This window comes from Salvia miltiorrhiza, chromosome 3 (genome assembly GCF_028751815.1).
Source record: "Salvia miltiorrhiza cultivar Shanhuang (shh) chromosome 3, IMPLAD_Smil_shh, whole genome shotgun sequence".
In the NCBI taxonomy this organism is placed as follows: Eukaryota; Viridiplantae; Streptophyta; class Magnoliopsida; order Lamiales; family Lamiaceae; genus Salvia; species Salvia miltiorrhiza.
In genome coordinates this window covers 43,396,679-43,468,767 of record NC_080389.1, presented here as the reverse complement: position 1 = coordinate 43,468,767, position 72,089 = coordinate 43,396,679, and the positions used below count along the sequence as shown (strand labels likewise).

Below are 72,089 nucleotides of genomic sequence, written 5' to 3'. Positions count from 1 at the left end.
AATTTTGTTAATATTATATTGTTGATTTCTTTTTAATTTATAAATTTATATTTAAATTGATTTCAAACTCATTCTAAATTGAATAATTTTTAATATAGTATACCTTTATCAGTCACTCAAAAAAAAAAATACTTGCCAAAGTTAAGCTACCCCCCCCCCCCGACGATTGCACCAAAGTGTGATCGGAAGCGGAGCAGCTCGGGTCTTTAGAACATAGAATAAGGCTCGGGGACCCCGACTATTTCAAGAAAGACTGTTAACATCCGCCACATTGAGCTTCAATTCTCCAGCACCATCACCCACAGAAAGTCCAATGGGCGGAGTGGATGCCCCGACCGGGGAGAACGGGCCATTCATCAGGGCGATTCTGAAATTGAGGAGGCTTCTGCCATCACCTACGCATTTTCAAAGTTGCATTTAGTGACAACTAATTTTATTTTTAAGAAGATATGTAATGATGATATTGATTGTAACTAAACTTTGATTGTCCTAAGTTATCAACAATTAATATCCAGCAATCGTGATTTTAATAGTACAACAAATTGACTAAAACCCACCTCCAAAGTAGTTAAAACCACTCGCAGTTGCAACTCTAAAGTTGAGCCAACAAACAATCTAGTAAATCAACATTTAATTATACAGAGATAGTATATAGAAAGAGAAACATCATTAACGCAAAAACTTGGGTGAGGTCAACCTCACCGTATGAGGCGGGTTTGACCCGTTTGACCCGACCCGCGTCTATTAATATAGATAACATTTTCTAACAAATAAAAAAAAAGTGAGAGTTGGTGCAATGGGAACTGTCGCCTATTACTTTTCCTTATGAGTTAGTCTTGGGTGAGATTGACCTCATACCATGAGATGGGTTGGGGCGGGTCGGATTCGGGCGTGGGTCGGATCCGATTTGGGCATGTGCTGGGCGCAAAAGAGATAAATATAATAACTTGATATAAAATTGTTGAAATTAAATGTTGGTGCAGTGGGTAAAGCTTCCCACTACCAACCCAGTGGTGTTTGTTTGGGTTCAAAACCCTCAACTGCCATTTCCTACATTTCTTTTTTATTTTTATTTTTCTTTTTGTTTTTATTTGAACCCAAACAAACACCAATGGGTTGGTAGTGGGAAGCCTTACCCACTGCACCAACATTTAATTTCAACAATTTTATATCAAGTTATTATATTTATCTCTTTTGCGCCCAGCACATGCCCAAATCGGATCCGACCCATGCCCGGATCTGACCCGCCCCAACCCAATCCGACCCAACCCGTCTCATGGTATGAGATCAATCTCACCCAAGACTAACTCAAATAACTATCAAACTTTGACTTTTATATCATAGATGTTTGTTGTTAATTATTGGGGAAAAAACAAAACATATTCTACAAGCATCAAAATGTTATTATCGAATTAAAAAGTAAAGTATTAAAGTTTAAAAATCAATTATTATGAAAGTGTTCGGTTAATCAGGCCACCCACTCGATTTTTGAGCCAACGTATTTTCGGTTCGGACCATTCGGGCTAAAAAATTTCAGCCTTAACCTTTTTTTTATTGGTCTATTCAGGTCGACCCGTCGATTTCGAATTTTTTTGACATCCTGACATGTTTAACAATGGATGAAATTCAGATGATATCTTATTCCTCCAATTGATTAAGGAGATTAAGATACATATCTACACAATAGATTTTAGAACATGATGATGAATTAATGTAAATGAAATGTCACGTATGGTAATTGTTTAAAATTATTAAGGATGCGTTTAATTTGATGGAAAATTAGAGAAAAGGTATATTTTCACCTATTTTTCATCATGTTCATATGTTTACTATGATGAAAAAAAATTCTCCGGACAGTGGAATAATTTCTCGGGCAGTCCCTTTTCACTTCTTAGTAGGGGTGTGAAAATATTTTTCAACATTTTCTCATCTTTTCATCTTTAATAAATATATGATAAAAAAAAAGGAAGAAAATATAATATTTTCTCATCTTTTATTATCTATCATTTTCCAATAAAAATTTTACAACCAGAGTAAATGCATGCTTACTGTCTTAATAAGCAAAAGATAATTGAGTTAACATAACAACTCTATCAAATTAAATTGTTGTCGAATTTCAATCTTTTACAGAAAGTAGATGAAAATCGGTGTCTTTGTCACTGCACCTAATTAATTATGCTAATTATTATTGTAACTTTGATTCTAATTAATTATGCTAATTATTTGTCACAGCCCGCAATCCCTAAGGATGGTTTAACCGGGGTTTTGACTCGGGAAGGGGATTAAGAAGCGGGGAAAGAAAGGGGCATTTACTTAACAATCAAACATTTTACGAAAAGAGACATTTATTATATAACACTAGGATCATAACTGATCACTTGGGCAAATACAAGACGTTTGTTCGGGAAGGCCCGTCGAAGTGGATTACCCAACAAAAGAGTATCATACTTAAAATAAAACATTAGCATAATCAGAGTATCTTGCAGCGGAAATACGTGTGAGTTATACATATGAAGATGTATACTCAAGGTTACATTACTGTTCTACGTCTCAAGGGTACATCCGCTCAACTCCACTCCATTCCATCACCCGCTCAACCTGCACATTAGGGAAAACAACATGCAGGGCTGAGTAATAATACTCAGTGAACATATGCCGGAAACATAACATTTTATATCATTTATTGTACTGCCAACAGTAACACACAGGGTTTTACTTGAAGGACCTGTGCTTACTAAACATTTTCTTTCATTTCATAAAGTTGGATGCGCATCCCATTTTCAGTCTATATGATCCATATCTGTTCCTTTTACACGCCGGGAAGGAGGCCTCCTTCCACGGACGCTAAGACCGGTCGCAAGCGACACACAGTCTCCATGAGTGTACACGTTAACCCTTACTAGCAAACCTTCGTCTAGCGTAGGATCCGAATTCGATTTCCTTTATAGTTGGCGAACCAACACAGATAGGATACATACATAAAACATAAACATTTTTGGCAGACAATCATTTCATAAACATTTCCTTTTCTTTCATAAGAACCATTCATCATTTAATCATTTCCATAAACATTTCATTTAATAAGAACCATTTACCATTTAAAATATCACAGTTATATCATGTCATTCATTTCATTTCGTATAAGAGGCCTGTATGCAGGGGATCTCTATATACGTGTTTTAAGAAAGCCCACCTCATTCCGTTCCCACTAGGGGCATAGAGTTACCTCCTTCTTTAGCTTTCACTTCCCGTCTGGACCTTTATTGACGAAGAGTCGATAAGTTCGAGAAGAAAGTCGTGTAAGAAAGGAAGATAGGTCTCTAAACTAAACTATCTCCTTTAATGATTTTAGGGTTCTAGCATCCATATTAATCTTGTCTCGTTCAAAACCTTAAACTCAAAACATCTATCACATAACTAACATTTAGGTTCGAAACCGTTTATTTGAACTTCATCATGCGCATCAATCATAACTCGTTCTACTCACGCCATCAAGTTAAATATTCCGTCATTTAAAAACAAATCATATAATAACATCTAGACAAATTATATCATCATAGATCATGCTTTCTCATACATAAAACAATTTAATCTTTTTCAAATAATCCATATTAATAAGTCATTTGAAAAGAATTCAACAATTAAGAGTTTAACTCAAAAATATTTTATTTTAAAGACCGCTTATAAATAATTGAAATAAAAGGACTCCATTTAAATAATTAATTTAAAGGTTAATATATAATTAAATTAATCAAGCTCAATTTAAATTAATAATTAAGAGCTCAAATAATTTAAATGGATATAAGCCCAAATTAATTAGATAAATTAGATCCATTCAATTTATTTAATAAAGGCCCAAGCAATTAAAATAGACCCAAATCCTTTAAAGAAAAGAAGCCCATCAGATTTTGGTAAAAGGGCCGAACCCAAATTCTTTAATAAAAGAAGCCCATCAGATTAAAAAGAAACAACAAGGGCCCAAAGCCCATAACTCTCCTAACCCTAAATGCATACCCACAAAACATCTCTCAAAACACACACACACATAGCTGCGCCTATCATCACTCTCTCACACACACGCATCAGACGCACCCTCTCTCTCTCTATCGTGTTCTGTCGCCGCCGCTGCCGTTCAACGGCGCCGTCGCCGCTGGCGAGCGGCGCGGCTGCCCCATCTCTTTCCTTCCCTGAACTCTCATCTCTCACCCTCTCGCCTCTATCTCTCTCGTTCACTCTGCCGGAAACAGACACAGCAAGCGCCACCACGCCGCCGCTGTCACCTCCTCCGCCTCACCTCCACGGCGGAACCATCGTCTCCGGCGAGTAGCTTCGATTCCGGCCTCCCTCTCTGATCGGCTCTGTGACTGCAGCAGCGAAGGCTGCCGCGGCCACCTCCGGTCGTCCTCGCCTTTCCCATTCACGTCTTCCTCTCTCTCACATCTCCCCCGTTAACAGACGTCTCCCTGATTTCCGGCGAAGCCGCAGCCGCAGTCGCCGACAACCCAGGTAAACCCTATCTTCTATCATTTTCTCCTTCTTTCCTTTTTAAACTTTAAGCTAAAGACCCTCTTCTTTTCCTTTGATTCTTGGCAGATCGGAGACAACCGCGGCTCCGCCGCCGTCTCGCCATCGCCAGAATCGGCGAGCCACCGAGGCTGCCCTCCCCCTGACCTCGACTCACACACGCAATCAGCCAACACAAAGGGTCTTTGTGCAATAATCATATATTGTAATTGCTCAAATAAAAGTTTTAACTCTTTCCTTGTAACTTCAGTTCACAAGTACATAGTAACTGTAAATCTATGAATTTGCTCATCATTTTCTACATGTCTCAAAGCATCTGTAATTCTTTGTTAATGAGCATGTATTGGTGTTCTAGAGTTGATGTATACAATTGAAGGATATCATAATATATAAATTAGAATATAAACCTTGAATGATGAAAGATGTGGTGTCGTTTCTTGGCTGCGAGAGAGATGGTAGATGAATGTGAGAGGTGGGAATTGGCTGAAAAATGGTGTAGGTTATAAAAGAAAAATGGGGTGGCTTGGATGGATGAGGATCGTGGACTTCTTCAGCTTGATTGGTATGAACATGGAATTATTTTTCAGCATGCTTAGTATGACTGAAATTCTTCAGCATGCTGAGTATGACTGGGGAATTTCTTCAGCATGCGTAGTATGACTGGGGAATTTCTTCAGCATGCTTAGTATGACTGGGGAATTTCTTTAGCATACTTAATATGGTTCCAACTTAATCATCAAAATATCTAAGAGATTAATACATTAATCATATGGTTCCAAACTCATTTAAATACATTGACACATACAAGACTAATTCTTATTTGAAGTATAAAATCCATTTGGGCCTGTCAATTTAATAAATTAACTAACCACATGGATCAACTTTAGTAATTAATAAAAATTCATATTTAACACTTCAATGTTAAATCCTCATTAATAAATTAATGGACTCAAAATATATTTTGAGTGCATCGTCCACTGAAAATAAAAATAAAAATAAATCATCACGTATATAAATCATCAAATTCATATAAGTTCGTATTTTATTAATGGATGCCGAACCCTAATTATCATAATAAATCCTTAATCAGTCATTAGAAGATTTTAAATCCTCAATTAAAAGTCGGGTCATTACATACTATCCCCCTTAAAAGAAATTTCGTCCCGAAATTTGTACCGCAGAAAACAACTCTGAGTACTTCACTTTCCTGTTAGACCGTAGTCTATTCTTGACCATGATATATTCATAGGTCCCTTACTATCGGTATCGACTTAGTCCTTAGTACCTAAACTTCCCGATCTAAGATAGATTTGGATCTTCCTTCGTAACTCAAATATTGACTAATAACAATGTTGTTCTTATGGATCATATGCTTTGAATCGTAAACATACTTCTCTATTCGCGACACAAGGGATACGTTACGCACATTCTCAAAGCTTAGTGCTAACGCTAACCAATAAGTTATTGGGCTCATCCTTTCTACAATCTCGTATGAGCCTATAAAACGGGGTTTAGGTTTACCCTTCACATTGAATCCAATGATTTCTCTTGATGGAGAAACTTTTATGAAAATTATCTCTCCACTTTCACATCATAGGTCAATTCGTCATTTGTCAACATATGACTCTGTCAATCATGACCCTCTTTTATTCACTATCAAATTTTGACGAATGATTTCAATCATCTAGTCATTTCATCCCAACAAAGTGGTGATCTATATTTCCTCGCGTATAACGCCTCATTTGGCAACCTATCGATAGTCGATTGATAACTGGTATTATATGCCTCACAATGAGTGGCAAAAACATGTTCTCAGCTTTCACCCCGGTTTAGCTCGGTCGTCCTCAACATACCTCATTAGTAATTTCTATGTCGTTTAAGCGGAACTATAACGACTAATATCTCCAAAGCATTCCTAAGGCAACTTAAACAGTTTGTAAGGAGACCAACCATTTCGAGCATGTAGGCAGTTAGCTTAAAACGCCGTTATAAACTTTTATTCATTCATCGATGGAATCTCGAGTCATGTGGGCATTGACTGCCCCCTTTCGTGACAACCTTTGCTTAAGTCTGATGGATTCGAAAAATCCATCTCGACAACGAAATTCATTGGTTCGTTAAGGGCTCGGTTTGTCCCAAACATGACATTAAGCTTGACTTTATGAGCTCGAAGACTCAAAGTAACGATATGATATGTTGTAAAACCTTCACTTGCTAGCACGCAAGACATATTTCAACAAATGAGGTTACATCTCATTTCATTTCTCCTAACTAGAATTTTTCTAGATCTTAATATATCTTAGTACTTCCTGGTGACAGTATATGGGTGCCCCATGGCTTTATCTTATTCTTAAGTTTATTGTCATGGAGATGCATATCTTCCCTTCAAAGAAGATAGCATTATCTGATTCGTCGTTGTAATTCTTGAAATTTCTTATCCTTATTCTTACTCGTAACTTCTCATCCTTCCTTCGTGCTCCTACCACAATTTTCCTCAAGCTGGGTGGTTTAATCACTTCTATCATCATCTTATCATATCTTAGACGAGGCCTTCCGGCTCACTATATCATCTACTACATTGGTCTTGTCCATGTGATGGTTAATACCAAAATCATAATCCTTTACGGGTTCAACCCATCCTCTTTGTCTCGTCAGCTACTACAAATTTCTTATCAGGTTTTAGAATCTCTAGCACTACAATTCAAAATCATCAAAACTCTTTATCAGTAAACTATCATTTATACTCGACACCAATTGTTCGAGTGTCAGATACCAACATTTATGTGCGTTATTCATAACTCTCACACTCACTCCATTTAGACACATAATCGATATCAAACTCAAAATAATAAATTATATCTTAACCATTTATCATGCTCATAGTTCTCGATTAAATCTCGGACTTTGTAATTAAATACTAAATTCCAACTATAATTAATTATCATGCTTCTCTAATTTATTTATCTCATTTAAACTAATAAATCTAATCCATGCTAATTTCTCATACTTAGCCATTTTATATGCATTTCTCATGCAATTCAAAAAAAACTCAATAACTTACTAATCATGCTCATCTCATAAATACTCAAATAATTCATATAGTCTTACTAACATAGCATTAACTCATATGCATTGCTAGTTCACTTACATGACTTCACATACTCCACATATCTCAACTTAATAAATCATCGAATAGTTAGAAAATTTGTATTTAATGGAAATAAATTCCAAAAATTTAAATACAAATATTTTTAATTATTCTAAACACATTGGCATGCTCAAAATAACTCAATTAAAATTGAGCATCGCTCGTCTCTGGCCTTATGACTCACGGCCTTCATCAAATTTGAACCTTGGTGTTCAAATTAATCTAAGTAAATTATACGTGCAATATTTAATAAATATAAACTCAAATCATTCAATATGTTCCAGAAAATGCCACTTCCTTGAGTAAAACTCACACCTACTGATTTGGCATAAATTCGTTCACCCAATAGTACTTGTGTACATGGTCCCTAAATGTTCCTTATGTTCATCTTCATTCTTGAAGTCATTAAGACAAACTTATCCAGATGAAGGTGGAATACTCTATCAATGATGCCCATGAATATATTTGGGCATTTGTTAGCCTGAATGGCACACCTACAAACTTGTAGTGGTCATAACCCATTCTAAATTTTGTCTTGAGTATACTTTCTTGTATGAATTTTAGCTAATGATACTCGATCCTAAAATCGATCTTGGAAAAAAACACACTTGCATCCTTGAGTTGGTCGAACAATTCATCTACCCTCGGTAAAGGATATTCATTCATGAGTATTAGTTTGTTCATCGCTCTATTGTCTGTAAGCCTTTTCAAAGTGCCATATTTCTTCATAACATACAAAATATGCGCTCCCGGTGGGAATGCACTAGACATGATCTAACTTAGGTCTAGTAGTTTCTGCAATTGGATCTTTAGGTTCTCCAATTCCTTTGGAGTCATCTTGTTCAATGCTTTTGATACACGTGTCGATCCTGGTACTAGGTCGATGGTAAATTCTACTTATCTATTGGGTGGCAGTCTTGGTAAGTTCTCCGGATAATCATAATGAAATTCACGTATAACTTCTACGTCCTCAACTGTCCTTTCTGTGCTAGCTCATCCGTTTAGGTATACAAGGAAAGCTTGGTAATGTTTCTTATTTATCACCTTCATGGCTTGTATGTATGAAATAACTGATATTCTATCCTTATACTTATCTCTTGAAAACTTAATGCGTCTATTCTTGAAGGTTTGAAGGAGATTTCCCATTTAATGCATAAATCGTAGCATATAGTTCTCAGCTAACCAGTCCATTCCTAGGGTTACATCTACGTTCCATATTGGTATAACATCAAGTTATTCACTACCACCTTAAGTGATCCTACATTCAATTACAGGTTCATATAACTACGCGTTACTATCGTTGTCCCTTCTACGGTTGAAAAGTTTTTTCATGTCTCTACCACTTTGTTCAGTTTGAATTTGTGTCGGGTGATCCCCAAGCATAACTACCTTGGCGTCTAGAGTTTTGTTGAGCAATTCAAAGTACGTAAACTCACCGTGGTTGGCGAGTGCCATTCTTATCTCATACTTTAGGCCAAGGCGAAACTTCTTCGGGAGTTTTTTTTTTTCATTGGTGTCCACCTATTGTGGGACATAACGGATATGTCGCAGCAAATCTGGTCGTACTTGGTCATAGACATCTTGTTTTGCTTGAGATTGAACATTTTCGTTTCTTTCCACTTATCGCAGATATTGAAAATATATGTCATATGTGTCCGTCTTAAAGTCTTTCTATGACAAGTTTGCTAACCATTCTTGAGTCATTGCTTTTCTTTTGGCCTCCCACCAAAATCTGTAGATCTAGTCAACTGGAATGCAACATATGAAGTCGTTCTGGTGCGGTACAAAGAAAATCAAATATTCTCTTCATCGTCTTAATCTAGAGTTTACCCTCAACTGGATTCTTAGTTTCATTGATAAAACAAGCTTTACTCGAGAAAAAGTTCATCCATCTTTCGTGATGGTTCATTTCTGTCCCCACCTCGTTTCTAGCTTCTCATCTACCAGACATTCTATTTTAAAAAAAAACGATCATCAATACATTCCTTTTCTCATATCACCTGCGTAACGCTTTTTCCATGATTCCATCGTGAAATCAGCATAGACAAAATAACTCAAGTCCTTATTCTCAAACCTTACGGTTTGTACTATAAATTGTTAACAAAAGGAGTGGTCGATAATAATCATAGGAGAAATACTAATCTCAACTAATTTAGACACAACTGAAGGTCAATTAACCATGTTATAGTTTGGGTGACTTACTAAGTCAATATACTAACGCTTCTTAGTCGTATACATCAAAAGAATCTACTAGAACAACTCAAAAGTTGCAAAGGCTCAAATCTCGAATGATATCAAAATAAAGTGTTGTAGAAAATTTGTTCAAGAGACTCAAATAAATAACCAGAGGGTAGAAATGAGTAACTACCAGGTCGAACAAAATGACCTAGAGTGAGAACCCATCTGATTTTTAAACTGAAGTTGAAATACAGGGGTTTATAAACCCAAAAGACGTCTACTGAGATTTGGATCATGTGGACTGGCCAGGTCCAACATAATCACTTCCCAGTTACACGGGAAACATCATCCCGGACTTGGTAATTATGGGTCTTCTAAATTCTCATCATACTTACATAACAAAACTTAAGTTCGTAACAGTAAGCTAATAGCTCAAACTTAGGATCATTTGTTCTAGACTCATATTCTGAACATTCAACATTCTTACATAAGTAGACATATTACAACATAGTAATGTAACAGTCAAACCATATTCTTTCTACAACTCATCATGAAACGAAGTCAATTTGATATTCTGTCATGTGTGAACTTTCGAACGTAGAGACTATGCTTAAAACCTTCGTGGTGTAACGTCCATCTTGAAGTTGTCTCATGTCGCCTTTCGTTGACTTACTTTCAACGTGGCACGTATCCTTTCAGTCTATCTTTGAGTTTCAAAGAAACTACAGTCTTCCGAAGGAAACCAAAACATTCGAGGTGTTCAGTCATTTTTCTCATTCAACATATCAAGCATCTAATATATAGGAATATCCTATTGATCCATCAATCTATGTTCTTTTCTAATTTATGATCAGGTAACTCATAGCAATCTATGTTCCTTGAAAAACGTGTCCATGTCCTTTCATTCGTACAATCGTATCAACATAATATGCACAAATTGTGCCATAAAAAGGTAAAGCATCAATATATCATTCATAACATGCGTTTCACAATCACATCCTTGCAACTGTTTAAAACCATAACATAATTAAACATTGTAACTTCAGTTACCTTTTTCTTGATTGAGCGTGATGCAATGGAGCGTTGAGCGGTGTCATAAGATTCATTTAAGTCAAATGACTCGATCTAGACTTGGCTTTTGAAGGAAAATTCTTGGGCCAGAGCAAACGAACTGCTCTGATACCACTCTGTCACAGCCCGCAATCCCTAAGGATGGTTTAACCGGGGTTTTGACTCGGGAAGGGGATTAAGAAGCGGGGAAAGAAAGGGGCATTTACTTAACAATCAAACATTTTACGAAAAGAGACATTTATTATATAACACTAGGATCATAACTGATCACTTGGGCAAATACAAGACGTTTGTTCGAGAAGGCCCGTCGAAGTGGATTACCCAACAAAAGAGTATCATACTTAAAATAAAACATTAGCATAATCAGAGTATCTTGCAGCGGAAATACGTGTGAGTTATACATATGAAGATGTATACTCAAGGTTACATTACTGTTCTACGTCTCAAGGGTACATCCGCTCAACTCCACTCCATTCCATCACCCGCTCAACCTGCACATTAGGGAAAACAACATGCAGGGCTGAGTAATAATACTCAGTGAACATATGCCGGAAACATAACATTTTATATCATTTATTGTACTGCCAACAGTAACACACAGGGTTTTACTTGAAGGACCTGTGCTTACTAAACATTTTCTTTCATTTCATAAAGTTGGATGCGCATCCCATTTTCAGTCTATATGATCCATATCTGTTCCTTTTACACGCCGGGAAGGAGGCCTCCTTCCACGGACGCTAAGACCGGTCGCAAGCGACACACAGTCTCCATGAGTGTACACGTTAACCCTTACTAGCAAACCTTCGTCTAGCGTAGGATCCGAATTCGATTTCCTTTATAGTTGGCGAACCAACACAGATAGGATACATACATAAAACATAAACATTTTTGGCAGACAATCATTTCATAAACATTTCCTTTTCTTTCATAAGAACCATTCATCATTTAATCATTTCCATAAACATTTCATTTAATAAGAACCATTTACCATTTAAAATATCACAGTTATATCATGTCATTCATTTCATTTCGTATAAGAGGCCTGTATGCAGGGGATCTCTATATACGTGTTTTAAGAAAGCCCACCTCATTCCGTTCCCACTAGGGGCATAGAGTTACCTCCTTCTTTAGCTTTCACTTCCCGTCTGGACCTTTATTGACGAAGAGTCGATAAGTTCGAGAAGAAAGTCGTGTAAGAAAGGAAGATAGGTCTCTAAACTAAACTATCTCCTTTAATGATTTTAGGGTTCTAGCATCCATATTAATCTTGTCTCGTTCAAAACCTTAAACTCAAAACATCTATCACATAACTAACATTTAGGTTCGAAACCGTTTATTTGAACTTCATCATGCGCATCAATCATAACTCGTTCTACTCACGCCATCAAGTTAAATATTCCGTCATTTAAAAACAAATCATATAATAACATCTAGACAAATTATATCATCATAGATCATGCTTTCTCATACATAAAACAATTTAATCTTTTTCAAATAATCCATATTAATAAGTCATTTGAAAAGAATTCAACAATTAAGAGTTTAACTCAAAAATATTTTATTTTAAAGACCGCTTATAAATAATTGAAATAAAAGGACTCCATTTAAATAATTAATTTAAAGGTTAATATATAATTAAATTAATCAAGCTCAATTTAAATTAATAATTAAGAGCTCAAATAATTTAAATGGATATAAGCCCAAATTAATTAGATAAATTAGATCCATTCAATTTATTTAATAAAGGCCCAAGCAATTAAAATAGACCCAAATCCTTTAAAGAAAAGAAGCCCATCAGATTTTGGTAAAAGGGCCGAACCCAAATTCTTTAATAAAAGAAGCCCATCAGATTAAAAAGAAACAACAAGGGCCCAAAGCCCATAACTCTCCTAACCCTAAATGCATACCCACAAAACATCTCTCAAAACACACACACACATAGCTGCGCCTATCATCACTCTCTCACACACACGCATCAGACGCACCCTCTCTCTCTCTATCGTGTTCTGTCGCCGCCGCTGCCGTTCAACGGCGCCGTCGCCGCTGGCGAGCGGCGCGGCTGCCCCATCTCTTTCCTTCCCTGAACTCTCATCTCTCACCCTCTCGCCTCTATCTCTCTCGTTCACTCTGCCGGAAACAGACACAGCAAGCGCCACCACGCCGCCGCTGTCACCTCCTCCGCCTCACCTCCACGGCGGAACCATCGTCTCCGGCGAGTAGCTTCGATTCCGGCCTCCCTCTCTGATCGGCTCTGTGACTGCAGCAGCGAAGGCTGCCGCGGCCACCTCCGGTCGTCCTCGCCTTTCCCATTCACGTCTTCCTCTCTCTCACATCTCCCCCGTTAACAGACGTCTCCCTGATTTCCGGCGAAGCCGCAGCCGCAGTCGCCGACAACCCAGGTAAACCCTATCTTCTATCATTTTCTCCTTCTTTCCTTTTTAAACTTTAAGCTAAAGACCCTCTTCTTTTCCTTTGATTCTTGGCAGATCGGAGACAACCGCGGCTCCGCCGCCGTCTCGCCATCGCCAGAATCGGCGAGCCACCGAGGCTGCCCTCCCCCTGACCTCGACTCACACACGCAATCAGCCAACACAAAGGGTCTTTGTGCAATAATCATATATTGTAATTGCTCAAATAAAAGTTTTAACTCTTTCCTTGTAACTTCAGTTCACAAGTACATAGTAACTATAAATCTATGAATTTGCTCATCATTTTCTACATGTCTCAAAGCATCTGTAATTCTTTGTTAATGAGCATGTATTGGTGTTCTAGAGTTGATGTATACAATTGAAGGATATCATAATATATAAATTAGAATATAAACCTTGAATGATGAAAGATGTGGTGTCGTTTCTTGGCTGCGAGAGAGATGGTAGATGAATGTGAGAGGTGGGAATTGGCTGAAAAATGGTGTAGGTTATAAAAGAAAAATGGGGTGGCTTGGATGGATGAGGATCGTGGACTTCTTCAGCTTGATTGGTATGAACATGGAATTCTTTTTCAGCATGCTTAGTATGACTGAAATTCTTCAGCATGCTGAGTATGACTGGGGAATTTCTTCAGCATGCGTAGTATGACTGGGGAATTTCTTCAGCATGCTTAGTATGACTGGGGAATTACCAAACACCAAGAGGTATAGGTATGTAAAAATTTTCATAAAGAAGAAGAATGTCCCCATATATATACATACAAGCTCATCAAATCTATTACTATTACTCAAACCATATATTATATATACTTGGCCATCTCGAAGGCATTATCAGCTTCGTCACAACAGATTGGAATATACCAACTATAATATAATGACATTTCACCTCTCATAAATTGAAAATCAAAATCTTCATAAATTAAATAAATAACGTTACCAAATATATATATGCTAATCTTCTCGACCATTTATACTAATTAAGAAAACCCTAGCCAGATTTAGGTGGAGGAAATGGGAAACGAAGGGGAGAGCGAATCACGAAAACCTCATTACAACATCTCCATGTCAAGAAGAACAAGAAAGGGTGATAAGAAAAGGTTTGAGGAGAGAGAGATGAGGAGCGAGAATCAGAAAATTAGCTTGAAGCAGTTTATGGAAGGAAGATGTTCGCTGGCGCAACACTTCAGAGAGGAGGAGAAGCAGCAGAGCGAGAGTGATGAACGGCTCGGATTGAAGAGATCGATGATGACAAATTATGCTCAACTTCTCACCCATCTCATCAAGGTAAACCACCAATCCTATATTAGGTCATGGAGGAAATCTGCAGTTTCACTAAAACTTATCAAGTACAAGTGAAAACTCCCACCATCATTTATATATGTATATATATTCATCATCTGGGAACTTTCTCACGATTTATTGAAGATGCCTTGTACAATTTATGTATAGTATGCTGAGATCTTGTGGTATTGTGCTGATTCAACTTTTTTTTTTCTTTTTCTTTTGATGAATTGGTGTAAGATATGTGTATGTATCATGTTGATACTTGGTATTTAATAAAATAAAATAAAAAATTTAGTCGGAATACATGCAATATGAGATTAAATCTATGTGTGATCTAGTGAATGGTGGGGATCTTCGAACTTAATTGAAGAAGAGGCAACACTATAGCAATAGAAAAATCGTATCTATAAGAATAAAAATGTGAAAATTAGTAACTTTTTTTGTGTGTTAAAATAACTTTATTACCATTACTAATACAATTACATAATTTTATTTTTGTTTTATCTAATTTTTGGAAATGAAAGGGAAAAAAAACCAGAAAACAACGAAAATGAAAAGAAAAATCAAGAATTGGGGGTGAAACCCAACCATCTTTTTCCCCAACAAGGTCCACCATCACCTTTTCAGCAAGTGTCTTTGGGCTTGGGCGAGTTTTCGACGAACTAATATTTCTGGCCTTTTTCTGTTCAGTCTCTTATCATGAATCCCCTCTCTTTTTAGTTATTATCTTGAGAATTTTTGAACAAAGTTTACAAAAATCTTGGACTGAGGTAGCGGCACCAAAAGCTTTGGCGGCGATTATTTATTTATGGTGAAATTGGGGAACTGAATTTGAGAAGGTAAATTCAGAGGTAATTTATAATACTCCCTCCGTCCCCCTAATATCTTCCTAAGAGAAGATGTCACGAATTTGAATAGTAAAAGTTAATTGTGTATTTGATAAGTGGTGATGGGTCCCACAAAAAAATGAAATCATAAGAGTAATAGTTAGTGAAAGTGGAGAATGAGTCTCACAGAAAATGAAATTATAAGAGTAATAATTAATGAAATTATTTCCAAAAATAGGTTAGGAAGATGTTTTAAAGACGGACCAAAATAGAAAGAGAGAAAGATGTTTGAGGGATAGAGAGAGTATTTAATTTTAATTTTAATTTTAATTTCATCTCTTATAGAATAAGTTGTACCATACAATCGGATCAGACTAGAGCCCCGAGCTGCTTAGACCCGACTAGGGCTGTAAAATCGGGTTGCGGGTATCGAGTATATTCTCACCCACCCCGATACCCGCACGGGTATCGGGTACCCGAACCCGCAAATTTAAAAAGAAGGGTCGGGTGCGGGTAGCATATTCTCAAAAATCGCGGGTAGAGGGTACCCGCATACCCGTAATATAATATTTAAAAATTAAAATTAAATAATTTTATTTAGGAATTTTAGGAATTAAAATTCCCAAAACCTCCAAGCCCTAATCGTTTTCGTTCGTCTCTCTCTCATCTAATTTTATTTAGAAATTTTAGGAATATTTAGGAATTTTAGAAATTTTAGGAATAATTTTGATTGTTGTGCTTGTTTGTCAGCTGTTTATTTATTATTTATTCGTCACAAGTTTTATGGATAATCGATGAAATATAAAGGTATTTTCAATTTTTTTTGTGAAATGCGGGACAAAATACCCTCTCGCGGGACAAAATACCCTCTAGCGGGACCAAAAACCCACAAAATTACAATAAAAAAAAAATTGCGGGACTGTGAGGGTACCCTCATACCCGCAACGGGTATCCGCTGCGGGTATTCGGGTACCCGCAGTATGCAGGAGGGTCGGGTGAGGGTGGAGATTTTGGCGGATTTTGTCCCACGGGTACCCGGATTTACAGCCCTAGACCCGACCCAGACTCACACTCGCGCCCCCTCCTCACCCTAAACCCTAATATTAGCCGTCATTTCTCCTTCCCCTGAATTTATAGCCGGACAATTAAAGAATCGAGTTTCATTTCAAAAGCAATGAAAAAGACTATTGAATTAATTGAACAAGCGGATACAAAAGGAATTCAAGTACGAATTACAGGGCGTATCAACGAAAAAGAAATTGCCCGTGTCAATTGAAAAGGAAATAAAGGAGTAATAAACCCTCTTTTAATAGAACAAGTAAAAGGTTTATTGCTCCTTATGTATATCTATTCTATTTTCAAAAACTCCGACAGACTAAAAACAAGTCTTAGCCATTTGTTGGAGCTTCGATAGCAATTAGGTCTAGAGGGAAGTTATGAGTATTCTCTCTCTCTCTCTTTCCTTCCCCCCCCCCACTCACTCTTTCTCTTTCTCTCTTAATCTCATTCTCTCTCTCCTAATCTTCCATCTCTAGCATGCCGTTGCCGCCGCCTTGCTCCTAGGCCCAATGAGCTACCGTTCTCTCTCTCTCTCTTCCATTATTCTCCATCTCTCAAATCACGCTATTTCTCTCTTAATCTTGACAGAAAACACACAAACACACACACTGCACATACAACACGGTGTCGCGTCGGATTGTTCATGGTCCGACGACATCGCGCTCAACCATTCACCTCTTTAATTTTAATGTATGTTAATGATACTTTTAATAATAGAAAATAATACTTTTAATGTATACAAATGATATTTTCTAATAATATTTTTTTATGAAATTAAATGATACTCCCTTCGTCCCATAAAAATATGCATAGTATGAGACGATACGAGTTTTATGAAATCCTATAAAGTGTATAGTGTGAGTGGAGGAAGAATCTCACATTGATTGTGATGTTTAGTGGGATAATTATTACAATTAATGAGATATGCATGTTTTTATGGGACGGATAAAAAAAGAAAAATTATGCATGTTTTTATGGGACGAATGGATTACTTTTTATTAAAACAAATGATGCTTTTAATAACAGGAAATGATACTCTTAATGCATGCAATTGATACTTTTGAATAGGCCGAGAAATTATACTTCATAAATTAATACAATACAAATGACATTTTTAATAACATAAAATGATACTTTTAATGTATGCAAATGATACTTCATAAATAGTAGTAGTATTTTTTATGTATTCAAATGATAATATGTATAAAAATAAATGGCATAAATATGACAAACGACACTTATAATAAAAGAAATTATATTTTTAATATATACAAATGATAATTTCAAATGAGCAGAAAAATAACCAAATATAAACATTAGTATTTTGGTTAATTGAAATAACCAAAAAAAAGTAATTAACTCGTCTATAATAAAACATTGAATTACAATATGTTAATTAAAAATTAATCTTAATAATTGTTATTCAATTATCGATATATGTCGGCATTCATTGAATTTTTCAATCAATCTATGTTTAGGTTTACTAAAAATCATTAAAAAATTACTGTATATATACTGGAAATTCGATTATTTATTATAATTTATTAAAAATCAACCTAAACACCTGCTTCAAAAAAAAAAAGGAAGAAGAAGAAGATCAACCTAAATACAGATCGGTTTTGATCAGTTATAACTGAAATCAAATTTTCTAGAACCTCTAGCAATAACCGATCCAAAACCAACTGGTTAACAAATTTCCATAAATCCGGTTTAGTTTCATAATTAGTGCTCATTCCATTCCACTCTAATAGACTCACTTCTTTAAATACAGAGATTAAAAAATTTATTTTTTAAGAGGAAAGTAGTATGATCCACACCAATTAAAAACGTTTTCTTTACTTAAAATAAAAGACGACCATATTCTAATGAAACGTCTCAAGAAAATAAATGAATCTATTAGAATGAAACATAGAGAGTAATAAAATCAAAAACAGAGAGAGTACTAAAATCAAAATTCAGATACAACTATACCCCACCGCCCCATAGATCCGCCTATTGCTCCTAGTTTCTATAGTTCTGCTTACAAAAGTGAATTTCTTCGCTGACCAAAGGAAATATTTAACATCGTGACAAATCAATGTGTTCCAAAAGAAAACACAAATGTATAAGTGATATAACTAAATTTAAATCGAGGGTTTTGATACTAACTGGCTACAACATGTAAATGCAATTGCCAAATATAAGAAATCAGCACTCTCGATTGAGATGTTGTTCACTTTAATTGATAAATTTATCATAACAAAATAAGGAATAACAAAATTTCTCACTTAAAATTCATTCTTTCTGTTTTCCCATTTTCTACAAAATAAAATTTTATGCTTTCTCATTCCTTCTTTTTATGTCAAAGAGAGATAATATTACACCTCTATTTTTGGTGTGATAAATGAAAAGAAGAAATGAGAAAGTGAAATTATCTTTTTTGTAAAAAATGAGAAGAAAAAAAATTAAATGGATTTTTTTATCTTTTTTTTTCTCATGATAAATTACCATTCAAAGAGAACACACTCCAAGAGGACAAAAATGAGAAAAAGAAACTAAGAGAAATCTCCTTTCTTATACTGTTATACAGGACTCCTGTATGTGTGTCTCTACCGAATGGCAATAATTAGGGGAACAAAGGAAAACAAAAGACAAAATAAAATCATTAATAGAAAAACAACAGAATATTGAAAAAGAAAATTACAGAAGATAACAAACAGAAGCATCATCATATTCATGACTAAGCCAACAACTTGCCACAACTAAACGACCTTGTGTATTACTATCAAGCCTCTTTGAAACTCGGATGTCGACGAATGGCCCCTCCCTGCGCACGCGCACCTTAAATTGGACTCTCATGTCTACAAGAAATAATCAGGCGTTCTCCGGGTCACATCGGGTTCCCCTCTCCTCGGAGCTGGCTCAAACTGCACGTAAGAAATTACAAGTTAACAACAGAAACCAATCCACTCGTCAGGAAAATACAAGATTAGATAGGGGTAGAACCTGGATAAATGTATGCTCCCTGCAATCATCAACTTCCAAAATGGATGCCATATTTCCACAGCGGTAGCAATAATTAGGTGCGCTGAAAATAGTGACGACTTTTTGTTCCTGTGGTACAGGTCCAAACCATATAAGAAAACCAGTCTTTACTAAAATAATGATAAAAATACAATGTTTAATGCAGTATTACATGTGCCCAGTTATATCCCTCCATGACCAGTTGATGGGCTCTAGCAATTAGCTTTAAATTGTTAGTGTGGTTGAATTGCTCCGAGATGTCCTGTGAAAAAGAAAAGGCTAATTAACCAGCTGAAAAGAGGAATCAGAAACTAAAACCTTCGGTCAGTAGATGAGAGTACCTGGCCAAAAGTATATCCAGCACCACGTGGGGATATGCCCCAACCACAACGATCATCAGGATCAGACCACAACAGATCACACATGGGACCTTCATGTGGAACTTCTTGAACACGATCGAAGTTTCTAATGTTATCAAGGGTTTCAATGGATGGGGATAATCCACCATGCAGACAAAAGATTTCTGATTCGACCTACTCACAAGATTAGGAAACCAGAATCAGTTGCAAATCAGTGCATTTCAAAGTTATGAACCTCCAAAAGGAAACTAGTATCTCTATACAGGATCATTATTTTTGCAACTCCGCCTCACATTTACTTATCACATACAATTTGGAAACCAACAATCAATAGTAATAAGGTCTTTCATTTACCAGGGCTGCACATGATTTCATAAATATGAACTGAAACATAATTGCAGTTCACCTCCACCAAGGTCAAACTATAAAGCTGAAAGAATTATTTTATTTAAACATGTGACCAACCAAATGCACTAGAAAAATAATAAGGAAGAAGCTTTACTAACCAAAGCGGTCAAAGGAAAATAGTCAAATAGGTCAGTGAATGTCTTCCAAACATTGGCACTCCCATACCTACAATCAAATAGGGACTTTCCTCATAAATAGCATTCAACAAATGAAGGGAAAACAAATGGAAACAACTAGATGAACAACGTATCACAAGCCAAAATGACTCGTTAAGATGATATTTTCAAAATATATCCAAAAACACATGACTGAAATAGTACTCCGACACACAATTTATGTCATCCAAATGCACTTGTAATTCATGATATTTAAAGCAAGAAAGTGCGGAGCAACTATGATTAGAGGCCACAGGCTTTACAAATTCACCATAACAATTATGTTTCTTTTTCTTTTTACACTTAACAAAAACTTCACAGTTTGCTGCAATATGTTGCACTTTAAACAATCTAGTGGTCATAAATATATGAAAAACATATTTTCATGAAGATATAAAACACAATTTCCATAATACTAAACTTTTAAAAGGCGCGCACATTTATAAATTATGATAAAAATAATGCTTATAACTTTCAGAATCTAATATCACATACACATAAGCATTGCATTTGTGCTTACAGCATTCAGGAAAGCGCAAATACATAAATTGTAAGAAAATGTGAACATATAAACATTGCTAAATAATATCATTAAAGTATTGTCCAAAAACATATTTTGGGGAAAATCACACTAATATTACACGCTTATGGAAATGGAAACAACTAAAAACACAGCACCCAATAATGGTGTTTGTGTTGGAGTATATAAAGTGAGAATAGCTTTCCAACTACTAACATCACTGGCTCCTCCATCATTCCTTTTTAGCTGTATGAAAAACTTAAGTGCAAATAAACACAACCATATGATAATATTCTTTCATAATATACATGTCATCTGTGAATATTAAATTTCTACATCTGCATTCTCTGAAGGCATATGAATGTCAATGTTGCATTAGTCCATTAGCCAAATACTAATTCATAAGAATGCGTCTCATTATTTTACAGGACTGATTTTTAAAAGATTTGGGGAAAGGGGAACGCAAGTACACACAACACAAATCCTAGAGCAAGTTGAGAACATATAGCACGGGAATATAATAGAAACTCACTTCCTCAGACATTCATCATAAAACCCATAGACTTGAGTGATCTGCAGGCAAGTAGATGAAAACTACTGTTAGATACAAGGATTGGTGCAAAACATTTACGGAAGAGAAGGCGGCATAAGTTTTAAATCACAATAATCTAAAAACGAAAGGATCTGGAAACAAGAAAAGATGGATATATTGTTGTATCAAGAATAACAAAGGAACTAGGAGTACTCTCAATACCTGTCTGCTTTCATGATTTCCTCTAAGAATTGTGATACGTTGAGGATAGCGCACTTTCAATGCCACTAGTAGCTGCAGGAAATAATTTAATAAGCTTCTCTCCCTAAACTTTTTTGATAAAATAAAGCAATGCAGCTAGACATGCAAGCATTATCTTAAATTTTAAAGTATTGTCGCAAAATTGATGAACGAGCTCTCCCTTTCCCATAAAGGAAATAATAGGATAGGTAAGGAAAGAAATCATAATCCCAATACAAAGAAGTGAGCAGAGATAGGTATCATAGTCTGAAATACAAAAGCAAGGCATCAATATAATGCCAGAAAGGTAAGACCGTGGCTTTATTGAACTTACAGTAACTGTTTCAACTGAATAGTAACCACGATCAACATAATCTCCCATAAATAGATAGTTTGTGTCCGGACACTGCCAACAAAGAACAGGATAGTATGAGATACTGGAAAGCACAGAGAATTAAAAACCATAAACATATTGAGATCAATATTCAGCGTTGTGATCATATGAGTCAGAATGAAATACTTTGTAACTTAATAACCTAGTATCTGGCTTACAGATAACCAGAAATAGAAGAAAAGATGCAGGCCAGACTCACTGTTTTCAAAAAATATAGATTTTAGAGGCAAACAAGTATCAAATAGAAACCTACTAATGACGAGAAGTTTATATTCAATTTTGAGCTGTTAATATATGATAAGACAGCTTATCCTCGAGCCCAATCCTGAAATAACGTCAAGGATTCACTTATCCTAGTTTACAACAAAAACAAATTCAAGCAGATGAATGCCATAGTTAATAAGTACCTTCCCTCCAATGCGGAATAGTTCAGCAAGGTCATGAAATTGTCCATGAATATCACCACAAATTGTCACAGGACTTTTCACAGGCTGCATCCAGTAAGAAAGAGATTAATATAGAGCCTAGGGCACAACAAAATCCATACGTGTAACCAAGAATTGATAATTTGTAAAGGAAAACTGAGAATTAAAAGTATATAAAAACTCAGATTTAGGCTAGAAAGCATGATTAAACCACGTTGGACAAGGATAAAAGTAAGGGTTAGTGAAAAACACAGGCACAAAGGAAACACGGACATGGTATAGAACACATGAACACGACTCACGCGCATATGCAGTCTAATGCTCAACAACAAGCACACACACACACAATAAACACATACATGCACAATCACAGAGCACATTCGTAGACAGTCTTTCACACATACATATTTAATAGTGTTACAGTATATGTATAAAGATGTTTTAATATGATTCATCAAGTATAATTATATCTTCTTCCGTTATCAAACAGCAAGAAAAGATTAAAATTTTCAAATGCTTGCCAAACCTATCCAAATAATGAAATCGAAATTCTTCGTACAAATCCACACAAGGGATATTGCATGAGTGGAATTTAAATTCAAGGTACTTCAGATCCACTGTAAGTGCTCTATCAAACATATCCAAATGATGAACAAGATTTCTTCTCACAAATACGCACCAAATCCAAGACAAGGGATTTCAAGGTGTATTTTCAAATTCAAGGGACTTCAAATCCCTCAATCCACACACGAGCTTACATCATCGTGAATAAATCAGGCCAAAATATAGGTAAACTGAATCTTAACATGGAGACATATGGACCTAAAACAAGAAGAACAGATCAAAACTATCTGACTCTGGGATTTCTCAATTTAAATTGTCTTTCCATATTTTTGTCTGAGGCACTACTCTAGTACTAACCCCACAATTATTGACAATATACAACATTTTCCTCCAGTTTTATCCATGATACAAGCAAGTCAATCAAACCTAAGTAAAGATGTCCAGGATACTCAAATAGGGCATACTTCCAGGGAGGAAAGGTAACATAATTAAAATATAAAATTAATCAGTCAAAAACATTATTTTCATACATTTGATTGTGCATAATGTATGATAAGATTACAGAAATAATGTTGAGTTATAGCCAGGTTGCACAATAGCCAATTTAGTGAAAAAAACAAATCGAAATATACTAGAATACATACCTGGACATTGCTTTCCTGCATGAGTATCTCCTTAGCCTTCTCACATAATGTTCTAACCTACATTTTCAAAGGAATGAAAACTCTCAATCTATAATAGCCCTTTCTTCTCAGAATAATAGTGACCAAACAAGATGCAATACAGTAGAATAATAAATGTCGCATAATAGGTATAATCCAACTTTTATCTTCTTCATATAACATTTTTATACACTAAGACTGAGCATAAATATCATTTTCATGGTTCATGATATCAGAAAACAGGAGTACCATGACTTATTAACTAAGAAAAAATAGGTCTACTGAGCCAGTCCCATACCACAAAAGATGAACATGAAGTTTTATTGGTCCAAACAAACTCTTGTAATAAATCATTTGCTGAGACATAATTAAGATTAGATGAGTTAAATAGAATTGATTGTAACAAACAAGACCATAAAGATCACAAAGTAATCTGCGGATAAATTAAAACTGAAATGCTTGATTGAATATTTAATGAGATGAAGAGCATGCATAACAGATCGAAAGGAGTTTTTTAGGCCATACTGTACTGAAATCAACACTCCCATCCCCATTTTCTCAATTTTCTATAAAGGTACAATCCTGATTCCTGAGATATAATTAAAATTAGCAAATTCCCACAGAAATTGCATGAGGCAATGCAAAATATTCTTCAATAGAAGGAAGCACTACTAAAAACCCTAGGTGGTTTATGGATATGGAGATCCCTGATAAGAGAATAAATGATACAGAAGATGATCGCCCTGCAATGCACGAAGTAACATCATTTTAGGATAAAGCAAGAAAAAACTTGAAAGAAAAATTAGCAGGAAACGGCAACATATCCAACTTCAGATTTTCTAATGAATGAAGAGAAACTAAGAAGACAAATTTTTACATTCTACGGGTATTTGGCCCACATCTACAGTGAAATGCTCAAGAAGCAATACAACAGTCATTGTCTCTTCTGGTAGAATTACAATAAAAACCTATATGTTGGATAGAGAATTAGAGATTACACCAAAATGAATGCTGTAAATTAGATGTAAGGATATTTGTAATATAGACAATCATAGTAAGGTAGCAAGGTTTTGAAATGCGTTTTAAGCCTCGAGGTGTTTACTAATGGCCCCTAGATGTGTAACCCTCAAGGCAGTCTGAGGCGTAAGGCCGACCAATCATAAAACACATGAAAATCATACTCCCTCCATCCACGAAAAAAAGTACACTTTTGTCATTTTTGGTGTCCACCAAAAGTATGGCACTTTACTTATTAGAACAGGGTCCCACATCTTTTTCTTATTTTTAATCCTTACAAATACCCCTTATTTACAAAAAAACCACCCTTAATTCAATCTCAACCACTCATTTCATACAATGATGGGACCATTTCTCACCTGGGCCGAGGCGTGTGCCCCATTCACATCAAGTGAGGCGCCGCCTCAGATGCGATTTCCGGGCACCTAAAGCCAAGGTGCATCTCAAAAATGGCTTTTTAAACCATAACAAGCAACATATGTTTATATAATAATCTTCGATCATAAAGAGAAACATATGCATGAATCTTATGAATATAATTCTTATAGACAGAGCGAGAGTAAGAGAAAGTGCATTCCATCTGAACTGAGCAAAATGAAGTACACTAAAACACTTTCCAATTGAACCAAACTGAATTTAATCGAGTTGGATTAAAAGGATTTTATAGATTTGTCGAAATCAGGAAGATAATGAAAAAGGTGTTTCTTTTGTGGGTGTGAGATTTTGAGAAAATAACAAATTACAAAATGAGAAATTAGCGCAGAAAATCTGGAAACCAGCAGGGCAAAAGAAAGGCGGACAAACTGAGGCAAAAGTCAAATAGTGAAAAAGGAACACATGAAAAAAAGAGGCAGAATAGGTAAAGATGCATCAATCGAGAGCTTGGCAAGAAAAAAGAGGAAAACTAGAGCTAAATCATTAATGTAAGTTAGTTAATTAGGTAATTTCCACATATTCTGCATCCTTTCAATTTGAAAACATAGAACTGAATTACATTACGTTTAGCAACTGAACTGAACCAAATACAATATGTAGCATTGGTTTTGGTTCAGCAATTCTGTTTATTTGATTCTCTTCACTAATCATAATAAGTAGAATCAATGGGGAACAGGGGAAGTCACTTTAGGTTTAGGTATTTCTTCCGAGCTCCCAAATTTAGGAAATATAATGTCAAACTTAGTATCTTGTCCCATCGGGTGTCTGGTGTTAGATCCAACCATCTTACTCAGTCCTCATAAATATCCTTAAAGATAACCGTATGGAACTTGATTTCCGAAAATAAATGTTTCATTGCAGCCTCATAGTTACCACTCTGATAGCTGATTTTAGTTCCACTACTTTTTTCATATTACAAGATTTTATGCTCAGAGCGACTGGGGATCTATGTGAATACAATGTAATGCATAAGTAGCATGGTGCAAGATCGGATTTCAATTGATAAGTCTAGAACGTACCAAAACTACCAGTAGGATTAAAGACCTTTATACACACAACTCGAAAGCATGATACTCTCTCTTTCTCCCACTAAAAGTCTTGTTCCCTCATCAACCAATAGTGATCTGTAAAATCCGGGTACCCATGCCAAATCTCATTCTTCTATCCCTATTAATTGCATCCTAACTATAACCAAATCTTCCAATTTACAACCCAATTACAAGGAAATTGAACTGCCTTCGTGTCTCAACCTTCTAAATTTTGTTATTTCTAAGATTCCCTTAAAAATGGTACCTGAGAACTATCTATGAAAACATAGCTGTGACCAATCAATAATCACAAAAAGAACTACCACATGCGTATAAAAATCAAAGACGAGAATTTATAGAATCTATCAGATCTATAGGTTTACGTGACCGAAAAATACCCAACGAAATGAAAAGGAAGAGAAGAAAACCTCGGGCTCGGACAAGGGTTTGCACTGCATAAGCTGAGAAATCTGTTCGTCCAGATTCCCATGGGCGGTCGGAGCCACCAGATCCGCATTCATCTTGCTTCAATTTGTGATCTGTATCAGATCCGCCGCCGTCCGATGCGACGTCACTTTCTTGTGTCGAAATGGTGAATGGGTATTCCTTATCCCGGGATAGGATGTGAATCCTAGGATGATAATTACTGTAAAAGATTGTAACTACATGGAGAGAGAGAGAGAGAGGATGGTGGTGGTGGTAACGATGAAGAGAGGGAAGGGGAGAGAGACGATCAAATTTTAGATATCTGTATTTTATTTTAAACTGTTATTGTCCAGATGTTTATGAGATTTCGAATATTATCAAATTTAGTACTTGTACAATTAACTCTGCGACCTTGATTTTAAATTACCATCTAAATTTTTTTGTTTTTTTTTTCGAAATTCTAAATTCATTTGTTGTTTCCTATGCAAAGCATAGTATAACAACCAAAAAAAAAATTATAGTTTGCATTTCAATAGAATATTAAAATATTTTAGAAATTTAGAATTCTAAAATTAGGGAAAGACAATATTTAGATTGGGTTAGTGAAGAAGAATTTTTTAATATTGCACTATTTTTCTTATTTAAAAATGTTAAAAGTTTTCTTTGATAATAAAAATTAACCAAATATATCTATGTATTATATTATTAAAATTCGAGGTAATAACCGGAAAATACACTTGATTTTTTCATTTTCTTATTTATATCATCACCTTCTAATTTGACCACCAAATACATCAATTTTTAATTTGTTCGCAATTTTCTCATGACGAAAGCCTCTGACTCATATTAAAGTATAATTTTTTTAGACGAAACGACATCGTTTCATTAAGAATTTAAAAAAATTATATTTAATTAAAAATAAAAAAATGAAAACCCTAAAAGGGAGAGGATCGTGGGGGAAAGTGGAGGGTCCGCCGAGCTGGAGAAAGGGCGGCGACGGGGTAAGGGAAGGGGGAAGGTCTGCAGGGGCTACAACGGCGGTGTTGGGGATAAATGAGAAGGTCCACGCAGGCTGGGAAAGTGGTGGCGGAGGGTGGGGGCTAGGGAACGAAGGTGGGGAGCGCCTAAGGTTGGTCGTCGAGGGGGAAGAGGGGTGGAAGAGGGGAATCTGACGTGACATGTGTGTGAATATGATGTCTGAGAGAGTGGCGTGTGTGTGTATGTGTGTGTGTGAGAGAGAGAGAGAAAGAGAGGAGTGTGTATGAGAGAGATATTATAGCATTTTCGGCTGCCATCTTTGCTTTAATTTGGACGAAATTATGAATTGTGGACGACTAAATGCAAATTATAAATTAATGTATTTATTAGTCAAATTAAAAGGGTGCTGAAATAAATTCAAAAAAAAATCCTATGTATTTTCCGATTATTCTCACTTAAATTTTTTAAGCATATTACTTTTTTGGAACAAAATTTGCAGCAACTGTTTCTTTATAATCAACTCACAAAAAAAAAGAAAAAAAAAACCCTCTATAGTTACAATAATGTTTCTTTGGATGATACCCGTAGAAATTAGACTTTGCATATGGTGAAATTGGATGGAGTTTAAATTTTGGATTCAAATGTACTTTAACTTGAACTTATATTCTAATTCAATTTCATTTTAAGTAATCATATGAGGATATGATAATGATATCACATTCTTTTCTCATTAAATATCATCATTTTCATGAAAGTAACCATATATGTATCAAATATGAGGATATGATAATGACATGACATTCTTCTCTTAGTAAATATCATCCTCTTCATTGAAAGTAAGGATATATGTTAAATAATTATTATCGAAACTATAATATCATCGTAACATTATAAGAGCACCTCCTATGGGGCTAGTCGGATCGATCCTGGCTCAAAGACCCTCTCCCCCCTAGCTGACACACCGAAGGTGAATCGAGGTGGTTGGTTGGAGAGCCGGGTGCTTAGGCATTTTGTGTGGGGCGCGTGCAACACACTCAACTATATCTTTAATTTAAATTATAATTAAATATAGCTTCATTATTTATAGTATATTACATATTGTAGAGAAATTTACATTTTTAATGTGGAATTCAATACAATATCAATTAAATGTAGCTTCACTATTTATAGTGTACTACACATTGTAGAGAAACCTACATTTTTCAATGTGAGATTCAATGAAATATCAACTTAATCTAGCTTCTCACTACACATTGTAGAGAAGCATATATTTCTCGATGTGTGATCAATATAAAATCAATTTTACTTTAAATATTATATTTTATTTTAAATAATGTAATGTTGGAATATAATTTTAATGAAATGTTGAATTTTAAAATTGAAGAGTTAAAATGAGATAAAATGAAAATGGACAAATAAGAGCACATTTATATAGTTAATGCAATGGAGAGCGGAGACTCTAACATGGGGACCGCCTTGTAGAGCCTCCTTATAGAACCTCCTACTGAAGATGCTCTGAGTTACCACCCCGTAGGTTTGGTCCGCTAGGACGATACTATAGAAACGTTTGCAACAAGGACATCACATATTGAGGGATGTACTACTAAAAGTTTAAACATTATATATACAAGGTCAATCAACACTCTAAGGCCTTGTTTGACGGGAGCTATAAAGCCAGATAGCAAAAGTTATTTGATGTTATCTCAATATTTTGTATCCTGTATGAGTAATTCGCCCGGCCCGTGTATTTATTTGGGCTCGTAAAAAAATTCATGTTCACTTTCAGTAAACATAACTAAAGAAAAGCCTCTGATGCCTTATTTCATATGAACATTAGTCCTTTTTTTTTTACTTTTACACAAACAATTATACCAATTTTTCAACACCGGCCCTTGTGTTGCTGCAGCAATATGCTCATGGAGTCCTCGGGGGCTTCGGGGGGATCCTCATTCGACGGGGTTGGTTAGTATTTGTCGTCGGCGCCGACGGCGAAGATGGCGGTGGAGGCGAAGATAAGGGGCAGCTTGAGGAAAAGGGTGAGTGGTGGGTTTCGGATTCTAGCGTGGATTTTAAATGTCATGGTATGAAACAATGTCGTTTTGTGTCATGTCATTTTAAATATATATATATATATATATATATATATAGGGGGCAGTTATTCACAAAACTCCCCTTAGCATATAAATTAAGAATTAATGTAGACCATAGATCTTGTAGTATTTAACGGATCAGATTAGATGTCAAATATATATTCTGTTTCGTTTTATTAAACAATAAAATTCACTTCATATCCGTCTGAAGGCTAAAATGGGTATTGATGTTTGACTTTCCATTTAACCAACAAAATTGCACCAGTTTTTGCGTCTCAATTTAATTATAATTAAAGATTTGATTTGATTGACATCATGAGGTATGGAATGACTCAATTACAGCGTGAATTTTTCAAAGAAATCTGTAGCTAAAGATTCAAAAATATTTCGAATCAGTAAACTAATTAAATGCATCCAACCTACTAATATTTATCTACATGAACCGATACACGCTATTAGATAGAAATTGTTGAAAGTAAAAGGTAGGGTTCATCGCCCATTTGCATCATCTCGAAGCGGCGAAGGCTGGAATAGCTACTATTTTCCGGCGACGCTCACGAAACATTTACAACAATCCGGTTTAGTCATGGCACGAACTAAATCGAATCGATCGGGTGAGGGTTGATATGCCATCAGTTTGAATTCATGTGAAATTCTTTTGGCTGGATTTTTTTTTGTTCAAATTCATTGCACCTTTTTAAGGTTTGGGTGTGTTCGCATATATGGAATAAAACGAAATAGGGTTGGATTTGTACCCAAATTGTTTTGGGTGGTACTCTTTTGTGTGGTGGTCCCTAGTTGTCGTTTTCCAATAGGTGTGTATCAATTATGTGGATGAGCAAACTTTTGCTTCTGATGAATTCACTCTGAAACTTGAGGAGGCTAGGCGCTGCTTTCAATACTTATAGTACTAACACCTTTGCCCATTGACAAGGTCCGCAAAGATGGAGGTGCCACTGTTGAACAGGCGGACGAGCAGGCTGGAATTGTGGAGCGTACACCGGATAAGCATGCTGGTATTGTGGAGTCATTTTGGTACGATCGCGAATTTCACAAATCATGTGATGAAATAGTTTCAAAGTCTTCGACATGAATATGATGCAATCGCACGTGAATTATTAAAAAATGCGCATGAATATGATGCATCAATATGTGAATAATATATTGTATGAATAGAATGTATAAGTATATGAATAATTAATGTATGCGCGTTAATAAAATGCATAAATATATGAATAATTAATGTTATGCGCAAGAATTGGATGCCATTATAAATTTAAAAAGATCGACGTATAATTTTTTTTAGCTCAACATGTAAAATCTTCATAGCTCGACATGAATAGGATGCATTACTTGAAGCTAGGCGATTGATTCTTTATGTACCACCGAATTAACTTATGCTCATGATATTTTCGGATAGCATGAATACAATTGCATCCTATTAAGTAAATCAATATAGAAATATTACTGTGTGAAATATTACTGCGTGAATCAATCATATTGGGGGTGTGAATGTTATTATATTGTGACGTATGGTGGTATCTAATTAATTTTTAATAGCTAGAATATTTGAACAATTGCTTAACATTAAATGAATTTATAGAATGTGGATGTGAGTTATAGTAATCATAATTATTGCATGTGTATGAATTGGGATTGTCGTGTGTAGTCTTTGCCAACTTATGATTCCTTTTAGTATATTTTTTTTCCTTCGCCTTGCTGAAAATTCATTATGTTTACTTTGCGTTATAGCCTGCTCAGGAGATTGATACCTCTAAGGCGGTTGACGATGGTGGTCAATCCCATGTACATGTATGCAATGATATCTACTTAAATAAATTATATCATGTTGAAAGTTTGAAAAATACCAAGTAATGATTCATTTAACAGGTCATTTGTATATAAAGCTTTGATTTGTGCATTTTTTTTTAAAACCCATGTACATATATGGCGCATCACTGAAGATGTTGAATCTGAAAATCTGCAGAGCCGTCGTTGTGTGAGGACAAACATATCAAGGTGTGGGATAAGAACAATATACACGACCCAATGGAGGAAAGTGAATTTTGAATCTGGTGTTGAGGTTGCGAATTCCAACATCGACGTCACGTTGCTTGGAAAGTGATACCCTTGATTTATGGTTTTCAACATTGGAAATGAACCTTTTAGTTAAGTTTTGCATTTGAACAATATATATATATATATATATATATATATATATATTTTTTTTTTGCAAGTTTGGCGTAGACATTATATGTAATAAATCTCATTATGTGTTTTTATTATTCATTTATGTATAATGCAGTTTTTTTTTTCTTTTTTCGTGTCATGTATGTTCAAAATCAATATGAAACCACAATTACAGAACTTTTTTTATTATTCATTTATGTAATCTAGCTTCTTTTTTTTCTCTCGTGTTCTTAGCAATTTCCCTAATTGTTCAACTATGTATGTCATTTGAGTGTGTTATTCACGGGAATTTAATTACAGAAGAGACTCATGTGTAATCTTTATAACTCTGCGTGAATAGGATGATATCGTATGTGAATCAAGCAGTATATGAGCATGAATTTTATTGAAGTATACATATTATTTGAAGTTATGCGATTGATGCTGCCTGTACCTATGAAATAACTTATGATTGAATAGTATACTTAAAAAAAATACAGACTAAACTCTCAACGCACTATGTACAATCTTTATATCTTGGAATGAAAACGTGAACCATTCAATGTAGATAATCACAATATTAAGATTGCTACCGTATGTGAATCAAGCAGTATATGAGCACGAATAGTTTTGTCAGTTTGCATGAATATTTTTGTCAGTTTGCATGAACAGTTCAGTGTAGAGAATCGCAATATTAAGATTGCATGAACAGTTCAGTTAAGTTTGCATGGACCAAGCAGTATATAAGCATGAATAGTTTTGTCAGTTTGCATGAATTTATGAACTAGTTGGACATCATCGCAATATTAAGATTGCTACCATGAATGGAGTGTAGAGATAATATAATCATGTACCTTCATTCTCCATGTGGAAATTGAGCAAGTTCTGAGAACATATATTTTTTTTTTTATTTTTTTTTAAGTTCTTAGTATAGAGTGTTTATGAATGATTGAAAAGAATTGGGATCAAATCTGTTTTCGGAACTGTATCCCACGATTCCTTAAATTAAGGAAACAATAATTACACCAAAAAATGAAATTACCTTTCACCCCTAATTTGTTATCAACGTGTGATTGATCACCTAATTATGGGCACTATCTAACCGTCCAAAATTAAAGATCTAATGGTTTATATTGGTTCTTAATTTATATCTTAAAACTAGTTCTTATTTTAGCCTAACCCTATATATATATATATATACACACACACACAAATTACATGTTGACATCCGGTGAGCCGTGTCACAATTTTGGGGATCAAAAAATGGATGCGGGATATTTTTTACACGAGCTTAATAATTGGGGTTTTAGATGATATTTATTATAATTCAGGATATTTTTGGCAAAACGAATATAGTTCGGAGTTTAATATAATATTTACGCTATTCTTAATCTCAACTTAAATACCAAAGGAGCCATACTAATAATAACTTAAGTTAACCATTTTATCAAGTGATAACGGATGCCAAGAGCTGTAGTGTCGCCGTCGTAATACTACGGGTCCCACCAAATGAGCTTCGGCGTTACATGATAATATCACAACACAAATAATAACTAAACCAAATAAAGTTTTCAAGACTATTTTCGTGGTTCCATTAAATATGACTCGTTTTTCATTTCGAATTGTTCTAATAAAGATGATTCATTTCCATAATAAACAATAGTTAACTCTTAAAAAGTTGTGAGTCCTATTTATTTTATTCAATTTTTTCTTAATTTTCGTGGCGAAAAGAAATGATACATGTTTAATGGGACGAATATATGAAGTACTAATACTGACCTAAATCGAAATTCAAATATTTATCTCAACTAAACAAAGCTCGAAAACGTAGTCATGAAATATGGGTAAAGAGTCATAATTTCATAAGTCGATATACGATGCTTTCATAAAAATTGTAAATAAATTCGAAAAGATGAATCACTTTATTAACAAAGAAAATTATGGACATTAGCATTTACAAGACAAATCCCGTGAATGCAAACTTGAACAAAAAACATGGTACTTTATTATAGACTTAATAGTTTAGTTTCAAAGTGTTAGTAGAATTTTGTCGTGTTTTTACTTTACAGCAACAATGATGAGAGCAGCAATGCCGGCAGTAAAAGTAATCCCGCAAGAAGCAGCCCTTTGTCACAACCACCGTTTTTCGGCTGAGACGTCGGAGCTCCGGCAGGGGCACTGCTTGGATTGGGAGGAACCGCTGCTTCCATAAAAATAAGTAATTACTTTAATTTGCTCAAAAATGGAAATTAAATTGTAGTTTGGCATATATCTACCTCCAGCAACACTGCTGCTATTTTTCTCAAGTTGGTAAAAAACCTGAGCATCTGGTGAATTTGGGGGCAAGTTGAGGAGAGCTGCACCATTAATCAACTATATTAAATAACTAACGATTTTGATGAAGATGCAAAGTCGATCTAGACCACATATATATTGTCAGAAAGCAACACATTATCTCTATATAAAATGAAGCTAAAATGAGTGTAGATAATCTAAATAAATTGAAGACTTACCGGGGCACTGGGAAATATTAGCCGGAGCATTACAAACATGAGGGAGAGACAAAGCAAGTGTGACATTAATATTGAGGCCCAAATCAGGATCATTTCTATCCTTAATAACCACACACAGACACTTTTTGTTGGTCTTAAGAAGCTGCTTGAGACCATTGCAGCAATCTGGTGTTGGGGATTTTGCAGTTCCTCCAACATAAGGCAAACATGTTGCTAATCCCACCAATGACTCTGCACATGCTTCTTTGTCCTTGGAGTTATCACACCCTGATAACCTAAATAGCATCACCATTGATGCTAATAAGAATGAAGATTTCAATGTATTCATTTCTACCGAGATGCAGATGCAGAGGGTGAGGCCAATGAGAACTGTTGTTCTATCAAGAGATTGAGTATAAAAAGAGGTTGAGATGTGTAGAAGGAAAAGGCTGATTTAATTACCCTAGATTGTCTTATTCAATCATTAGTTTGCCACCCATGTCTAGTGCCATGTCCACTTTCTAAATTCTAGATGTCATGTTATTTGAATTTTTGGGAGATAGAAAAAGAAGAATATGATTAATAAGTCGAAAAGAAATCTAGTAATATATACTGAGTAATCTATACTATACACAAGCTCCAAGAACAATCACCACTTCAATAACTCCATCTACAACAAGCAAAATGAAATCCGATGGTTTCAACACTGCAGTTCTTCCCTACATCGAGTAACAGATTCATCTCTTCAAATGAGGCCTTACCAGGAAAATAGAAATATAAATAAATTATTTGAACATAAATAAAAAATATTTGAAGGCATCAACCAGAACTACTTACATTACCAGTGTCCATGGTCGCCTTTTTTTTCAACTTTTTATCCCCTGCAAAAACTAGGGAAGGACATAGATCATACGGCGTGTTAGTAGAACAAAGAACTACATGTTTATGAGAATCATTAGTAATGTCCTGAAGTAAGATGAGTGGGAGTAACAACCTTTGAGCCAGCAGTCACACCACAAAGCTTCCCGGCCTTCAGTAGTTTTGCCTGAAACATCATTTTTTTGTTTGCTTTTGAAAAACTTTGCCTGAATCCTTTCATCATAGACCAATCCATTTCTTGAAGGCCAACGCAGCTTCTCTTTTCTTCAACTGTGATTCTGTCTGAAACTTTGGTGCCTTGCCCTTGTACAGAGTTTTGTGGTACGTTAGAAATAGAGCGCGGTACTTATATTTGTCCACGAACATGCTGCCTTTCTCCATCATTTCGATAACTTCATTTGCTCGGATGAAAAATCCGCCTCTAACAAATGTATAAAGCACAGCATCCAATAGTTCCACATCAAACATCATTCCACTAGAAAAAGCAAAAGACTTCATCTCACCCACAGTTCAGCTACCTCGATGTATTTGCCCCCGATTGCAGCATATCCAGTGACCATAGAATGGAAAGTTTGTGCATTGGGGGCAAGCTCCAAACTTCTCATCTTCTTCAGAGCCTTCTCCGCATCTTGCATTAGCCGTTTCTTGCAGAAAAAGTGAATCACACTATTCCAGTCATGGACTCCAGAATCCACCGCCTGCCCTTCTTTTATTTCCTGCAATAGCTTTGACATCAAATGAGCATCTTTGCCCTTTGCACAACGCTTGACTAACACGTCAAAGTCCTGTTCGCCGACTCTGGGTATTTTAGCCTCTTTCATTTCCTTGAACAGATTAAGGGCCCCTGCTGTGTCCTTCTCAGCCACCCGGGATTGAATCAATGACTGATAAGAACTTGCATCCAACTGAACGCCAGCCCTACGGGCATCTCTGATTAATGATTTCATCTCATCAATCTGGTTGTCCTTATGATATGCTTTCAGAAGGAAATTATACACAGACGAACTACATCTAATGCCGGCCAAGCGCATTTCATCCAGAAGATCATGTGCCCTGTCTAACCAACCCAGAGAAATACAAGAGTTGATGACATGAACGAGAACTGAATTATCAGCAGACATGGGGGAATCTTCTTTCTCTGCCTTGATCAAAAATTCGACCAAATCCTTTGTGTTGCCAGCCTCCAAGAACGCTTTAACTAATTTCACATAAGTTGTCTCAGTTGGCCTAAGAATCCCTCTCTCGGTTGTGATCAGTTCAACTTGCCCCTGCAAGTTCACGACCAAGTTATTGAGTAATTCTCTTGTCTCGGCTTCAAGACCTAGAAACTTTCTGTCTTGACAGAAGTCTTCATAGCATGAGAAATGCCTTTGAGGCGTATCAGGATTCTCATGTACAGGAACACTTCGATGAGGTGATGTAGTGCCTACTTTATCAGTCTCCAATTGCAAATTAGCAACACCGAGAGAGTTTTGAGCTTTCTTTGCCTTGCGAAGCATTTCAAGAACCATCCAGGAGGAAGAATCTAGATCGCCAAATTTCAAGTGACACGAAAGAAGACAGTTGTAGAACTGTCGAAGCTGAATGTCAGCTATATTGTCAACTTCTTCAATATGCCTCCTAAGCTTTTTCAGCTCGTCCCTCCGACCATTTCTTTCATAAATATGGGCCATGATGATTGATGAAGTTGCATCAGTTTTCATATTAATCCGAGGAATCATATCAAGGAGTTGCTCTCCTTTCCTAGTGATGCCAAACCGAAGGCACCCCACCAAAGCTATGTTAAGAGCAGTTGCATTAGGCTTCATAGAAATTAAAGGTTCATTGCACTTCTTTCGTGGATCAACCCTCCCGTCGTGGAACTTGTAACCAATTTCAAGAACCAATTCAGCTGCAAGGAACGCTCCAGATGGACTGTTGGACATATAAGCTATAATAGCAGACCAAACTGTCACGGGAGGGAACTTCTCCATTTCAATGAGTTTCCTGAGAAGAGTAGAGGAAGGAATAGGTAGTCCACATTTAGCAAGGCCTAAAGAGAGGTAAACGAGGATCTCCCTATCAAACAACGTCTGCTTGTGTTCCTCAAAAGCTTTCTCAACCAATCCATAAGCCTTTTCATGCCACTCAATGTCTAGAGTCTCTGTTAATCCCGCGATAAACTTGCACATGATAGATTTTCTAGCAAACCCTTCCATCCGCATATGCTTCTCATGCAAATCCCAGGCATCATTAAATCTACCCTCATCAGTTGCAGTCTCTAACTCCTCATGAAGCCTGCCTATGTCTCGAGCCTGGACCAAAATCGTCCCTGCCATAGTCGAGAAATTGTGTGAAAAATGTTCCAACCCATGGCGAAGCATCAAGACACCATCTTGGTCATGTAAATAAGCAAAAGGCTTGTAGCCCCTTTGAGTGATGCAATGACATTTAGAAATTCTACCAAGAAAACTCTGTAGAATGTAATTCGCAGTTGCTCGACTGCTCACTTTTCTTAGATGCGCCATTTCATCTGAAAAGCTAACAGGACCCAAAAATCATCACCTCAAACAGCGTAGGCTGCTATCTGCACATAGGAAGACAAGATTTAGTATTAAAATTGGTGGCCTAAAAGAAAAAAGATAAGCAAAATACTCTTAATAAGACATTCTTGAGTAATAAGTTGGTCAGCAAATGTTTATACATAGATTCAAATAACTCAAAGGTTCAACAATTTAACACTTCTAACTGTTAAAACCGGGTACACGATCGAGATATTACAAAATATTTATTTTGAGAAATTACGACTCAAAATAATTGAAAATATTACAAAGTAAATAATTTGAGAAATTACAACTCAAATAATTTGATACAACTGAAATACACTGTATAAATAAATTATACGTATAAACAAAGTCGAGTCGAGATGAATCTCTTCCCGCAAGAAGATTATCGCCCCGGTAGTGCTCTTCGGTTTGGCGTATCTTCCCCAAAGGTAAAACGACTTCGTCTCGTCGGATGTAGCACCACAATCCGGCGAGCTCCGGCGAACTGAATAGGATCAAGAACTGAGCACAAGTGTTATGCAGAGAGTGAGTGTGTAGAAAGTGGCAGAATGCAGTATTTGTTGGTGTTTTCTACTGCAAGCTCTCCAGAGGCCTATTTATAGGCATGTGGTAAGTATGAATTCAAGAACTTGAATTCTACTCCGACCGTAAATGTTGAAGATGATGGCCGGTGGGCGCAGTCATTGAAGAAACTAAGCTGCAAAATTGAAGTTGCCATGCAGAAGTCGTACTGGCGTGCTTCTGCTACCTGCTTCTTCTGCTGCTGCTGATGTGGGCTGGAGCTGTGGTGTGGGCTGGGCTTACAGTTGGACCAATAATAAATTCTGTTGGGCCAATAAATAAAAAGCCCAGTGGAGTTGGTCCAAAAAATAGTTTGGGCCCCAAACACCACCCCAAAGCACCAATTGCCAAGATCCAAGTCCTTGGCCGTGGCCCGCCCGTCCGGCGGCGACGTCGTCGTCCGTCCGTCCGATCGATCGTCGTCGTCGGCGGCGGCGCGCGTGTGTGTGTGCGCGCGAGGCTAGTACTTAGATCAAGCCCACTAGCAAGCCCACAAGTCAATTTATCAACTCCATGTGCTTTGCTATTCTTATACATGAAAAACATCTCTATGTTTTCCAATGTGGGATAACATAACAAATGTTATTTTCCCTCTTCAACATCCAAACTTTGACATACAATATCTCACTCATCGGAAATCGGTTTTGAGACTTCAAGTATATCACGTTGATCTACTCGAGATGTAGATTAACATACAATCATTATTTTAATTAAATAATAAATATTTAATTAAATAATAATTTTCAGATATGGCATAAAACCATATTTCCAACAATCCCCCACATGAGTGAGAAAACAGTATGCGAAAGTATGCAAACACTTAGCTCAGTCCTCTTAAGAAACAACATTGCATTTGGAAAGGTAGCTTGTGGCTTTGAACCTGCCATAGTCAATGTTATCGAGTATACCGGCGGCCTAGTGGATTGTGTTCCTTGAACTAGTCCTCCTCGGTGTATACTAAGTCAACAATATTGACACAATATTGCTTCAATCCTTATTCGTTCTCACGTTTGTGTCCATTACATGCCTTGGAACACCTCTTTGGATTCATAAGTGTTTCAATCGAAGCGGCCCCACTTCACACTTACATAGGTGACTCTTAACTCAAGTATCCTGCTATACTTGTCCTCTTCGAGGAGTTCTAGAGTCATTAAAAGTCAAAGACTTAACCTCACCACGTGCAGGTTTCCGAACACTCACTGTTTTACAAGGAATAGGCAATTCGAGTGTTCAACACACGGATTTTCATAGCTTAGTTGTCCCATTGAACCAAGTTCTTGGGATCCTCCAGTCATCATGGTTGGGTTGCCACTATGATTATCCTTAATTTGTGGACTTCAAACCCATTCCCCCTAACAGTTTATACATCTGATCTCGATGGATACTTTTTGTCAAAGGATCCGCTATGTTATCAATTGATCTTATATAATCAATTGTGATAACTCCACTAGTGATCAGATGTCTCACGGTATTATGACGTCGACGAATATGTCTCGACTTACCGTTATACAAATGATTTTGTGCTCGGCCGATAGCAGCTTGACTATCACAATGAATTATCACGGACGACACAGGTTTCGACCAACATGGAATATCCTCGAGGAAATTTTTAAGCCACTCGGCTTCTTCACCAGCTTTATCCAAAGCTATGAATTCTGATTCCATGGTCGATCTAGCAATACATGTTTGCTTCTTGGATTTCCAAGACACAGCACCACCCCCCACAGTGAATACATAACCGCTCGTTGAAAACGAGTCTTTGGCATCAGATATCCAATTTGCATCACAGTACCCTTCAAGTACAGAGGGTTCCCTAGTATAATGAATCGCATAGTTTTGAGTATATTTCAAATATCTCAAAACCCTTTCAAGAGCTTTCCAATGTTCATTACTAGGGTTAGCTGTAAAGCTGCCCAACTTGTTGACCGAGCATGCTATATCGGGACGAGTGCAATTTGTTAGATACAACAAGCTCCCAATAATCTTCGCATATTCTATCGCGTCAACAGGTTCTCCCTTGTGTACACTCAAATTATGGGAGATATGATAGTTAGAAAGAAGTGGAAAGAGAGCTTGAGGATAAGATGTGAGAGAAGTACCCGAAACATTTAGCAGAGATATGCAAATTTCGGGACGAAATTTTTGTTAAGAGGGGTAGTATGTAGTAGCCCGCTCTTTTATTATATTTAAATCCAGTAATACGATAATTATTATTTCATCTTTCAGTAAATCAAGTCCAGTAATTATTTATGATTTAAATTCAGCTTATGACACTGGATTATATTCTAGTTGAAGCAGGTTATTATTTTATTACTAAGCCAGTTAGCTTCGCGTGAGTAAAACCGCGATGAGAATTATTGAGTAAACCAATAATTATTCAATTCAGATTCATAACTGACTTAGCTAAGTCATGTTATTTATTAATCACAATAGAATTATTTTTCTATTATTATTATTATTACTTGAGTCGCGGATTTTTTTTAACTTCGGAAGCAAATTACATCTACATTTTTTTTCAGATTTATTTTAAATGAAACGCATGATATTAGCAAGACCAGAGATCGATATTCAAGATACGTGATTAATGGGAATAATCAATGTTTGATTGCAAACATGCAATTTTATTAGCAAAACTCGAGATTAGTATTACAGATACACAAGATATAGATTTACCGAAGACTGAAGGATTTTCTTCACTTTACTCCTACCATATAGCTAGTACACGCAGCAATAAAGAAAAGAAAAAGGGGAAGGGAAAGAGAAAGGTGCGTGTGTACACATAGAATAAAATAGCTGCAACAACAGTAGTTCTGATAACACTCATGTCCCATCCTTTCCCCTGTAGCTTGCGGCGCTTGCAGTAAGGGGTCTTTCAACCACCCTCTATCAGCCACCCTATGACAGCCTATCTACCCCTTTATACTACACCCAACAATCCCTTCAAATTTCCTTAGTGCACAAGAATTTGAAGAAAGAAAGAGAGAGCAGAAGAATTTGCTGCTGCTACCAGACTTCAAGGGAGGGTAAGCTTTGGCTTTAACTCCCCATTCCATTCTTAATCAACCTGCATTTATTAATATGAACCCACAATTCTTTTCAGCTTCTTCCCCAATGAATTCAACAGCAACAACAGAAGGCCAACCATGCACCAAACATTCGCAAAGCATTCAAGGTATTCATTGAGCTCCATATACTACTTTCCCATCATACATGCTCTACACTTAAGCTTGATAAACAAACTACTATGGCTAGTTTTAACCACTGCATAATCAAATTATAGAAATGCTAGAGCTCAATAGAATTATGAACTGGGTTACAACAAACTTTGAGTTTCGTTCACAATAGAGTATTAAGAATGAACTTAGCTTTCATTAAGGAGGGGAGGCTGCCCTGTTTCGCCGAACCGAGGAGCATTGGCGGAGGCAGAGCTCTGCTGCTCGTCGGGTGAGATCAGGGGAGAACCCGGCGACGACGACGGTGAGGCTCTCGCCAGTTCACAGAGCGGCAGCGGAGGTTACCACGTCGATTCGTCAGGCAGGAGTTAGGGCTCCGATTCCAAATCTAGATTGAACATGTGTACGTCTGCCTTGATACCACTCTGTCACAGCCCGCCCTAACTAGGGATAGTTAGGCCGAGTGATCCACGACTAGGGATGGGGTTAAAGAAGAAGGGGAAGAAAAGGGGCGTCATTTATAGCCGTAAAACTTACTCATCTTAATAAAACTCGTCATTTTTATTCATTAATACTCAATTGAAAACAGTCTATGAAAGACTGCATAAAAGTTAATTAATATCATTAATCAAGTTATACATCATATGCAACCATTCTCTTAAGACTCAAAGTATGACATAACATACTATAACATCAACAACATCTTGCAGCGGAAAGTAGCTAGACATATGTATGAAGACATATTCTAGACAGGTTAACTATTTATTAACAACCCTGGAGACTCCGCTCATTGCAGCACCATCATCACATCAGCTCAACCTGCACATTTAGAAAACATATGCAGGGCTGAGTACAAAAGCACTCAGTGGGCACGTATGCCTAGGTATAAAAATACATGCTTCAAAACTATAAATTGTCATGCCATCATAATCAGTACAGCAAGGGAGTTTTTCGCTAAAAAGGCCCAAGCTTACTAAGTTCATTTGTGATTCTTAAAGTTCGTCTGATCAGACTAAGTTCTTTTGTAATCTATCATATCTGAAACTGTGTGCCGGAGAGGTGGCCACCTCTCACGGTCACTTGACCGGTCAACCCGCTAGATGACTCACGGTCACTGGTGTACACTAGTCCTGGCAGGATAGCTATCAACTGCTCAGGACCCGAATTCGATTGCATCATTGGCAAAGCCAAAGCAGATAGATATCATACTAAAATTTAAACATTTTATGGCAAGACAATACTTGAAATAACTTTAACTCAAAGATTTTGTCACGAAATAACTTGCTCAAAGGTAGCATTAAACTCGTTTGATAGATATATAAAACTGAAATTAACAGTTAAATCATCTCATGCATTCATTCGTATAAGAGGCCTACGACAAGCAGGGGATCTCTATATATGTATAGTAAAAGTAATGCCCACCTCGTTGTGTCTCTGTATCAATGAGTAACGTCACTCTCTCCCTCAAGTCGTTACTTCCCAAAAGGACCTTCATCGTTATGAAGAATTGGTGAGAAGTTATAAAAGAAAGCTCGATTAATAATCTAATCTCTTTTATGAAACATTAGTATCTCTAATGTTCATCTCTCTTGATTGTTAATCAATATAACAATTATTATCTCTCGTCATTACTCATTAATTATAACATCCTTATGTTATAATTAGCAGCGCTTCAATTAAAAGAAATATTTAACACATCGAAAAGTCCACTTTCTTAGCAGATCTATTCGCTCTCATCTCGTCTAATTAACCGATTAGAAAGTTAAACTTTCCATTAGGCATGTATTTGAGTCACGGGTCAACAAGAATTGACTATGCTCAAATTCTAATTTCACTAAAAATTTCGGCATGACCTATTCATATATAATGTCAGCCACGAGATTTCAACGCGTGAATCTCACTACGTGAACTCGTCTCTCGACTCAAAACATAACATCTTGACATCTTTTCAACGCAAACCAAACAATTCAAAATCATCAAAACTCTTTATCAGTAAACTATCATTTATACTCGACACCAATTGTTCGAGTGTCAGATACCAACATTTATGTGCGTTAATCATAACTCTCACAACTCACACCATTTAGTCATATCGTATCATCCATCAAAACAAATATAATCAAGTTGTTTTCTAGAAAGTTTTGCTGTTTTTGTGTCATCTTTAAAAATTCATAACAACCAACTCAATCATCATAAACTCTCATGCCAATTGATCTCAAAAACTCCATGAAGTGTAGTTCACTCTAAAAATGGTAGTTAACCAAAAAGGTTAAAGGTTTTTGGAGATATTGCTCTTTTAGTGCAGGCTGTCAAAGATTGACAGTTTCTGCCAATTTTGTTTAGGCCATTAGAAACCAAGGCAAACCTTAATAAAATTCCATCAAATTTAATCAGCCAAAACTAAAGGTATCCTTGAAGATTTGGTTAAAATTTCACAAGAGAAAACGTTCATATGATCTGCCAAATAAACAATGAAACTCATACACTTTTACTGTTGGAAAAATATGACAGCAGAACAGGGCATTTTTGAAATAATAAACTGCTCTGTTTCAGAGGTCATAAAAATCGAAATCTTATGTTTTTAGAAAAGAATTGAAGTCTAGTTTCGTTTAAAAAAACGGTGATGCAAAATCCTTCATGGATTAATAGATATAAACGTTTTTGTGAAGTCTACCAACAGTTGACAGATTCTGTCAAGGATTTTTTCAAAATATCTTTAAAATACCAAACATCATCCAAAAGACATGAAATTTTGCAGCGACGAAATACACATATCATAGATGAACATACTAAAATTTCAGAGCCATCAAGCAATGAAAACTCATCGAAACATAAGCTTGAAACTGCTGTAAAATTTTGACAGAATTCCAGTTTTAATTTCGTTCAACAATTATCATCCATAAATTGTAAATCAATTAGCATGCTCATGTGATATCGTAGAACACATATACGCAATAATATTCATTATGCAACGTCCCAAACTTCACGAATTTAAATAATCATACTCTAAAAACTTATACAATTTTCGTGCTTGGAAAAATACGAATTTAATATATATCGATTCTAGCATACCCTTAAGCACAAATATCAAGTCAAAACGATCAAACAAAAATCGAAATACAAGCTAATATGTGAAAAACGGGGCTGCCCTCATGGGTTTCATAGCTACGGTTCGTTCCGTTCTTACTCCCTTCATTAAACATGCTCAACATCTACCCAAGAACAACATACTAAAATTTCACGACGATCCGACGTCGTTTCAAAATAAAGTCGAGAATCGACGTTTTTCGACGTCGACGAAAATCGAAAAGAAAACCATCAAAACGTAGGTAGAGATCTTACCTACTTAGATACGTGATCGAAAAGATGATCGGCGCTCGTCTCGGTGCTCAAATCGGAGGTCAAAAGCTTAAATGGTATTAACGTTGAATATAGTGTTTGTTTTGGGTGTTGTGTGTGTGAGTTTGTGTGTTGTGCGTGAGTTTAGAGTGTTTGGTTGTAGCAGCCAACACTTTAATAGGGAAAGGGGCTTTGGGAGGTTTGGGGGTGGTTAGGGGTAGGGTAGGTTAGATATTTAAGATATTAACCCGTTAGTCGTTAAATATCTCGTCTCGTCTCATTTTAACAACTAACAACCCATACTTTTTGTTACTCGCCCTCTCAACCTCTACTCACTTTCATTGCACTCGTAATTCTATATAAATATAGAAAACACAAGCTCGTTCTTGAAATTCTGATAAACGAGCTCATTTCGTTTATCGAGAAATCCCGATTTACTATTCACTCGTCGTCCAAAAATAAAAACTTTCATTATTGGACTCGTATCGAAAAACTAAGAATATTTCTCGACGACGTGCACGTAAGATTTTGAAAGTCGACAAAAAGACGAAATAGCAGTATTTTACTATTCATCGTCAAAAAGTCAAAATTTTGAAAAACGTCTTAACGGACTCAGATCTCACTTCCGAGTTCATCGTTCTCATTCAAATAATTATCTCGAATTATTCAAATACTCAAACTCAAATACGGATATAAAATCCCACATCATTCTCACATCATCGAAAGAACATCTCAACATCTTAAAAAAAATAACAAGAAAACTTCATATAACTCCTCATCTCTTTACAAAGTAAATCAAACAAGGGATCTAAACCCTAATTACTCAAACTCAAGCAATTAACACGTCATCAAAAGTCCGGGTATTACATACCCTCCCCCTTAAAAATAAATTTCGTCCCGAAATTTGTACCTCTTGTAAATGTTTCAGGTACTTCTCTCACATCTTATCCTCAAGCTCTCTTTCCACTTCTTTCTAACTATCATATCTCCATTGGACCTTATCCAATGCAATCGACTTATTACTCAATTGCCGAATTTTATGATCTAGCATCATCTGAGGTCTCTCTTCATAACTCAAGTCTGGTTCTAAGATCATTTCTTCTTAGTAAACCACATGGTTTGGGTCGAAAATATATATCCTCTCAATTGTGACACGTGAAACACGTTATGCACATTTCCAAAGCTAAGTGGCAAAGCCAACCTATACGCTATTGAACCTATCTTTTGCAATATCTCGTAAGGACTTATAACTCTGGGTCTAACCTGTCCTTTAACTCCAAATCTATTCATCCCCTTTGAGGGTAAAACCTTTAAGAAAACTTTGTCTCCTATCTCGAAACTTTGTCTCACATCTTATAGGCAAACTCAAGTAGTGGCAACACATTCTCCCGATGTACTCCTCTATCAAGGATAGTAGTTCTTATCATATCTTCTATCGTCTGCTATGCTAAAATTCATCCTTGTACCCAACTCTTTCTGTAACTCATCCAAAAACGTGATGTAATAAAAAAAAATTATTTTTCTCTCAGGTGATCTACACCGGTACTCAATGCAATCTTATAATCTCACGAACGTACAATTGTGCTAACTTATCTGGTCCATACACGATTAGGATCGGTATGAAATGGGCAGATTTTGTTAGTCGATCTACAATCATCCAAATTGTTGTATTTCCTCTTTGACTTTTGGGTAAAGCTGTCACACAATCCATCTCTATGTGATCCCATTTCCACTTGGGAATCTCCAACGGTTTTAACTTCCCATAGGGTCGTTGGTGTAATGCTTTCACTTGCTGACAAGCTAAGCATCGCTCTACAAACGAAGCTATGTCTCATTTCATTCCGTCCCACAAAAATCTATTTTTCACAACCTGATACATCTTTGTGCCTCCTGGGTGGGCGGTGTAAGGCGTGTCATGAGTCTCACTCATGATCGTATTCTTAAGTTCATCATCGCGGGGAATGCATCTTCTCCCCTCAAATAAGATAGCATTGTCTGATGTTTTTTTTTTTTTTTTAACTCTTGAGATCTCCTGCTCTTATCCTTTCTCGTAACTTGTTCATTGTCTCATCTTTCCTTGTGCTTCAATCACCATTTTCCTCAAACTAGGCATCGTCGCAACAATACTCGCTATCGTCTCTGGTGGTTTTATCATCTCTATCCTCATCTTGTCAAAGTCCTTTATAAGCTCATCCTCTCTCGTGAGAAGACATCCTAACTTTGACGAGATCTTTCGGCTCAATGCATCGGCTACTACATTGGCCTTGCCAGGGTGATAATTAATGTCGCAGTTAACATCCTTTACTAATTCGAGCCATCTCCTTTGCCTCATGTTAATATCCTTATGCTCGAAAAAGTATTTCAAAGTTTTGTGGTTCGTGAAAATCTCACATCTAACTCCGTAGAGATGATGTCTCCAAATTTTCAGGGCATGCACAACGGCTGCAAGCTCTAAATCATGCGTTGGATAATTTATCTCGTGGGGTATAAGTTATCGTGATGCATAGACTATAACTCTTTCTTCTTGCATGAAAACACATCCTAGCCCACTCTCTAACGCATCTGCGTAGATGGTATACTCTTTATCCATTTCTAGAACTATCAGCACTGGTGCTGTAGTCAATTTCCTTTAAGCTCTTAAAAACTCTTTTCACACTCCTCTTTCCAATTGTGTTTAGCTTATTTTCTAAGTAATTGTGTCATCGGTCTTGCTATCGTGGAAAATCCTTCAATAAACCTCTGATAGTATCCTGCTAAGCCTAAAAAGTTGAGAATCTTGTTAGGCGTAGTTGGTGATCTCCACTCATGTACAGCTTGTACCTTGATGGGGTCAACTTTAATTCCTTCAGATGATATAACATGTCCTAGTAAAGTTACTTTGTTCAACCAAAACTCGCACTTGGTGAATTTGGCAAAAAGCTTCTCAACTCTTAGTGTTTCCAACATCGTTTTCAAATGTTTTGGAGCTCCTGCTCATTCTTCGAATAGATGAGAATATCATCTATGAAAACTAGGACAAATTTATCCAGTTATTGATGAAAACTCAATTCATGTGATCCATGAAAACTACTGGTGCCTTCGTCAAACCGAATGGCATAACTATGAACTCATAGTGCTCATACCTCATTTGAAAAGCTGTCTTAGGTATATCATTCTGTCAAAATTTGAACTGGTGGTAATATGATCTCAAGTCAACTTTCAAGAAAAATGCGCTCCTCGTAATTGATCAAACAAGTCATCTATCCTCGGCAAAGGATATTTGTTCTTGAGTGTCAATTTATTCAGCTCTCGATAATCTATGCACATTCTCAACGTGCCATCCTTCTTTTTGACAAAAAGGACTGGTGCTCCCCACAGGGATACACTATGTCTAATAAAACCTAACTCGAGCAATTCTTGTAGCTGAATCTTCAGCTCTTGTAGCTCCTTAGGCGCCATTCTATAGGGTGCCTTCGACACTGGTGCTGATCCAGGTTCTAGGTCGATAGTGAACTCCAACTATCTTGTTGGTGGCCATCCTGGTAAGACCTCGGGAAATACATCTCTATGTTCCCTTACCACTGCTACATCCTCAAAGTTTTTTTTTTTTTTTACTTGATTCATCTTCATCATTCAAGTAAACTAGGTAAGCTTGTGCTCCTTTCTTCTTTACCAATTTCGACGCCTGAAGTGCCGAAACGATTGGAACTCTCTTCTTTCTATCAATGCCGTGAAAACATGTCTGTTCCTTCCCAGGTGGTTGGAAAGTTATCTGTCTCTTCTTACAATCAATCGGGGCAAAGTTCTCTTCTAACCAGTCCATCCTTAGAATAATGTCTACGTTCCACATAGGCATTAAGTGCAAGGTTCTTGTTTTATCTTTAGTGATCATAACTCAAGCTCTAAGTTAGAAATCATGTGAGAAACTGTAGTAGCTCTTCCTACAGGAGTGATTACTCTCAACTCGGGACTAGCTTGTTTTGGTTCGAGTTTGAAGGTAACATGCTTCAACCAATTAAAGAATGCGAAGCTCCTGTATTAAACAGGATTCTAACTGGTGCATCCAATAACTTGCCCATACTACCTTAAAGTCCTGCCTTAAACCAGCACTTAAAACTCAGACATCTCTTCATCATTATCCATCTTCTGATGAGCGAACGTGATAGCTCACAGAATTCTCAATTATACTCTACAATCGATTTCTTTCCTTGCATCAAACTTCGATAATCAGCCTCTCGCTGCTTACTGTACTCCTCGGTACATACTTCTCAAGAGTAGTCTTCAATGGTTCTCAGGTGTAGTTTACCAGTTGCTCGGGTGTTAAAGTCCTCTGACGTGCCTCTCACTGGTCTTATACATCAAAAGAATCTACTAGGATAACTCAAAAGTTGAAAGGGTTCAACCCTAGAATGACATCAAAACAAATTGTTCAAGAGACTCAAATGAATGACCAGAGGGTGGAATGAAGTAACTACCAGGTCGAACAAAAATGACCTAGAGTAAGAACCCATCTGGCTTTTCAACCGAAAGTTGAAACACATGGGTTTATAAACCCAAAACACGTCTACTGAGATTTGGATCATGCGGACTGGCCAGGTCCAACATAATCACTCCCCAGTCACACGGGATATACTATCCCGAACTTGGAAATTCTGTGTCTTCTAAACCCTCAACATACTATACATAACAAAACTTAAGTTCACACCAGCAAGCTAAAAGCTTAAACTCAAGGTCATAGCAGACGATAGAAGATATGATAAGAACTACTATCCTTGATAGAGGAGTACATCGGGAGAATGTGTTGCCACTACTTGAGTTTGCCTATAAGATGTGAGACAAAGTTTCGAGATAGGAGACAAAGTTTTCTTAAAGGTTTTACCCTCAAAGGGGATGAATAGATTTGGAGTTAAAGGACAGGTTAGACCCAGAGTTATAAGTCCTTACGAGATATTGCAAAAGATAGGTTCAATAGCGTATAGGTTGGCTTTGCCACTTAGCTTTGGAAATGCGCATAACGTGTTTCACGTGTCACAATTGAGAGGATATATATTTTCGACCCAAACCATGTGGTTTACTAAGAAGAAATGATCTTAGAACCAGACTTGAGTTATGAAGAGAGACCTCAGATGATGCTAGATCATAAAATTCGGCAATTGAGTAATAAGTCGATTGCATTGGATAAGGTCCAATGGAGATATGATAGTTAGAAAGAAGTGGAAAGAGAGCTTGAGGATAAGATGTGAGAGAAGTACCTGAAACATTTACAAGAGGTACAAATTTCGGGACGAAATTTATTTTAAGGGGGAGGGTATGTAATACCCGGGCTTTTGATGACGTGTTAATTGCTTGAGTTTGAGTAATTAGGGTTTAGATCCCTTGTTTGATTTACTTTGTAAAGAGATGAGGAGTTATATGAAGTTTTCTTGTTATTTTTTTTAAGATGTTGAGATGTTCTTTCGATGATGTGAGAATGATGTGGGATTTTACATCCGTATTTGAGTTTGAGTATTTGAATAATTCGAGATAATTATTTGAATGAGAACGATGAACTCGGAAGTGAGATCTGAGTCCGTTAAGACGTTTTTCAAAATTTTAACTTTTTGACGATGAATAGTAAAATACTGCTATTTCGTCTTTTTGTCGACTTTCAAAATCTTACGTGCACGTCGTCGAGAAATATTCTTAGTTTTTCGATACGAGTCCAATAATGAAAGTTTTTATTTTTGGACGACGAGTGAATAGTAAATCGGGATTTCTCGATAAACGAAATGAGCTCGTTTATCAGAATTTCGAGAACGAGCTTGTGTTTTCTATATTTATATAGAATTACGAGTGCAATGAAAGTGAGTAGAGGTTGAGAGGGCGAGTAACAAAGAGTATGGGTTGTTAGTTGTTAAAATGAGACGAGACGAGATATTTAACGACTAACGGGTTAATATCTTAAATATCTAACCTACCCTACCCCTAACCACCCCCAAACCTCCCAAAGCCCCTTTCCCTATTAAAGTGTTGGCTGCTACAACCAAACACTCTAAACTCACGCACAACACACAAACTCACACACACAACACCCAAAACACACACTATATTCAACGTTAATACCATTTAAGCTTTTGACCTCCGATTTGAGCACCGAGACGAGCGCCGATCATCTTTTCGATCACGTATCTAAGTAGGTAAGATCTCTACCTACGTTTTGATGGTTTTCTTTTCGATTTTCGTCGACGTCGAAAAACGTCGATTCTCGACTTTATTTTGAAACGACGTCGGATCGTCGTGAAATTTTAGTATGTTGTTCTTGGGTAGATGTTGAGCATGTTTAATGAAGGGAGTAAGAACGGAACGAACCGTAGCTATGAAACCCATGAGGGCAGCCCCGTTTTTCACATATTAGCTTGTCTTTCGATTTTTGTTTGATCATTTTGACTTGATATTTGTGCTTAAGGGTATGCTAGAATCGATATATATTAAATTCGTATTTTTCCAAGCACGAAAATTGTATAAGTTTTTAGAGTATGATTATTTAAATTCGTGAAGTTTGGGACGTTGCATAATGAATATTATTGCGTATATGTGTTCTACGATATCACATGAGCATACTAATTGATTTACAATTTATGGATGATAATTGTTGAACGAAATTAAAACTGGAATTCTATCAAAATTTTACAGCAGTTTCAAGCTTATGTTTCGATGAGTTTTCATTGCTTGATGGCTCTGAAATTTTAGTATGTTTATCTATGATATGTGTATTTCGTCGCTGCAAAATTTCATGTCTTTTGGATGATGTTTGGTATTTTAAAGATATTTTGAAAAAATCCTTGACAGAATCTGTCAACTGTTGGTAGACTTCACAAAAACGTTTATATCTATTAATCCATGAAGGATTTTGCATCACCGTTTTTTTTAAACGAAACTAGACTTCAATACTTTTCTAAAAACATAAGATTTCGATTTTTATGACCTCTGAAACAGAGCAGTTTATTATTTCAAAAATGCCCTGTTCTGCTGTCATATTTTTCCAACAGTAAAAGTGTATGAGTTTCATTGTTTATTTGGCAGATCATATGAACGTTTTCTCTTGTGAAATTTTAACCAAATCTTCAAGGATACCTTTAGTTTTGGCTGATTAAATTTGATGGAATTTTATTAAGGTTTGCCTTGGTTTCTAATGGCCTAAACAAAATTGGCAGAAACTGTCAATCTTTGATAGCCTGCACTAAAAGAGCAATATCTCCAAAAACCTTTAACCTTTTTGGTTAACTACCATTTTTAGAGTGAACTACACTTCATGGAGTTTTTGAGATCAATTGGTATGAGAGTTTATGATGATTGAGTTGGTTGTTATGAATTTTTAAAGATGACACAAAAACAGCAAAACTTTCTAGAAAACAACTTGATTATATTTGTTTTGATGGATGATACGATATGACTAAATGGTGTGAGTTGTGAGAGTTATGATTAACGCACATAAATGTTGGTATCTGACACTCGAACAATTGGTGTCGAGTATAAATGATAGTTTACTGATAAAGAGTTTTGATGATTTTGAATTGTTTGGTTTGCGTTGAAAAGATGTCAAGATGTTAAGTTTTGAGTCGAGAGACGAGTTCACGTAGTGAGATTCACGCGTTGAAATCTCGTGGCTGACATTATATATGAATAGGTCATGTCGAAATTTTTAGTGAAATTAGAATTTGAGCATAGTCAATTCTTGTTGACCTGTGACTCAAATACATACCTAATGGAAAGTTTAACTTTCTAATTGGTTAATTAGACGAGATGAGAGCGAATAGATCTGCTAAGAAAGTGGACTTTTCGATGTGTTAAATATTTCTTTTAATTGAAGCGCTGCTAATTATAACATAAGGATGTTATAATTAATGAGTAATGACGAAAGATAATAATTGTTATATTGATTAACAATCAAGAGAGATGAACATTAGAGATACTAATGTTTCATAAAAGAGATTAGATTATTAATCGAGGTTTCTTTTATAACTTCTCACCAATTCTTCATAACGATGAAGGTCCTTTTGGGAAGTAACGACTTGAGGGAGAGAGTGACGTTACTCATTGATACAGAGACACAACGAGGTGGGCATTACTTTTACTATACGTATATAGAGATCCCCTGCGTGTCGTAGGCCTCTTATACGAATGAATGCATGAGATGATTTAACTGTTAATTTCAGTTTTATATATCTATCAAACGAGTTTAATGCTACCTTTGAACAAGTTATTTCGTTACAAATCTTTGAACTGGAAAATATTTCAAGTATTGTCTTGCCATAAAATGTTTAAATTTTAGTATGATATCTATCTGCTTTGGCTTTGCCAATGATGCAATCGAATTCGGGTCCTGAGCAGTTGATAGCTATCCTGCCAGGGCTAGTGTACACCAGTGACCGTGAGTCATCTAGCGGGTTGGCCGGTCAAGTGACCGTGAGAGGTGGCCACCTCTCCGGCACACAGTTTCAGATATGATAGATTATAAAAGAACTTAGTCTGATCAGACGAACTTTAAGAATCACAAATGAACTTAGTAAGCTTGGGCCTTTTTAGCGAAAAACTCCCTTGTTGTACTGTTTATGATGGCATGACAATTTACAGTTTTGAAGCATGTATTTTTATACCCAGGCATACGTGCCCACTGAGTGCTTTTGTACTCAGCCCTGCATATGTTTTCTAAATGTGCAGGTTGAGCTGATGTGATGATGGTGCTGCAATGAGCGGAGTCTCCAGGGTTGTTAATAAATAGTTAACCTGTCTAGAATATGTCTTCATACATATGTCTAGCTACTTTCCGCTGCAAGATGTTGTTGATGTTATAGTATGTTATGTCATACTTTGAGTCTTAAGAGAATGGTTTCATACGATGTATAACTTGATTAATGATATTAATTAAGTTTTATGCTGTCTTTCATAGACTGTTTTCAATTGAGTATTAATGAATAAAAATGACGAGTTTTATTAAGATGAGTAAGTTTTACGGCTATAAATGACGTCCCTTTTCTTCCCCTTCTTCTTTAACCCCATCCCTAGTCGTGGATCACTCGGCCTAACTATCCATAGTTAGGGCGGGCTGTGACAGAGTGTTATCAGAGCGAAGGTTAAGCTCTGAATTAGAAGTCTTGAGTTTAGTCTAGAATGAGTCACTAGATTAATAGTTATTAACAACCGTGAGCTCAGCGCACCATCACACCAGGCTCAACGAGGTATGTAAAATTTCAAAGTTTATTTGACGTTAAATTTTGAAGAGCACGATGTTGAGGTTATATGATGAGTTATGATGTTATGCTTTGAAGATGCATAGTTTGAGTTTGAGGATGACAACATGATTAATAATGAGTTATTATGTTGTAAGAGCATATGTTGACGTTACGTGATGAATCATGAGAGCGTTTATATCATATGATGTTATATGATTGAAGATGCATAATTATGAGTTATGATGTGATGTATTTGAGATGTTTTGTGATGAGAATTGTTTGAGCAGTTGTGATAAGTCACGATGATTTAGATGAAGGAATCTAATGTCATTGTTAAGAGAGATTTTCTACTAAGTAGAAGGATGAAATGAGAACTTAGAGCTAAAGCTTGAGAGAATTAGCAATTGCTTTAAGTACTTGTTGGTTTGAGTTATGAGTTTGAGTTATGAGCTTGAGTATAATAGCATGATTAATGATGAGTTATTAGCATGCTGCAATGAGATATTGTACGATATGTTGAGTTGTTTGGTGACGCGAGTTTTGCTCACGCAACCTTAATGGTACTTGAGGAGGTATCATGAGCCATAGTCTTTGGAGATGGCTTTGAGAGAGAATTGTTGAGTTGTCCTACTGAGTCACGATGATTTAGATTAAGGGATCTAATATCATTGTTTAGAGAGATTCCCTACTAAGTAAAGATGGGACGAGATGAGAATTTAGATATTTTGAGCTTGAGTTTTAAGATAACAGTACTACTTAGTAGGAGTTTTGCTAAGTTATGTTTTGTTTATTTCTGTTGCTGGAGCCAAGTAGAGTTAGTTCCTAGAGTCACCTTTAAGTTCTCCTTATAGGTTGGCCAGGACTGTTGTGAGATCGAACTCAGGGAATATCAGATACGAGGACGAGGCGTACAGTATGTGGTACAGAGATACCCTAGCAGATTTTCAAACACATGTTCATAAACTATGAAAGGATGAGAAAGAGCCAAGGAAGGCTAGGGTTGAAAGGATGAGAAGTAGCCGAGGAGGGCTAGAGTTGATGAGGATGAGAAGAGAATTCGATGTAGGCTAGAGCTAAGGATGATCTTGAGAGTATGAGCAGTACACCTTTGTTTTTGATTAGTTTCAATTACATTGCGATGTATATAACTTACTTAGGAGACTTTCGTTGCATAATTCAGCAAACGGAGCTACATATTCTCCACCTCTATCACTTCGAACCATCTTAATTCGACATCCAAGTTGATTCTCGGCTTCATTTTTGAAGTTTCTAAAAGCTTCAATAGCCTCATCTTTACTTTTCAATAAGTAAAGGTAACAATACTTTGTGCAATCGTCTATAAAGGTGATAAAGTACTTCTTGCCACCTCTAGTTTGCACGAACTTTAAATCACAAACATCGGTGTGAATAAGTTCCAATGGTTGAGTGCTCCTTTCTACCGATTTAAACGGTAACTTAGCCATTTTGGCTTCAACACAAACTTCACATTTTACTTGTGAGTTGTATTCATCAACTTTTAGTAAATTCATTTTTACTAATCTCTTTATAGCATTTAGATTAACATGTCCAAGTCTACAATGCCATAAATCTGAACACTCAATCAAGTAAGCAGAAGAGGTTGATGCATCTTTATTGATTTTAGCCTTGGCAGGCTTACAAGCTCTTACACCAAGTTTGAAAAGTCCTTCGGAGGCATAGCCTTTCCCTAGGAACTTTCCCCACTTGCGTATTACAACATAGTCAGATTTGAAAAACAATTCAAAATCCTTATTCGTAAGCCTAAAGCCTGAAATTAAATTCTTTCGGACAGTTGGAACGTGTAATACGTCTTTCAATGTGATCTCCACGCCCGACGTGAGTTGAAGAATCACATCTCCCATGCCAAGGACTTGGGATGTCCGCTCGCTAGCCTCCATTATCGTTTTGTTTTCCACTTCCTTGTAGTTGTGGAACAACTCACGATTTATGCATATATGGACGGTAGCGTCGGTGTCCACGAACCAAGCGTTCGGGTTGTCCACATGATTCACCTCGGAGATCATGGCAGCAAAGTCATCGTGGTTCCAATCGTTGAAGTCCTTCTCGACGTTGTTCACGTTGCCATTTGCTTTCTTCCGCTTTGGCTTGCGGCAATCCTTAGCCATGTGACCTTTTTTGTCACAATTATAACATACACCATCAAACTTTGATGGTTGACTACCGCTTTGCTTCCCTTTACCCTTATTATTAGGGTTAGGGCGACCACGTTTGTTGGAGGGACCACCTTTCTCGGCGAGATTGGCCTTTGCCTCCATCGGAGCTTTTCCCTTTTGATCACGACTTCTCACGTGATCCTCCATTTGAAGCTTGGATAACAATATCGGCACGGACATCTCCAAGCGCTCATGCTTCAAAAGGTTTTGAAATTTCCTCCAACTAGGAGGTAATTTCTCTATGATGATTGCAACGAGCAATGCATCCGCCAAGGGCATCCCTTCGGCTTGAACCTCATGTGAAAGATTTTGGAACTCTTCCACTTGGTCCATCAATGGTCGGGAGTCAACCATTTTATATTCCAACCATTTGGCAACGACATACTTGGTAGTATTCGCCTTGTCCACTTGATACTTTAGATCAAGGGCCTCCCACAATTGTTTCGCGGTTTCATGAACCTTGAAAACACGGTAGAGCCGTTCGTCCAGAGACATGAGAACGGTGTTACGACACAAGTAGTCGCCGCGACACCAGTTCAAATATCCGGCACGAATTTCTTGGCTTGTCTCCCCTTCCCCTTCACTCGGGGTTGGAGGTTTATCCTCCATTAAGAATCCGGCAAACCCCACGGTTGTGAGGTAGAATAGCATCTTCTCTTGCCAATATTTGAAGTTCTTGCCTGAGAACGTTGATGGTTTCTCGGCAAGACCAATAGTTCTAGATGTTGACGATGAAGCCCCCGTTGATGCAAACGAGGAAAATATTGACGACGTGGTTGAACCGATGGTTGCAGAGGTGGTGGAGCCATCCATATTGATGTCGGTGTGAGCCATTTCTCGAACGTGTATCAACGGCAGAGAAAATAATCTTCTTGCGATTGTTAAAACCGGGTACACGATCGAGATATTACAAAATATTTATTTTGAGAAATTACGACTCAAAATAATTGAAAATATTACAAAGTAAATAATTTGAGAAATTACAACTCAAATAATTTGATACAACTGAAATACACTGTATAAATAAATTATACGTATAAACAAAGTCGAGTCGAAATGAATCTCTTCCCGCAAGAAGATTATCGCCCCGGTAGTGCTCTTCGGTTTGGCGTATCTTCCCCAAAGGTAAAACGACTTCGTCTCGTCGGATGTAGCACCACAATCCGGCGAGCTCCGGCGAACTGAATAGGATCAAGAACTGAGCACAAGTGTTATGCAGAGAGTGAGTGTGTAGAAAGTGGCAGAATGCAGTATTTGTTGGTGTTTTCTACTGCAAGCTCTCCAGAGGCCTATTTATAGGCATGTGGTAAGTATGAATTCAAGAACTTGAATTCTACTCCGACCGTAAATGTTGAAGATGATGGCCGGTGGGCGCAGTCATTGAAGAAACTAAGCTGCAAAATTGAAGTTGCCATGCAGAAGTCGTACTGGCGTGCTTCTGCTACCTGCTTCTTCTGCTGCTGCTGATGTGGGCTGGAGCTGTGGTGTGGGCTGGGCTTACAGTTGGGCCAATAATAAATTCTGTTGGGCCAATAAATAAAAAGCCCAGTGGAGTTGGTCCAAAAAATAGTTTGGGCCCCAAACACCACCCCAAAGCACCAATTGCCAAGATCCAAGTCCTTGGCCGTGGCCCGCCCGTCCGGCGGCGACGTCGTCGTCCGTCCGTCCGTCTGTCCGTCCGATCGATCGTCGTCGTCGGCGGCGGCGCGCGTGTGTGTGTGCGCGCGAGGCTAGTACTTAGATCAAGCCCACTAGCAAGCCCACAAGTCAATTTATCAACTCCATGTGCTTTGCTATTCTTATACATGAAAAACATCTCTATGTTTTCCAATGTGGGATAACATAACAAATGTTATTTTCCCTCTTCAACATCCAAACTTTGACATACAATATCTCACTCATCGGAAATCGGTTTTGAGACTTCAAGTATATCACGTTGATCTACTCGAGATGTAGATTAACATACAATCATTATTTTAATTAAATAATAAATATTTAATTAAATAATAATTTTCATATATGGCATAAAACCATATTTCCAACACTAACTTCAGCATGCAGCCTAGTGTCTAAATTTACAAGCTTAATATCATTCAAGCATTATTCAGTTATCACTTCAATCATGTATACTAGTAATCAAATTTTACAAGCTTAACGTCAGTCAGGCATTTTGCCGAACAGTTAACCTTCAAGGTATTAAGATAACCATCAAATTAGCCTACCATACATCATAAAGATCAACACTGTTAAATGAAAAATAATAATTATTGTTGTAATAATAATTACATTCTCTCTTACATACGGCGAAGAAGAATACTCAGTAAGGCGCGAAACGGTGGCGGAGCGACGGTGTTCAGCCCCACGGCATAAAACACCTGCAAGCGTGAAGTATGAAAATACTAGTTTTAATCTATACTTCTATTAATGCAGAGTTTTGAGCTGATTTTTTTTCCGCCATGAGCAGTGGGTATCTCAAAAAAATTTATCTGCTGGATAATACACAAAATTTGTCAGATGTGCATGTGCTGGTGCAGTAAAATTGCTCTTTTTGTTGTTTACTGCTGGAACTGTTAATTTAGGCTACAAAAAGTGGCGCCCAAGCCAACATTTGAAATTTAAAATCTGGCAATTTTAGAGCCAATTTGCTGAAGACTCATGTCTATAAATATAAGATTATTCCAGACAAAATTTTCAAATTGCAAACTTTCTCTCTCTAAACTTGGTTTTTCTATTGCTTTTTTATGCTACTCCCTCCGTCCACAATTTAATGCCCTATTTGGGTGTGGGCACGGAGACTAAGAAAGCTGAAAAAGGTGTTGTGGTGAAATATAAGGGTAGTTGACTAAAGTGATAAAGGTAGTTGACTAAAATGATAAAGTGATAAAGTGTAGTAAATATAGAATATAAAAGTGAAAAAGGTGTATGAAGGTGGGTCCATTAGTGGCAAAGAGTAGTAAATATAGAAAAAGTAGGAGACTAAAAGGGTACAAAAAGCAAAACAGGGCATTAATTTGTGGACATTTTTTTAAAGCCAAACAGGGCATTAAATTGTGGACGGAGGGAGTATTTTATTTTTATGGTTTTTTTTTTATGTGGTATTTTTCTTTTTTGTTTTTTTAGTTTTTTGCTGTTAATAGTTTCCATTACAAATAAGATAGAGACCTATACACTTATTTCTACTTTATACATAAAGTCTAAAAATGTAGACAATTGATGTGTGTATTTTAGCTACCTAGTTTAGTGTGCGTTTTGCCGTGGTTTCATGTGATATTACATGTTTTGCTATGTTTTGGCGCAGGAATTTGAAGAAGTAGAGATGGAGCTGCTGATTGGAAGAAATTGGAGAAAGACGAGCTGTCGATGGAGATTTGACATGAAGATGGAAGAAAGTAGAGATTGGGCTTTTAATTTACTTGTTATATTTTTATGAAGCCCAAAACTTTTAGTTTTATTTTATTTTGGATGTTAATTAAGTTTAGGGCCGAAGCCCATGTTATTAAGGTTAGGCGGCACGTTAGAAGGAATTAATTCCTTTAGTTTTGTTAAGGCCGCATGGCCTCATATATATATTAGTTTTAGGTTTAAACTTTCGATTACACATTCACAATTTTATACTCAGCCGCAACATTAGACTTTGATTATTAGGTTTGACTTTGGTTTTAGTTTAGATACACTTTTGCTTTTGAATGCAGACGTCTTTTTCTTTCCAAATTTTCCATGCATGCAATTTTTTTATTCCTCATGCAATTCGATTTTCACGTACTAGTTTCTTGATTTCATAGCTTTAGTTAGTTCAATTCTTGTTTATTTGGTTCAGTAATTTGCGGCTGGATTGGTTTGATCGAGGCAGACGACATCTGGACAAATTGGGTTAATTCAAGTTTGATTTATTTCTTGCAATTTATTTTCTCAATTTATTTCGCATATTTTAATTATGTTTAATTTTATTTATATGATTGTTTTTTTAATTTAAGCATGAGTAGCTAATTCTTTTAATTCGGCGGGAATAATGAAACTCTAATTTAATGATATGTGAGACCTAATTGGTTTAAAATTGATTCCTATTGATTCCGATTAATTCATAGGTTCCAAGATAATTCTGATTTTATTTAAGCCTGATCGACTTAAGTTTAATTGGATTACAGTCAATTAGTTCCTGTCAATCCGTAATTGTTGGAATTGGACTAATTAGTGATACAACTGCCGTGTTCGTAGGGGGAATTAATTGGTATATTAATTATTACTAGCGTCTCTAGGATAATTGATATAAATTGAGTTCCTTCATCATAATGCTGTTTGAATATTAAATCTAGGTCTGACGTCTCCAGCTAAGTTATATTTTAATAAGGGAAATAAGCAGGTCTGGCGTCTCCAGCTGTTTATCGACATAGTAAGTAGGAATTGGGGTACGTCCGTTGCGTTTCACGGTATCCTATAACTGGTTGGTTGATAAGGATTGATTAATTATTGCGTCGAGGATCAGAGTTGAATTAGAGTGGATTTATTTGAGCCGAATTACCATTTTTATTGATTATCTTCACAAGTATTTTATTTGATTTAATTCTGCGTTCTTAGTTTAATTAACTCTTCTTAAATTTAAGGCGTGGTGGCATCACCGTTTTTATAGATTTAGGGATTTGAATGGTTTTAACTGCTCTCTGTGGGATCGACCCTGCTTGCCATTGTATTAATTTATTTTGGTAATTCTGCAGGAATTATTTTGGTGGTATACAACGTCCACCAAATTGGCGCCGTTGCCGGGGAGCGGTGTTAATTAATTCTTTTCTCTTTGTCTATTTTTCTTTTTTTTATTTTCTTTGTTTATGAGTAGATCGTCCAAGCCAAACCTCCTCTTCGATAGTGAAATTGAGAAGACCGCGAAGAAGCTAAGGAAGGAGGCAAAGGCGAGGAAGCTACTGGATCTGCTGGATTCGCAGGCTGACCTTCCCATTCGACCAGAACAGTTCGTCGAGGAGAAACCCAGTTCTGTAGCTGCGGAAGAGGTTCTGTTTGCCCAAACAGACCACGACTCGGAGACAGAATCAGACTGTGAAGAAGAAATCGACTCAAGTCGTGATCCAAGTACTGAGAGTGACATGGCTGACGATCCGAGACTGTGCGATCTCTCCAGCCACGAAGCTGATGACCCCCCAACCCCGATCCGGATGCCGGCGGCTGCTACGGCTATAGAAATTAAGCTTGGATTGCTTAATGTTCTTCCTAAGTACTACGGGAAGAAAGGAGAAGATCCATATAATTTCCTGAGCGAATTCATCAAGATCTGCAAGGTACAGAAGCGCCCCACTGATGTAACGGAGAAACACTTCAGATTAGCTGCTTTTCCCTTCACCATGACAGCAGAGGCGAACTCTTGGTTCGCGAGTCTCCCACCGTATTCTATCACTACATGGGCGGAGATGAAAAGGCTATTCCTGGAGCACTTTTTCCCTCCCACCAAGACGAACGCGCTAAAGAAGGAGATCAGTGGTGCAAAGCAGGAGTATGATGAATCGTTAAGCGCCTATTGGACCAGATTTAGGAGATTGGTGGATAGTTGCCCAAACCACAAGTTTTCTTAGGGTGACTTGTTGCAGTATTTCTACCAAGGGATGACCGTTGACACTAAGAATTTGGTGAACTCAGCAAGTGGAGGGGGATTTTCCCAAAACACGGTGAGTGAAGCCAAAAGATTAATTCAACACTTGGTGGAAGCTACGAAGGAATATGAGGAGCCGCGCATCCAACTGCTCAAGAAAGCTGCTCAAGCTAGTTCATCAGATTTTGAGGAGAAGTTCGAAGCAAGGATGGGGAAATTGGAGAAAATGTTGAGTACTATTGTCACACCCCAATTCTTGAAGGAATAAACTATAATCGAGGTACGACTAAAATCATAGAAATAATCAAGGAAAGAACCTTGTGAAATTCAGATAATAGAATAAAAAGGTTGGGCAATGCCCTTTGAATGAAGAAAGATAGAAATCAAGTGATACTAATCAATCAACAACATTCTAAGCCTTAGGATCACAAGTTCGGTTTCAAGCTTCCGATAACCAACGTTAAATAACATAGAGCTAGAAATTTAGAGTTTAAGCTCGATAAAAACATAATTCAGAATTTAACATAACAGTCTTAAGTTGGAGAAACAAAAGATAAATAAAAGCTAGTGCAATAGCGGAAGACAAAATACGGAGTTGAACCCTAGCCTCAGCTCTGCCCCGTCATCACCAGCCATTAACCTGAAAACATTTGAAAGTAATTTTGGGCTAAGTACTAATGTACTTAGTGGGCTGCAACTTTTAAAGCATTTCATAATCTGAAGAACAGTTTATCCAATCTTACTGACATGACATAGAAGGTTTTAAAGAGAAATAACTTCTATGCATGTTAAAATATTTTCATATATATATACTTAATTATTTTGCGCGCGTTTGCACACTCCATTCTGTTACTCGCTGTGATCCCGGACCTCTAGCCACCGACGGATCTCTGTCTCCCGCTGACTTGAACTGAGGGCGTAACCCAGCCAAGTATAATAAACCTCGAAAATTAATCCAGACAGGCCTATTATTTCTATGCTCCGGAACACATCCCGTCGAGCACCCTTATAACGCCTCTGGTTAGTGCCCGATGGAGATCAACCCACCGAGTCATCTAACAAGTGTACACAATTCTCAAACAACGTTTTAGGTCATAAGAGAACCTCAATTGATTAACTGTACGAGCATTAAACATGGTAGAGTGCACAAAAATATTTTATTGGATAAACAGTTTATATTACACGAATATTTAAGCTCAATAGCTAAATCATACATTTGAAAAATAAGCCCACCTGTCTAGGCAAAGCCTGTCGTTTAACCTTATCTCTGAATCGGAATAGCAGTGCTAATCCTCCTGATGCTCAAAGCCTACAAGAAATCTATTCTCAATAGGTCTCCTTGAATTCTAATCTTAAGTCATGGTGTAGTGCTTAATATTCTATGATTCACTTAGCCGGGTTTTCAAAATTTAATGAATAAATAATTGAAAACATTTCTCTTGAGTTAAGAACACCAACAATATTCTTACTCATCTTTTTTTTTTAATAATTGGAATTATAAATAAAACCAATTAAATCATAAATATTCTTATTGCAAAATATAATGCAAATCTTGTCATGCTTAGCATATAATAAGTAATTACTTAAAATATGCTTATAATAATAATTTAATATTATTATAAAAATTTACTCTTTGAAAATAATTAATCAAACTTAATAAGTCTAATTAATTAAAATAGTATAGTCCATTTTAAATAAAGAAGCTGCACAGCCCAATTGAATAAATTAATAAAGGCCTAGCAGATTTAATAATTAAAGCCCAACTGAAACAAAAATAAATAAAATCTCGGCCCAAATACTCATAAAAATCGGCCCATGACTCGAGCCCACAACTTAATTAAAATCGGCCCACTCAAGCCCACTACTAATTAAGCCCTAGCCTAGCCCAACATCCTCACCCCTCCTTTTCTTCCCCCATCGGACGCACACACATAAACACAAATGCACACACACAAACACAAACGCACACACACGCACGCAGCAGCACTCTCTCCCTTCCTCTCGATCTTTTCCGGCGGCTGTAGCAGCTCCGTCTCCACCACCCGACCGCCGTCCCCTGACTCCCTTCTCCATCTTCGGTCGGTCAGCAGCAGGAGAAGCGGACTGCCGCCCAGCCTCCCTCTTCATCCTTCTCTCTTCCGACGGACGACGGCAGCCACCGCCGGATACGCCGCCGCCCCCTTGACTCTCATCTCCCTCTCCTCTAATCTCTCTTCCTCTGAATCTCCGGTGCACAGCAGCAAAAGCCGCCGCCGACCAGTGACTCCGACTCCCACACTTCCGCCGCTCAAAGTTCAAATCGGAAATGACCCCTCTCCTCTTCTCCAGCCGTGGCCGGGCAGCAGCGGCACCGCCGCCGCGCCCTGCCTCCCTCCGCTGCACCCCATCGAAGCAGCCGCTCCTCTCTCCCCACCCTCTGTTCACAGATCCGGCAGCCTCGGTCAGTGGCTCCGCGCCACCACCGTCAGCACACCATTCCCGGCGAGCAACCATGAAGGCCACCGCCGTCCTCTCCTTCGGCTCACACAAATACAACTCTCATCCTCCCCGACTCAGCAGACCCAACCAGACACTCAACTCCAACATTTGAACTCGGCAATCAAAAATCAAATTCAAGACTTTTTCTTTATTCTTATTAATAGATATGCTTCAAAATAAAATCTTTTCTTTTCAATGAATCATGCTATCATGTATGTATATGTAATAATGAAAGTCATACTATTGAAATGCTTGAATGTTTTGTTGTGTATATTGGTTTACTGGAATGGCACATATGAAGAGCTTGATTTTTAACAGTCGAGCAAATGAGGTAAGGGCTCGAGAGGAAACCTTTAGGTATTTAGGATGTGAAATGGTTGCTGCCTGATTCTGAATTTGCTTGTTTGCTGGAATCACTGCACAATATTTCAGATTTTTGCTTCTCTTCAATATATGCAGAGAAACTAAGAATGAGATGGAGAAATCTCAAAGTTGAGAGGAATTTACCTATGGTTGCTGCGCACTTCAGGGATGAAGAAGAGCTTGTGAGGAAATTTCCAAGTGGATTGATTGTTGTAAAATATTGATTTGCATGTGATTGATTTAACAAAAGTATGGCTGATTGCTTAAAAAAAAAATATGGCTAAAGTTGTGATTTTGGGGAGACAATGTATCGTGTGTGGTTGGAAAGGAAATTCTTTAGGTGGAAAGAGTGGATGGGTGGTTGGAAAGGGAAAGAGTGGATGATGGGAGAATAAAATAAAATACAATAAAAATCTTCCGGGTTGTACTATGAAAACTGTAATGTTCGTTCAGTGTTCGTTAAATAAATATCTCGTGAAAATACTTGAAAGGTAAATTAAATAAATATGCAATGCATATAAATTCAATAACTAAATTTACAAATATTTTTGTAAATCATTTTTGTTGGAATTAAAAATAAATTTATTTTCTTTTATCCGGCGTGAATCAACTTAATATCTAAGTTCAAAAATTATTCTAAACTTAGCAAAAAGGAACGGGGTATTACATCCCTCCCTCCTTAAAAAAAATTTCGTCCCCGAAATTACATACCTTGATAATCTAGCTGGGGATACTTGACTTTCATTGAATCTTCAAGTTCCCATGTGGCCTCTTCCATCCCGTGATGGTTCCACTTCACTTTAACGAGAACAATGTTCTTGTTACGTAAAACTTGAACCTTGCGATCAAGTATCTGGACTGGTTTCTCTTCATAACTTAAGTCCTGGGCTAGGACCACTTCATCATGCTTAATCACATGTTTTGGATCAAACACATACTTTCTTAACTGAGAGACATGAAACACATTGTGTACGTCTCCAATACTGGGTGGCAATGCCAACCTATAGGCTACAGGGCCTATCTTATCTAGGATCTCAAAAGGTCCTATAAAACGGGGTCGTAACTTGCCCCTCTTTCCGAAACGTATAACTCCCTTTGAGGGAGAAACTTTGAGGAAAACTCGATCCCCAACATTGAATTCTAACTCCGATCGGCGTTTATCGGCGTAAGACTTTTGTCTATCTTGAGCTTCTTTGATTCTTTGCTTGATGTGGTCGACCTTCTCAACCATCTGTTGGACCAGTTCAGGACCTAACAACTTTCTCTCGCCCACCTCATCCCAGTAAAGTGGCGATCGACATTTTCGGCCATACAAAGCCTCATATGGAGCCATTCCAATTGTTGCTTGATAACTGTTGTTATAAGCAAATTCTATAAGAGGTAACAAATCCTCCCAACTTCCACCTTTGTCTGTGACAATCGTTCGCAGCATATCTTCTAGGATCTGAATCGTTCTTTCTGACTGCCCGTCAGTCTGAGGGTGGTATGCTGTGCTGAAATTCAGCTGAGTGCCCATTGCTTCTTGTAAACTTTTCCAGAAACGCGATGTGAATCTGGTGTCACGATCTGACGTGATAGATACAGGTACACCATGAAGGCGTACTATCTCTCTGACATATAACTTTGCAAGTTTCTCCAATCCAAAAGTCATTTGAATTGGCAGAAAGTGCGCCGACTTTGATAATCGGTCCACTATGACCCAAATAGCAGTGTTTCCACGTGCCGACCTCGGTAGGCTCACTACGAAGTCCATGTTAATGTGCTCCCACTTCCACTCAGGGATAGATAGTGGTTGCAGCATTCCATACGGCCTCTGATGCACGGCCTTCACTTGTTGACAAGCGAGACATCGCTCTACAAACAACGCTACATCTCTTTTCATTCCTTTCCACCAAAAAATTTTCTTCAAATCCTGATACATCTTTGTGCTGCCTGGATGTGCAGTGTAAGGAGTATCATGAGCCTCGCTCATAATCTCATTCTTTAATTCTTCTTTGTGTGGCACACACAATCTTTCACCAACCATAAGTGCATTATCCTTTGCTTCAGTGAATCCTTTCGTTTCATTCGTTCTTGCAGCTAGACGCATCTTCTCCAAAAACCAATCTTCTCTTTGTGCTTGCACAATTCTTTCCCTCAAATCAGGTTTAGCTATCAATGCAGCAACACAACCCGATACTGTGTCTGGAGGATGAACAATTTCCAAACTGAGTGAGGCGAAGTCACGGATCAGTTCCTTCTGCTGGGTGATGAAATACCCTAGCTTAGCCTTCGTCTTTCGACTCAGTGCGTCAGCTACTACATTCGCTTTTCCTGGATGATAACTGATGGTGCAATCGTAATCCTTTACTAATTCGAGCCATCTTCGTTGTCTCATGTTCAAATCCTTTTGCTCGAAGAAGTATTTCAAACTCTTATGATCTGTAAAGATCTCACACTTTACTCCATAGAGGTAGTGTCTCCAAATCTTCAGCGCGTGCACGACGGCTGCTAGTTCTAAATCATGAGTAGGGTACTTCAGCTCATGGGGCTTCAATTGACGAGACGCGTATGCTATCACTTTCTGATTTTGCATCAACACGCAACCCAATCCTAGTTTCGAGGCATCAGTATACACCACGAATTCTTCATTCTCTTCTGGTATTGCTAACACTGGTGCAGTAGTCAGCCTAGTCTTCAGCTCCTTAAAACTTTGTTCGCATGCTTCAGACCAAACGTATTTAGTCCCCTTTTTCAAAAGCTGAGTCATTGGCCTAGCCAATTTCGAGAATCCTTCGATGAATCTTCTGTAGTATCCTGCTAGACCGAGGAAACTCCTGATCTCATTGACATTTGATGGTGCCTTCCATTCCTTGACTGCTTCGACCTTGGCGGGGTCTACTTTGATTCCTTCAGTCGACACGATGTGACCGAGAAACATCACTTCTCTCAACCAAAACTCGCATTTGCTGAATTTAGCAAACAATTTCTCATTACGCAGGGTTTCGAGTACGATGCGCAAGTGCTCCTCGTGTTGTTCTTCAGTCTTAGAGTAGATGAGGATGTCGTCAATAAACACTAAGACAAAACTATCAAGATATTGATGGAACACTCGGTTCATCAAATCCATGAAAACGGCTGGGGCATTCGTTAATCCAAAGGGCATCACTGTGAACTCGTAATGTCCGTAACGCGTTCGAAATGCTGTCTTTGGAATGTCTTCTCTTTTCATCTTGAGTTGATGGTAACCAGATCTTAGATCAATCTTGGAAAACACACCGGCTCCTTTCAACTGATCAAACAGGTCGTCTATCCTTGGAAGAGGATATCTATTCTTTATCGTGAGCTTGTTCAATTCTCTATAGTCGATACACATCCTTAGTGAACCATCTTTCTTCTTGACGAACAAGACCGGTGCTCCCCACGGTGATACGCTAGGTTGTATGAAACCTAGATCCAACAGTTCTTGTAGTTGCACTTTCAATTCTTGTAACTCCGGCGGAGCCATCCTGTATGGTGCCTTCGACACTGGCGCTGCCCCGGGTTCTAGATCAATCGTGAATTCTAGTTGTCTGTTCGGTGGCATACCGGGCAATTCTTCGGGAAAAACGTCTTTGAAATCTCGCACCACTGGAACTTCTTCGATCGTTTTCTCTGCCTCACATTCTCCTGTCAAACTGACTAGGAAAGCCTCACATTCTCCCTTCCTTATTATCTTGGTGGCCTTCATTGCAGAAATTACTGGTATTTTTCCTCCCATTCTTATGCCATGAAAACTTGCCTTCTCCTTTCCAGCGGATTGGAAAGAGATCTTCCTCTCGCTACACAGTATCGTGGCACCGACTTGAGTAAGCCAGTCCATCCCTAGGATTATGTCAAACTCTATCATAGTGATGACATACAAATCTGCCTTAAACGTTTCAGCACCTATGTTCAGCTCTAAGTTCGAGATAATGTCCTTAGCAGCCAATCTTCTACCACCAGGGGTGCTAACTTCTAAAATTGTCTCAGCCAATTGTGGAGCCAGTTCTAATCTCTTACAAGCAGTATGTGAAATGAAAGAGTGGGACGCTCCAGTATCAAACAAAGCTATAATCGGCACGTCGAAAACATTAATCATACCTGCCAAGTTTCCTTGGTTTCCCGCTGCTTGTTTTTGGTTAAGGGCATAGGCCCTAGCATTATGTGGCTGTCCCCGTTGTCCTCCAGGACCCTGATTTTGTCGCTGTTGATTTCTGGGGTTTTGCTGTTGAGGTGCTCCTCCGTTCTTCTTCGGACATACTGAAGCATAGTGCCCAGTTTCCCCACATCTATAGCATATATTCATTCCTTTCAGGCATTCCCCTGAATGAGGTCGCTGACACTTTGGGCAGAGTGGTCGTCCCATTGCTTGCGGCTGTTGGTTCTGACGCTGATTCTGATTTTGGTTAGCAACCCATGGTTTCTTCCCATTTCCATTTCCAGGGTTTCCTCCAGTTCCCTCGTTCCACTTTCTTTTTCCTTTACCACCATCTTGAGGTGGTACAAATCCAGACTGTCCCGAAGCTTTCCCTTTTTCTTTTGGTAGCAATGACTCAATGGTAAGAGCCCTGCTCAAAGTTTGTGCGTAGGTGAGACCTCCCTGGCTTGCTAGGGAGATTGATATCTCATGGCGCAGTCCATTCCTAAATTTTTCTGCACGTTTCTCATCAGTGTCCACCAGCGTCGGAGCATATCTTGATAGCTGATTGAAGGCTCTATCGTACTCAGTAACTGTCCCAGCCCTCTGCTTCAGATTCCAGAACTCATTCTGCTTCTTCTGTCTATAGCATCCCGGTATGTACTTCTCGTATAATTCAGTCTTGAAATCTTCCCAAGTGAAATTTTCCCACTGTTCCTCAGTCATTGTGCGCCTCACAGATTCCCACCAGAAGTCGGCTTCATCCACCAGTTGGTAGGTTGCACAAGTTACTTTGTCTTCGTCCTCGCAACGGATGTAGTTAAAGATACGCTCTATGGCCCTAATCCACTTTTCGGCGTCTGTTGGGTCGCCCAGCCCGTCAAATGTTGGAGGTTTTTCCTTGCGGAACTTCTCTTCAGCAGTACGATTTGGTGCTACTTGTTGGATTGGCTCTTCAGGGATAAATCCTCTGCCGCGTCCGCGACCACGACCACGACCACGTCCTCGTCCCCTACCGCGTCCTCTTTGTGCGTCTTCCATTCTAGTTTACGAACGAAAATAACACAAAAGTGAGACTCATTCTGTATGCATGCATACATATATATACATACATAGATATACTTAAAGTATATTGTTTCTATAGTGTAACCCTATGAAAGGCCAACTCTATGTGAAAACTGATCTATCTTGGTGGAATACTCAAGTGAATCCTTAATCTTATCTCATTTCTGCTATGTTATAACATATCTATGTTAAACGTTTCTATCTTACCAGTCCTTACTTAAATCGATCAAGCGGAGCTATCACGACTAACATTCCCAAGGCATTCTTGGGTGGTACTCAAACAGTTGTAAGAGTTCTTATTATTCTGATCGTATAGGCAGTGAACCTAAAACGATAACATAACTTTCTCATTTGTTCATTCTCTTTGAAACCTGAAACATGTGGATATTAAATGTCACATGAAACTTTTCTATTGCCGGAAAGATTCAAATAATCTAACTCGACTATACATCTGGTATTCGTGAAAGGCTCGATAGTCCTAAACACGACTTTACTTCATCTTATTGTTAAGGGCTCGGGTTGTCCCAAACACGATACTTACTTATCTTATCGTTAAGGGCTCGGGTTGTCCCAAACACGATACTGACTTATCTTATCGTTAAGGGCTCGGGTTGTCCCAAACACGATACTTAGCTGGTTATATGAGTCGGAGACTCAAAATAACAATATGAAAGCGATTAGCAATTCATAACTTATAGCATATGGAAAGCGGTAAGCAATTCACATAGCATTATTTACTAAAGCGCGCACTTCTTGAAAACTCTAAAACATTTAATAACCTTGAAACTTTTAAATCGTACCTTTTTCTTGCGGCAGTGTGACGGCGAGCTGAGGTTTAACAACTTTCTTAGAAGTCTAGAGGTACTATTCTAGACTCGACATTTAAAAACTTATGGTTATCAGAAACATGAAAGAAAACTCATGCTCTGATACCATTCTGTCACACCCCAATTCTTGAAGGAATAAACTATAATCGAGGTACGACTAAAATCATAGAAATAATCAAGGAAAGAACCTTGTGAAATTCAGATAATAGAATAAAAAGGTTGGGCAATGCCCTTTGAATGAAGAAAGATAGAAATCAAGTGATACTAATCAATCAACAACATTCTAAGCCTTAGGATCACAAGTTCGGTTTCAAGCTTCCGATAACCAACGTTAAATAACATAGAGCTAGAAATTTAGAGTTTAAGCTCGATAAAAACATAATTCAGAATTTAACATAACAGTCTTAAGTTGGAGAAACAAAAGATAAATAAAAGCTAGTGCAATAGCGGAAGACAAAATACGGAGTTGAACCCTAGCCTCAGCTCTGCCCCGTCATCACCAGCCATTAACCTGAAAACATTTGAAAGTAATTTTGGGCTAAGTACTAATGTACTTAGTGGGCTGCAACTTTTAAAGCATTTCATAATCTGAAGAACAGTTTATCCAATCTTACTGACATGACATAGAAGGTTTTAAAGAGAAATAACTTCTATGCATGTTAAAATATTTTCATATATATATACTTAATTATTTTGCGCGCGTTTGCACACTCCATTCTGTTACTCGCTGTGATCCCGGACCTCTAGCCACCGACGGATCTCTGTCTCCCGCTGACTTGAACTGAGGGCGTAACCCAGCCAAGTATAATAAACCTCGAAAATTAATCCAGACAGGCCTATTATTTCTATGCTCCGGAACACATCCCGTCGAGCACCCTTATAACGCCTCTGGTTAGTGCCCGATGGAGATCAACCCACCGAGTCATCTAACAAGTGTACACAATTCTCAAACAACGTTTTAGGTCATAAGAGAACCTCAATTGATTAACTGTACGAGCATTAAACATGGTAGAGTGCACAAAAATATTTTATTGGATAAACAGTTTATATTACACGAATATTTAAGCTCAATAGCTAAATCATACATTTGAAAAATAAGCCCACCTGTCTAGGCAAAGCCTGTCGTTTAACCTTATCTCTGAATCGGAATAGCAGTGCTAATCCTCCTGATGCTCAAAGCCTACAAGAAATCTATTCTCAATAGGTCTCCTTGAATTCTAATCTTAAGTCATGGTGTAGTGCTTAATATTCTATGATTCACTTAGCCGGGTTTTCAAAATTTAATGAATAAATAATTGAAAACATTTCTCTTGAGTTAAGAACAC

The 72,089-nt window shown here is 37.3% G+C and overlaps 2 protein-coding genes, 1 long non-coding RNA gene and 1 pseudogene across 7 annotated transcripts; 1 reads left to right on the top strand and 3 right to left on the bottom strand.

The window, feature by feature from the left end:
* Window positions 1-19,040: 19,040 nt before the first annotated feature.
* LOC131015895 (serine/threonine-protein phosphatase PP2A-2 catalytic subunit) lies at window positions 19,041-27,091 on the bottom strand. 3 transcript variants are annotated; one of them, XM_057944387.1, is made up of 11 exons: window positions 26,690-27,091; window positions 23,764-23,820; window positions 22,538-22,621; window positions 22,071-22,142; window positions 21,719-21,790; window positions 21,497-21,537; window positions 20,388-20,454; window positions 19,864-20,055; window positions 19,695-19,784; window positions 19,505-19,612; window positions 19,041-19,425 (listed from the first exon to the last, which is right to left on the bottom strand). In XM_057944387.1, exons 1-11 carry the CDS (start codon window positions 26,780-26,782, stop codon window positions 19,360-19,362), a joined length of 942 nt encoding a protein of 313 aa, XP_057800370.1. In that variant the 5' UTR covers window positions 26,783-27,091; the 3' UTR covers window positions 19,041-19,359. The 3 variants fall into 3 exon arrangements, with proteins under 3 accessions (XP_057800370.1, XP_057800371.1, XP_057800372.1); XM_057944388.1 differs by lacking the exon at window positions 26,690-27,091 and adding an exon at window positions 25,158-25,218 and having other exon boundaries at window positions 23,764-24,524; XM_057944389.1 differs by lacking the exon at window positions 26,690-27,091 and adding an exon at window positions 24,659-24,744 and having other exon boundaries at window positions 23,764-24,524.
* A 6,732-nt stretch (window positions 27,092-33,823) lies between these two features.
* Window positions 33,824-35,551, bottom strand: LOC131015897 (non-specific lipid transfer protein GPI-anchored 14-like). Of its 3 annotated transcripts, XM_057944392.1 has the most exons (6): window positions 35,411-35,425; window positions 35,254-35,306; window positions 35,070-35,135; window positions 34,438-34,712; window positions 34,201-34,281; window positions 33,824-34,124 (listed from the first exon to the last, which is right to left on the bottom strand). In XM_057944392.1, the coding sequence occupies exons 3-6, from the start codon at window positions 35,084-35,086 to the stop codon at window positions 33,988-33,990; spliced, it is 510 nt and encodes a 169-aa protein (XP_057800375.1). In that variant the 5' UTR covers window positions 35,087-35,135; window positions 35,254-35,306; window positions 35,411-35,425; the 3' UTR covers window positions 33,824-33,987. The 3 variants fall into 3 exon arrangements, with proteins under 3 accessions (XP_057800375.1, XP_057800376.1, XP_057800374.1); XM_057944393.1 differs by lacking the exon at window positions 35,070-35,135 and having other exon boundaries at window positions 35,411-35,551; XM_057944391.1 differs by having other exon boundaries at window positions 34,438-35,306; window positions 35,411-35,441.
* LOC131015886 (pentatricopeptide repeat-containing protein At1g03100, mitochondrial-like) lies at window positions 35,207-37,802 on the bottom strand (annotated as a pseudogene).
* Window positions 37,803-50,937: 13,135 nt separating this feature from the next.
* Window positions 50,938-53,819, top strand: LOC131015910 (uncharacterized). The gene is made up of 3 exons (XR_009098729.1): window positions 50,938-51,069; window positions 52,924-52,990; window positions 53,594-53,819. It is a non-coding gene; the product is annotated as an uncharacterized LOC131015910 (long non-coding RNA).
* The last annotated feature ends 18,270 nt before the right edge of the window (window positions 53,820-72,089 follow it).

What these genes read in the sequence shown, in the direction of transcription:
- LOC131015895 (XM_057944387.1), bottom strand. Translation starts at nt 26,782, where the DNA reads ATGAATGCGGATCTGGTGGCTCCGACCGCCCATGGGAATCTGGACGAA. An exon ending in GAAATCATGAAAGCAGACAG is followed by an intron (nt 21,538 to 21,718) that starts GTATTGAGAGTA and finishes ACTTGCCTGCAG; the next exon opens with ATCACTCAAGTCTATGGGTT. An exon ending in TATGATGAATGTCTGAGGAA is followed by an intron (nt 20,455 to 21,496) that starts GTGAGTTTCTAT and finishes ATTTGATTGTAG; the next exon opens with GTATGGGAGTGCCAATGTTT.
- LOC131015897 (XM_057944391.1), bottom strand. Translation starts at nt 34,765, where the DNA reads ATGAATACATTGAAATCTTCATTCTTATTAGCATCAATGGTGATGCTA. An exon ending in TAATATTTCCCAGTGCCCCG is followed by an intron (nt 34,282 to 34,437) that starts GTAAGTCTTCAA and finishes TTAATGGTGCAG; the next exon opens with CTCTCCTCAACTTGCCCCCA. An exon ending in TAGCAGCAGTGTTGCTGGAG is followed by an intron (nt 34,125 to 34,200) that starts GTAGATATATGC and finishes TTATGGAAGCAG; the next exon opens with CGGTTCCTCCCAATCCAAGC.